We start from the raw sequence: 64,799 nt of genomic DNA, 5'->3' as shown, positions 1-64,799 counted from the left end.
GGACTCACACTCCACCCAGCTGCGTTCCTAGGCCTCTCCTGTGCCATCCACTCCATCTGAGCAGCCATGAGAAGAGGGAAGTATGGCATTAAACACACTGGCCCACACAGGGAATGCACACTCCACGGTGGCCACATGTGCAGCACTGTCACGTCACTTAAAGCTGTACCACCTCCAAACACTTGGAGATTCAGGTGGTCCAGTACAATAGGCAGGGTATAGTCCACTAGCAGTAATTTGCCATCCTAATGCTGATTCCTAACAGCATTCCTAATGAGTCTTAGAAACTTGACCGGTGAACCTGAACAACCCTTTAAAAGCATTTGTCTGGAGGCAGGTCGTACCAGTGGACTCTGCCAGGAGCAGTAATAGCAACAGGGATGATGCTGAGTACAGGATAAATGCAACTCACTCCCATGGGTTTTGCTGCAATACACATAATGTAAGATGACACATCGCATCTGCATCAACCTCTGTCCCCATTTTCCCCAGTACAAAGAGGATTTGTGCAACAACATCCCAGTTCAAGACATTGTTACTCAAAAGACTGTCATCTCTACCTTTACACCTTTGGGTTTTCCCATACTCCTGGCGTGGTGTTGTGTAGCCTGAGTTCATAAATCTTTGTTTCCCTCCTGATGGGGGCTAGGCACAACTACATACGTCCCACCAGCCAAATCCTACATTCTGGCAAGCCCCAAATGTCTTACTGCTGACTGAATTTGACATTTCCCATGAATAAGTGCCTACTGGCAGGACACTGGATCTGTTCTTCCAGCACACTCATACATTCAAGGAATTGGTGAATAATACCTGGATTTTGCCCCCAGTGCTGGGATACAGGAGTTAGAAACAGCGTCCTGGACCCATATTTGAAAACCGGCATTAGTGTCTGTGCAAGAGCGATTTCACACGCTACAAAAGGCTCCCTCCTTCAGTGCCTTGGTACCAAGGCCAATCCCGATAAAAATGCCAGCCCCCTCTTAGCAATAAGCCTGTTTGGGATTTTAACTTTACCACTGCTAGCTTGCTAATCACGTTAGCTCCTCACCCACTGGCAGAGCCAGCTGATGTGATTTTCAGGGAGACCCACAGAACACAGAGAAAATTCCTGTAAACCAAAAACCTCCGCTGCCAGCATGTTGTCAGGTCAACCTATCCATGAGATAGTGCTACCCTTTTCCAGCAGTATTGTTCTCCTGCCAGCTGTTTTCCATGGTCCATGCCATGGAAATGTTCAGTTCTTGTCTGCGCTGCCATTTGCATGGCTCAGCACATTCAGCCCGTTTGTATGGAACTCCCAGACATAGCCAGGCCCGTGACACTTCTGTATCAGAGATCCTCCAGCAAACGGCAATTTTTACTATTCTATCTTACAAAATATAGCAGAGGGATATGATAGCTTTTACCAACAAAGCAACCATCTGAGCAATTCATCTGGGAAGAATCACTATAGACTCTAGATACAGAAATAATATTTAGACAGTGAGTTTTGAGGAACCTTTTAAAGCAATTATCCCCAGGTTTTATAGAAGCATAAGCAACAATATCAAGTAACCAGCCCATTGCAGGCAACACCCTATCCTGCTGTTGCTCATCCTTAGTTTTATCTTTTTATTTTTCTGTAGCCAAGGGGCCTTAAGTTGAGGGTCTCTATTTTAGGACCATTTTACCTCTGTCTACTTTTTGAAAAATGTGGGAGTTTCAGCTCCTGTTTTATAAGGCCTTGTTGGTCATAGATAGCATATACTTATTTTATCGGTCCCTAACATTGTATTCTAACAGTGTAAGCACTTCCCGCCCCCTAGAAAATCTTCCTGTGTATACGTATTAAAACGATAAAAAAGGCAAATTTGCCTAATGATGATACCCATCACTGAAAAACAGTAACTTCATTTGGCATCGTTAAAGAACAAGTTCTGTTTTTCTGTCTTTTTCAGCACAGTCTGCTGAGGAATAAGATTGTCACAGGCAGCCTAGAACAGGTCCTTCAGTCACTGACTCATCACACTATTCTCCCCATATTTTTCACAGCTTGTATTTTCATTAAACTGGAGTGGGCTACTTGTGGCCTGCAAGCCTCCTGTACTTTCATCATAGCTGGATCTGGTCTATTTTCTTGTTACTTAACTCTTCAAAGTTCTTCTATTATTTTCCCCTCTGCATTTTTTTCCTGGGTGGAGCACAGCTGCTGCGTGACTGCTTTCGAGCTATTTGAATATAGCCAGAAAATCAGCACAGATGAAACTTTCAGTGCTAAAAGCTGCAGCATTTTGCAACCAAGACCTCGCAGTTGCAATGTTGCTGCAGGCTTCATAGGGCAGGTAGTCTGCCAGCCGAAATAGGAAAAGGTGTACCTGTACGACCTCAGCCTGACAGGGTGAGATCTCCCATCAGACGCTATGCTGTTACCGACTACCATTCATTCTCTTGGCTTTTATGGAAGGGCCTCTGTGGGCTGTTCCTCATGTTCACATGATCATAGCGAGGGCTGCTTCAACTCTCTTCCATAAGTGAGTGACTCTCCAACCAGAAGGACTGAAACTTCAGAGAGCTTCTCCTTCTCTTTTGGAAAAGTAAAAAATTTAAAAAAAAATAAATAAAAAAATTAATTATAAAAATTAAAAATTAAAAAAATAAAAAATAAAAAATTACACGGCAGTTTCTGCACGCTAGGACTCAGTACAGGCTCCTGAACTTTTTCTGGCACTATGAAAAATGTACACAAATAAAAATAACTTCACCTTTATAATTTAAAATACTCCTCTCAAAAACTCATCTGCTGTTAAGTGATAAGTAAGGCAGAGACACCACCTTATGAAGACATACCTATTAAAGATTTTCAAGTTACTAAGTAACACTTCATGGTGCCCTGCCACAGCTGGCAACACCACAGCTTTTTTACAGACCAGCCCAGACCTCTGAATGTTGTCTTTGGACCTTTGCCATTTGGGCCTTTCTTAACCTGCTGCCACCTCTCTCAGCTCCAGCTACCTCAGGGTCCAAGAGCTCTACAAACAGCATGGCTTCACCCACCAGCTAAGCCAGAGCCAGCCACTGCGGGCTCACCAGGTGCCGGGAGAGGGTGTCCACACCACCAGCTGCCTCTATGTTTTCTTTTATTCAATTCTAGTAAACTCCAGTTTTCATGCTTTGCCAACAGACATCACAGACACTGTTGTGAGTGCTCTGCACCACGTCCAGGGCCTGATTTGGCTCCAAGTATAGAGCTGCAGCTGCCTTTCTTGCCGATTTTGGCTGCTATGCCCCCAAATAGAGTGATGCAGAGAGTTCCTTCTGCACTTCTTTTCCTCCTACGCTTAGTGTGCCTAAAACACAGGCAATTACAACAAAGCAAATAAGGGCACAGGCATTGAAGCAAACTTTGTTTACTCCAAATATCAGGCAGCAAAATAAAACTGCAAGGTACTGTAAGAAGTCTCCCCCAGTAAGTCAACACATCTAAACTCAGATAATGCAGTAGGGGGTTTAAAATAATATTACATCAAAATTAATGAAATTGTAGCCCTGTTACCCCTCCCAAGACTTCTACTCAGACCCAGAAAAGATTATTTTTTGCCTCAAGATGCTCCTTTTTTATTTTTCTGCAGACACCAGAATTTGATCAGAGCATTAATCTTGGTGACAAGGTATTTCTACCAACTTCACAAGACATGGATCAGTCACATCACATCATCAGCGTAATGCTGCCCCAAAATAATAAGGGAGATGTGGCTGTTTGCTCCGCGTTCATTGATAAATAATAGATCCTTCTCCCCAGGTACTGGGCCCAGGTCTGGGTCAGCCCTTTGTACTCCGAGTCTACATTCCTCTCCCACATCTCCAGCAGCTTGCAAGTTATATACTTGCAAATATAACTTGTCATTACCAGAAACTGTAAGTGGGGGCTGTTACCTTCCCACCTTTAGAGAACTGGAACATGGGGCTGAAAGAATAATTCCTAAACAGCGAGAATGGAAGATACTGAATATTTCCAGGTGAGGAGAGCAAAACAGTTATTTCAGTTTTCTTGACAGTATTGGCTTCAGCCATAAACACACCTCATTATCTACCAAGGTTTGTGTAGCCGTTCTGTACAACTGAACAAGTTACACAGTCACATATTTGCTATTACATGCTATCACACGGATGTCTGAGATGTGCATTAAGCTGCACAAGGTGAGGTGATAACCCACCTCTTATTTCCAGGTTTTTGATGCATTTCCTGAAAAGCTGAAGGCTGGATGGAGATTTATAAAAACACACAGAACTATAATGGCTGACAAGACATTATAAATGTCTCAAGACATTTTGAATTGGAGAAAAAGAGAATATTCTCTCATATAAATTAAACATTAAAATGAACATTTCTCACTGAAAAACATTGCTATTTCTATGCAAGTCATTTTTTTCCCCACCAATAATCTCAAGGGACTAGACTTAGAACTGAAAGTAAAAAAAATAAAATATTCATTTTTAACAGACTAAGCATGCAAGAAAATGCTGTTGAAGACTTTTTTTATATAAGGTGCTTCTTGAAGAACTCTGGGATGGTGACATTTGAGAGATCACCGAAGAGCTGCTACCTGGTCTTGAAGGTAATTCATTGGGCCACATCTGGCTGTTTCCAAGTAACTTAATGACGGGAATTGGGATCGTAACCCACTAGCCTGAAACTAAAAATTCAAGCAGCAATTTATTACAGCTTGCAAAAAATAAACAAAGCTTTGGGAATCCTAACAACTTTTAAGCTTTCAGCCACGTACAGGATTGAAAAATGTGCTGTATGTGATAGACCGAGTATGCAGGGAACACATCATAATAAGGCATTCGCAATCCAAGGGAATTGTCCCACACCACGGTCTCCTTTGCCTGGCAATATCCCAAGCAGTCCATTTCCAGTGCCCGCTGGGCCCACAAAGCATCGATTGTTTGCTTGCTCCATTACATTTATTCCTAAGGCTAGCCTGGCACGGAGCTTCCAAATCACTGAGAGAATTGGCTCTACCAGTGATGAAGATCCAGCTTCTCCGCCAGTATCACCCCCGGTTATTCTTTTCCAGACTTCACTCCTCCCTTTCCTGCCCGCCGAGCACCTGACGGGGAGGCTCCAGGCAGCCCGGGCCTTGGCACCGCGCAGTGCGGCGGACAGGCGAAGCCGCGGCGGCCCGGTGAGGCGGCGTACACTGGGGCAGGGGGCTCTTAGCAGCCGAGCCGAGGCAGCCGGGCAGGCGGGAAGAAGACGAGCCGGCTGTCCCCCGGGCAGGGGGACCGGGCGGCTGAGGCAGACGCGGCCGCCGCCGGGGTAACGGCTGCGGGGTGGCCGCTAACGGCGGGCAACCGCCGCCTAACGCCAGGCACGCACCGCCCCCGCGAGCGGTTGGGGGGGGGCGGGGGGGAAAGGGGGCGTCTCCTCCCATCCCGCCCGGCGCCATTTTGGATGGTTTGCGTCGCTTCCGCTGCTGGGAAGTAAACAGAGAGGGAGGGAAGGAGGGAGGCAGCGTACGCGGGCGGGACGGGACGGGCAGCCGGGCGGAGGAGGCGGCGGCGGCGAAGAAGAAGTCACTGGGCTCGGCTTCGGTGGAGGGAGCCGATGTGGCCGGAGCGGAGGCGCCAGCACGGCCCGAGTCCCGGTTAATGCGAAGCGCAGCGGGGAGCCGCCAGGTGAAGGGACTGGAAGGGGGCGGGCGGCGGCCGCGGCGCAGCAGGGCTTTCGTCGGGTGTGCTGCCGATGGAGGGAGGAGAAGGGGGTCCGAGCAGTGGGGGCGGCAGGAGCTTGGGGCCCTGCACGGGAGCGGAGCCCAGTCCCGGCCGTCTGTAAGAGCCCCGCGGCGCTGGGCTGGGCCGGGCCGGAAGGAGCGGACCCTGAGGTGAAGCGTCTCCGGGAGCATCGGGGCTTAAAACCGACCCTCGGTGTTCACAGAGCATCGCTGCCTCCTCCTAATAACAGTCATAAATTGTCAGTCCCTCGTTTTTAGCGGAGCTGGTTTTCCGGGGTTAGGTTTGTGTGTGGGTCGCCCCCTGTTTCGGTTCGCCCTCTCCCCGTTAGAGCACGCACGCCTCTCTCTGTTCCTAGAACAGCCTTAACTTCAGGTGTGAAACAACACAGGGACCTCAGTTAGGCTTGTTCATGAGAAAGCGTTATCAGCAGGATGTAAACAGCCGTGCACAGTTTGGGTTTGTTTTGCTTGTTGTGTTTTTTTTTTTTTTTTTTAAACTGCCATTGTGTTGTCTGCACCTTACTCCCTTACTCAGCAGTAAAAACAATGTTAAGCATGTGCTTTGCTCCTCCTCTTACTTGGTGACTGAGCTATGTGATTATGGCTGAGCATGACTGTATCGCAAAGAAGATAGCGCGGGTTGCGCCCAGATGCGGAGTTCAGAACCAAGTTACTATAACAGGTTGAGAAATTTACTTGGAAAGTCTTCAGAGTCGGGCATCCTGATTTCACACATCTTTCTGTCCTGATAGAGTTCGGGTTACTTCTCGTTGTTTGTTTGTTCGGGTTTGCTTTGTTTTGTTTTTCTCCTTTCTGTCAAGATCTTAGATTTTTAAAGCAAAGTTGATTATAGCAGCAATGTGGAAAAACTGATCAGTGATAAGTGTGTCCTGATTATGCCAGAGACAGTTAAAAGCAAGATTGATGTGTTGTAAAAAGTGATAAGCAATCACTGTTTGTAAAATAGGTTGCACCTATACAGTAATATGCTAGCATGGAATTTTGCATCAGTGTCTTCCTCGCTGAAAAGTTATTTCTCTTGGCCTTGGATTTAAAATGGTTAGATCTTTAGACTGTCACAGATACACAAAGCAAAGTGAACTGCCTAATGGCATTTGCCTGTTCCTATATTAAGTTTGCAGAAAGGTTTACTCTCTCAAGTGGCCTCTTTTTTTTTTTTTTATAAATAATTTTTAGATTACTTCAAACTTCTGTAGGCAAATATGGATTCTTTTAAATTTTTTACTGTTTATTGTTAGGCACGTTAAGAGGTTGAAACCAGTTATATTTTTAAAAGCTATTTTGATACTTTATATTCTGAAACAAATGACAAAAATTAGACGAACAAATTAATTTTTCGTCATCTTTACATTACAACATTGTAATCTACATTACAACAAATGTAATCTTTCGTCACAAAGAAATTAGGTGACAAAACAGTCATATGATTCTTAAAATTCTATTTTTTGGTCTTGAGCTTAGATACTTTTTTCTCTTTTGAAAAAGTGCCACAAGGAAATCTTTTTGAAATCTTATGATTACTCTCTGTTTTCAATTACAGGAGCATCCAAGATGTTGGTAACAAAAAAGTTGTCTGGAAATGTCATTTACCATCCCCTACTATTCAAGCTATGGCACTTAGAACACGTAGCATTTTATTTTCTTGGAAGACTGTGACCTGAAATTCATCATCAGTATAGCTTTAGTGATGGCCGTATTGTCTCTTTTCTTCATTGTCTGTCTATAAAAACTTTGGATAGTACCCCACAATTTCAGGAGAGGGTTTTGGTCTGTAACCAGCATATATTAACTATTTAGAACTCATTGAAGTTAACTCAGAGGTGGAGCTTGTAAGTTGGCTGTTCGTGACCCAGTCCATTTCTGTCAGTCACGTCTCAGAGGTTATTTTTCCATCTGAAAAATTCATAGGGTTTTGTCAGTGGCAGTTCATTCCATTCCTGGTCTTTTATTTTCCTGAAGAAAAAAAAAAAAGTGCCAAGTCTAGTGCTTGTGTCTTTGAAAAGATCAGTTATAGTAAATGTGCTGTGTGTGTGAATCGACTCCACTGTACATGCACAATAGCCCCTATAATGTGATAAGGGAGAAAATGCACGACTTGACCCTCTAATGCTGTGATAAAAGTAGTCTACCTAACTAGAAAATTTATGCACCTATATTACCTTATTAGCAAAAGATGAGTCAGGATCTCTGTAACGGAAGACTTGGAGAGCCAAGTCTAACAGTTACCTTGTGTAGCTTTTTACAGATTAACAGGAGGTTGCTTTGGAAATACTTGAAGACATCAAACACGCTATCCCAAATTTGGCAAGTGTATGGTAATTGCTCGTTATAACCTAGTTGTTTGGAATATCTGTTTAGCCTAAAGTTTAAAGGAATATTGCATTTCAGACTAGTTTATTACAAATAATATTCTGGGACTATGCTTAGCAGTTAAACATAAACATGACAGGTTTACAGTGCATTTGCTAATCTAATTCTTGATTAGTTTTAACTATTCAGTTTTCACAGTTGCAAAATCCAGTTCCTTCATCTTTTTGTTAGTTGCAGTCAATTCTAAGTCACTATTCAGTTTTTTTCGCTTTTGTCCTGTACCGGTGAAGTTAGTGGCTCAGCAGCAGAACTCTCTCTGGGATGGAAAGCTTGTTCCAGCACTAGAGTCATGTTTTGCACACTTTCATAGTCATGAGCTGCGAATCACAGTAAATGGTTCTCAGGAAGCAAGTAGAGATTTTTCCCCAATAGTGTTTTCATCTTATGCTTGCCCTGAAGCGCTACTGGGATAAAAAATTAAGTTGAAAAAAATCAAGAGACAAATTCTGTTCATCAGTCTTTCGTGACAGTATGTTCTGGTTTGTTTACATCATTTTATGAATAGCTTTAGACGTTAAGTGATAGCTTGCTTTTGTGAGCAGGTATGTGAGTAGGTAGGATTAAAGTGTTTTGAAGATCGGTAAGGAGATGCTGGCTTTGAGAAAATAATTTATAATGCATTGGATAACAAACAGTATAATTTTTCAGTTGTAGGTCTAGTGTATTACACTTGGTTTTAAAAAAGACTTCTAAACTTTTACTTAGTTGCTGTACATAGCAGGGAAAGTTAATTGTCCGTGTCCCAAATGTACTGGGCATATGATAATTCATAAAAATAAATGTGTAATTGTAGTTGAGTGTTAAACCAGAATGATTTTGCTGTGTATGAAGTCCATGTTTATCTTATAGAAATCATGGGGGCTGGGGGGGGCTTATACAAGCCCATCCCAGCCCTGGATTCTCTTAGCTTTTTAGAGACTGGAGTTGAATGTATTGTAGTTCAGTGTGAGGTCTCGTTCCTAGTCCTTTAGGATATGATGTGCATTGCATCGAGGCTTTTAAAAAATAAATGATTGGATGCTAAGTTCAACTGTGAGCTGGCATGTACAAAAGAACACACTTTGATCAAAACCCAATGCTAGATTTACTTCAGATTTATATAGTGGTGGGTTTTATTTCCTCTTTAATAATGTAATATAAGGTAGAACTTCTGTAAGAGATCACTATGGAAGAAGTATATGCTACTGAGAATAACATTTTGCCTTAGACTTGCTAAACTTAATAGGATTTTGAAAAAAGTTTGCTGACTCTTCTGTGAACTTTTTTTTTGTGGGTTGAAACTTCCACACTATTACTGTAAATCTTTCATAATCCCTACTTACTAGTTAGTTGGAAAAATGAAAGCACGCCAATGTTCTTGATGAAATATGTTTTTTAAGGATACTGATTTTAAAAAGATGGGTATTGAAGTAACCATTGTTTAAAATAAAATAAATAAAGAAAAGGTTCTTTCTGTCTGGGAATAAAAATGAATAGGACAGATACAACATCTGCAAGATGCAATGCCTGCAAAGATCCATACACTCATTATTTACTTTCTTGCGTGACTTTTGCTAGGTAGATAGGACTGGGGCAGTAATATGAATGTCAGTGTTCACAAAATTGTTCAGAAGAATATCTTTTCATCAGTAGGAAAGTAGAGTGATAATCAAAGCAGTAAAACAAATCAGGTTCAAAGTATTCTCAAACACAAAAGTGAAACACTCAAAGGAGAGTGACTGTTAGAAATGGATTGTCACTGTTAATGATTAAGGAAGGAATATTAAAGATATGTGTTTAGATGGTAAAGTTATTTTTAGACTACCACTTCAAATTCATTGCTACTTGGTGGTTGGTTGTTTTGGTTTTTTTCCTTCATATAGGGGAGAAAAAAAACCCAATCTGCAAAAGTGTTGTTACAGAAAACGTACTTTTTCATCTCCACAGTTTTCTATTAATATTGTTCTTAGCTCTGTTACATTTATAAAATTTATGGATTTTTTTTTTTTGGCATTTTTATAGAATGAAACGAGGAAGGAAAACTGATGAGGCCAACAGCAGTTCATCTGAAGAGACAACTGAGAAAGAATCCAAGAGACACAAGGTTATAGACGAGAAAACCGTAGCTGTGCAGAGTCCTGACTGGGCAAACCTGCTTCAAGACATTATCCTGCAGGTGTTTCAGTACTTGCCCCTTCTGGACCGTGCTCACGCATCGCAGGTCTGCCGAAGCTGGAACCAAGTGTTTCATATGCCTGATCTCTGGAGGTGTTTTGAGTTTGAACTGAATCAACCAGCTACGTCTTACTTGAGGGCTACGCATCCTGAACTAATCAAGCAAATAATAAAGAGGCATTCCAATCACCTGCAGTATGTAAGCTTCAAGGTAGTGTATTTTTGAGGCTTTTTAAAAGTAATTTTGTAAAAATAAAAGCATCTGTTAAACCTACTTCTTTTTCATTCAGAATGTTTTAAGGAAATGTGTCTGATACCTTTGAGACAGTTTTGATGGTTCATCTATAAAAATGTCAAAGCATGGGAAGTATGATTTAATTAATGTTGGTAATTGAAATAGTGATGATAAGTGGTAAATGACAATTGCGATCAAAACATTTTAACGTGTTGAAAATTAAAGAACATCGATAAATGTTCGCAAAGGCTTATGATATATTTTTGTGATTAGGAATGTGAGTTATTTAAATAGAAATATGGAAGCTCTCAGCGTGGTAAGTCTTGTTTTCAGGCCTGGTATACTGAAGAACTGGGTTCTGTAAATGGGCATATAGACATAGAGGTTACCTCCGAATTCAGTTATTTATTTGGATATATTTTCTGGACAAAAACTTGGAATAACAGTTCTGAACATACCTTTTCATTGCCTTAATTCCTTTAGGTGGGCATTTTTATTTTTTTTCTTATAGCATCTTAGCTGCTTAGAATTCTGCATCAGCAAGTGGGCAGAAATACTTCAGTTTTTGATAATACTGTACGTGTGGGTACCTGCCTCAGAATTATCTGAGGATGCATAGATTGAGCATTTCCCCATTTCACATCCTGTAGGGAGCTGGATGTAATATTCATGTTAGAAAACATCTAATGCACAGAGAGTCACTTCAGTACTGCTAATACGCAACTAGCAGTTTTAGTACTAAACTGTATGGGATTGTCCACATATGGGATATCTCAGCACAGCTGACTTTCAGTTAACTGAAAAAGTACATGGGATTTGCACAGGATGATGTATCTACTGGTTGTGCTTGGCTGAGAAATACCATTTGGTGAGAACTGGCTTTGTTAACACCATGGAATTATTTTCGGCAGATGAAGACCTTTAACATTGGCCTACATATTGCTGTGTTTTGGAAGGGTGCTGTGAAACAGTCATGGCTGTGTATGCATCAGCTATGTGACAAATTTTGAAATGAAATGATCTTACAGCAAGGTGGACATACTAGTTGTTTGTTTCTGAGATCTGGCAGTTTTTGTATAGGAATCATCAGCATGTGGGTAGCTGGGGCGCCTCTGCCTGGTCATATGTATTGCCACTGCTTAATGCAGTGTCACATGTAAACTGATTATTACAAGGATTGCAGGGTTTTTATCAGTATCTGAATAAAGAAAATTTATAGCAGTATTGGAATCGCCTTCCTGTGTCTATCTCCAGTCTACGTTGCTTTGCACCAAATGTTTTTGAAGGATTTCAGATGCTTTTCATTGGTAGGGTGATACCCGTGTCATTTCTTGAACATGTCCCTTCACTTGTCCTTCAGGGTTGCAGAATGAACACTAATCGCAGGAAATATTAAGTAACAAGGATAATCACGAGGAATGGGATACATCAGTCAGAAGCACTGACTGCTTCTCTGTCAGGGCTGAAAACTTGGGAAACTTTTTTGTAGGCAAAGGAAGATCGCATTATTGAAAACTGAGGTTTTTCAGCTTGTGTTTGTGCAGAAAATGAACATTCATTGGACTTAGATCAGTTGCTGACAAGGTAGCATGGCTTATGGTAGACTTAGACTTGATTACAAGATCAATTATTTTACTGTTCTGTAGGTTTGCAAAACTGTCATGTCTGCTGTTGTAAGAGGCTATCGAGAAAGCATATCTGAGTGTTGGTGAAAATCCACTGGAGGTTTTTTCACACACTAAAGGGTTTATAGAATTACCGCATTTGGGTAAGGAAGAACGTAAAGAGGAAGTGGGGTAGACTCTGGACCCAAATGAACCTCCGCTTTCTTATTATTTGATGTGGATTGAATATCTTGGAGCAAACTGTTTAGCTGACCCCTCACCATGCTAAATTTTACCGAAGTGTTTAGGATAGTGGTAAATTTATAGCAAATTTTCTTGGATTTTTGGTATGTACTTTTGTGGGGGGAAAAAAGAATGATGATGTTGGATTCCTGATGAGGGGTTTTGTGGTTTTTGTTGACATCACATTTCAGAAGGTAAACTGAAAAAAAAACGTTCAAGTACATCTACTCTATTCTGCTTTTTTGTAAACTGTGTTTGATGCAGTGTTTTCTGAACAATAAGTCTTTGTGGTTTTTTTTAAGGTGGACAGTAGCAAGGAATCTGCAGAAGCTGCTTGTGATATTTTGTCACAGCTTGTGAATTGCTCACTGAAAACGCTTGGGCTAATTTCAACTGCCCGGCCAAGCTTCATGGATTTACCAAAGGTATTTTAAGATGTGTGCTTTTTTCTATAGCCAAGTATTGCAGCAGTTCATAGCAGTATTTCTATAACTTTACGTAAAGTTTTATTGTAAAAGTACAAATCTTTGGTAATCATTACTGGGCTCTATTAAAGGGAGGAACTAAGATGTCATACTAAGATGGATAACTGTTTCACTTATTCTCTGTATCACATGAGAACTTAGTCCTGACCTTGTTCTATTGACCTCGATGTAATAGTCAGCAATGTGTTGCAAATCAGGAGGCCAGACAATTCCTGTCTGTCTAATTGGACTCTGGGACTGTGGGGGATGTTTAGGAGACAACTGTAATTGACCGAGTGGCAGAGTTTTATCCATGTGGACTTGAGGGAGGGATTATGTTATCCTTGAGCTCACTTTAGAAGGCGATACGATCGTGATTTTCAGTACTTCATGTCATGCAGTCAAGCATCAGATTCTTAGGCAAAGTGCACTGTATTTCTGAAACTTCGTCAGATTTTCTTTTACCTTGCATGTTTACCAAAAGTTAGACTTTGTTAGAAGGTGTGAATTTTCTAAATTCTCTAACCAAGAATTCTTGCTAGTGAGGTAGAAATGTACTGTTGTTGAGGAGCGAGGGAGTGGTTGCGGTAGCCTGGGCAGCTTGTTCTATGGCAGGAACATCTTGGATGTCTCACAGCCTCAATTCTTGAATTCAGTCCGCATATAAGTGAAGGGCTGGATACAAGTAGACTATTAGCTGGATCTCAGTGACGTCATTGCTGATGATGGCAACAAGGACAAGGAAGAAGTAGGGACAGCCTCAGGAAAGGAAGTAGGCTATAGGGTTTAAGCAAGGTTAGCTACAGGAGGATTATCAATTATTATCCTTGACAGCCGCGTCATGTAATTCTCTTGAATATGTATTTTTAATCCTTAATTTTCAAAGAGGCTTTCCAGATCTTTAATTAGATTTTGTATGATTTTTTTTTTCCTTTTTCAGTGTGCCTATAAGAAAACCTGAATGCAGTGGAAAAAATCCACAGTGTCAGTGTGTTAGCAATACTTTGTTATTTCAGCTCTTGCATATTGTTTCGTTTCTTAATCTGAATCTTGTTTTAGCTCTCTTACTTAATTTTCACTGGAGGGATATGTTACAGTCCTATTCAGCTCGATGAATAACTATTTGTAGTCATTCATGCTATGGTATTACTCATCTTCAAGGCTTCTAAACTACAGGCTTCCTTTTTTTGTTCCTAATAAGATGTGGCCTTTAAAAATATATGTTCAGAAGGAACCAAAATCAACTCTAGGCATAATTTGCCTTTTGATGTTTACCACTCCAATAATATTGTCACTGACATATGGTACCAGCAATGACTTTTAAATTTTCTTAGACCACCAATGAAGCATAAGAATTTAATTGGACCATGAATGAGTTGTTGTGGGAAGCTGTTAGTAACAGGCCTGTTGGTTGACAAGCAGGAAAAGGTGAATGGATCTAAAAAATGGCTAACACTACACAATTGTCTCATTTTTTTATTTTTAATGGGACTGTATAGGAAGTCTGAACTACTTGCCATTATCTTCATCGGCACTTTTCTGATTTCAAGTAACATGACATCTGGCAAATATTTGTAAATCACATTTGGCATTGTGTTGCCTAGTCTTTTTGCTAAGCACATTCTACATGAATCTTTTAAAGAATCTTACTATAGGCTACAAATGCGGCAATATTGAAAAGACGTTAAATCACCAGCTTTTACATTTTGGGATATTATCTGTCTTCCATTAGCTCTTCAAACTACAGTTTCAAGTTACCTGCTTTTGTAAATGTGTTTAACTTTTTTACCTTTCTATTTAATAGCCTTCTTAGTGAAGGGAATTACATTCTAAATACAGAGAATTAAAACACAATCCTAACGCTTTAATAATATTTCCACTCTGTACTCTGAAAGGACCTTTTTCTCAGTACATAACGTATATAATCAGCATATTGTCAGGATAGTTGGGATTGGTCCCTAAAGCCAAAATGCCTAATGCTTCTGATTTTAACTTCCTGTTTCCATAGTACTGCTGCCAGGCCTTCTCTCATATAACTCTATTCAGGATTCTACATGTGCATGTGGCTGAGAGCAAAACAGTACTGAAATCAAAGTAGCAGGTCATTTTATGGGATACTTCATGTGGTGCATGGAGGAGGTGCTTTTTTTTTTTAAGGTCTTCAGTCAATTTTGTAAGAAATCATGAAGATAAGCTAATTATTCACTTCCTTCAAATCACCAATGATTTCTACAAGCACTGCTGCATCTGCTCTTTAGTCAGTGTTTTTCAAGTTAAGGTGTCTTTACTGGTAAGTTTTAGCGGTTACATAAAAACACTGAGGAGCAACCTTGAGCACTGCACCTATATTGTCTATACTGCTTAATTGGTAATTAATTGATCACCTGCTCCTTGGCTCTGCTTCTAGAAGATGCTTCTTTGGAGTGCAACTTGCAAATTATTCTCAAAATTAGAGCTTCTAGGCTTTCTCTTTGCTTGAGGTCTTTCTATAAATTTAAGTTTGTGCGGTGGATTGTCCTGAGTCATGTTCTTGGTTTATGTTTGTTAGACATTCTGATTTGCCAGATACATAGACTGATAGCAAAAAATTATTATACTTCCTCTACACAAAAAATTGTCAATTTTAGCATTAATTTTTAATTATGCAATATCAAAAGAATGCCTTCTCTCCAAATGCTGTCAGTGAGTAAAAGAAAACTAAGACTGCTGTGTACAGTGTGAAACTATTGAAACTTTTATTTTGGATACTACTGTTTCATTTAAACTTTTTTTTTCTTCCAGTCTCACTTTATTTCTGCACTGACAGTGGTGTTTGTAAACTCCAAATCCCTCTCTTCACTTAAGATTGATGATACACCAGTAGATGATCCATCTCTCAAAGTGCTAGTGGCTAACAACAGTGACACGCTCAAACTGTTGAAAATGAGCAGCTGTCCTCATGTTTCTCCAGCTGGTAAGCTACCATGTTTTCGTTTTTTAAAATGTGTGCGTTACATTCTGTCTGAAACCAGTAAACTCCTGAAACAACAGGGGTGGGGTGAGAGTGAGGATGAATGCGGTATCTACAGCAACTGTCACTGAATCAAATACTGATTCAACTGGTTGTCAATCCTTCCATCCCACCACTTGCAGAGTGAATACTGAGCTAATAATACAATAATGCACCTCTGCTCTGGACAAATGATTAAGCTCTAGTGGAACTTGTATGTATTGACTGGATAGCGTACTACGTCTGCAATGACTATTTAAGTATTCCAGTATAATTAAGCTTTTTTGGAATATGAGTTCTTTTTCCGCGGTTCATTATGTGTGAGTTTTGAGTGTTGCAATGTCAGGGATTATGAAGATGCTGGTTTAGTCATTCTGAAAGCGAGCAATTTAATCTTTTACTGGAGGATAAGTGCAGACAGCATCAACAAAGGGGAGATGCGACTGAGCAGTGCAGAACTTCTGCCATTACCAAATGTACTTCGTTAGCACTGTGAAGTGTGTTTGTAGCAAGAATGAAGCCAGCTCATATCAGAATGAAAGCACTGAGATTCTTGAAGTTCATAGAATTAACGTTTGTGGAATACTTACGCAATGCAGAGCAAGATTGTTAAGTTGATGGACTGTGCATCTGTTTTACACTGAGAAATGGAAGAGGAATTATAAATGAGATGCTGGCAACTTAGTTAAATTGCTGTTCTGAGGATAAGTAGAAACTACTGTAGTCACTGTAGCTTTCTTCATCCAAATATTTTCAATCTGTAAATATTAGGTATGTTATGTGTAAAATTCACCAGGGGGGAAAATGATACCATAGCAGAGAGCATGTTGCGGTAGTGATAACAAACTAAACACAAACTTAATACCTTTTGCAAATGTTAGCTGTCAGACAAAACCTTGTGTTTGGTTTTGTATAAAAAAAGTCCTGAAAATGCAGGTTTGTTTTGCAGCAGATTTTTCCAGCCAAGTCTTCACCAGCGTGTTAACTGGAATGTTATTTCCTTCAAAGCTTTGTAATAATAGATAGGGAGTTGTTTAAATTAGCTTGAGTGACTGGTTTTTTTCTGACTTAACATTTCATTTGAGAATCCTTGTGTGTGAGAAGTACAGGAGCCATAATGTGTCTCTCAGGAGGAAGAGGCTGCAGCAGTAATTTGTAGTTAGGCAAAGAGTAATTTCCTTGGACTTTGATCCAAGAGCAACCTGTCAGCTCCAGCAGACTCTGCTGGCTTGTGGCTAATCCTTGCTGGAAGGTTTTATGGAACATCACGCACTTGATAATTTGGGAGAGGACACAGGTTTACGAAGTTGTTTGGTGTATTTTGTTTGATGTATCTTGTACAATGCATTAGTGACAAAACCAGAGAATGCTAAGCAAACAGCAGGAGAGTTTGATTGCTTATTTTGAGTCTGGGTGTGCCTTGAGATGGAGAAAAAATAGAACATAAGAAAGGAGCTGGTATCGGGATAGTTGGCTTCAGAGCAGACAGGCTGCAAAAATTAGACCTTTAAGGAAAATGAGAAACTTGGAGCACCAAGACGTACCTGGATTCTTTTCCTATTGGGAATATTATAATTAGCAGGCCACTATAAATGTGGAAAAAACTTTAATTGAACCAAAAGAGCCATGAATTATGCAAAACTAGTTACTTACAGATGCGCTTAAAATTGTATAATATGCCTTCAAATTGCAGTTTGGGGGGTGGGCGTAATGTTCAGTACTAGATCAGTTCTTAAGGATTTTGTTAGTGAAGGACAGAGAATAATGCAAGTAGTGCAAGAGAGACTCCACTACTGCGGGGATAAAGGAAAAAGATTGATATAAGACTGAATTGATTCTAGAAGATGCTTTTGAATAATCCCTAAATTACTGTACAAAGACAGAGGAATGTTTGGGTTTGGGCTGGAGAAACTAAGGCAGTGGTGTGTTTCTAAACTTTGTGAACACCTCTCAAGCTTCTTCTGCTTGCTGTTTCCTCTCTGAACTTTAACTTGCATCAGAACTGCAGCAGTGCCTTGTAAAACAAAGTAACAGTTATTTTTAAATCCATATTGATGTGCTGTTGATTATTACCTGATATTACCTGAAATATTAGCTACTGGAACAGAGGGAACTGACAGCATTTCTGTAACGGCTGTGTTTCTGCGCTGCTTTGAGGATAGGTGGGTTGCTTCTCTTTGAATGGGGGACGGGGGGAAGAGCAAGGCGTAGGGTGTTTCTGCATCAGCAGTTTAGTAGAGCGGGGGGGTGGTGGGCGTTGATTCTGTGCTGTATGAATGCACCACTTGCAGCTTGGGCTCCAGGCAGGCTCTCCAGTAACCGTCTACACTGTATTCATTGTCAGTTCTATATGCAGGATATATCATTTCATTGCCTGTACGTGACAGGGATATGCAGTCCTAGACCCATAAAAGAACTGTGGCAAGTTGAACCTCAGTTCTTCCCTTTTTGCATTACACTAGTCAATAACGCGCCCTTACGATTAACAAAGATTATTGTTTGAAGGATGGCAGTTGGTTAACAAGCTGGTTTGGATGCTAAATTTGTAGCAAGTTGTTTTCTGAAACTGTGTAGTGGTGAAACGATGTATCTCTACGAAGCAGCATGCATGAGTCTCCTTAAATGGAGGGGCCATGGTAGCTGGTGTATTGCTGTAAGGGTAACTTTGTTATGACTTAAGGACAGGAAATGATATCTGGAATGTGTAGAAGGTATTTCTAAGGTTATTCTAATTTTCTACTCCAATTTAAAAAAAAAAAAATTCCTGGATTTTCACTTCATTTTTGATACCATACCCTCTCCCCTGAATGAAATAATGAATGTGCTTACATATATGCACTGTTTTTACAGGAAATAGTTGCAATAAGAGTTTGGTTAAAATTCTGCTTACCTAAATTCTGTGGTTTTTTATTCATTTAACAAACTTTCTCTATTCGAAAGGTCAGTATTTGATACAATTAGAAGAGCTTCTGATGCAGATCCTTAGGTGGAAAATACATACGCTTTTCCTATACATATTCATGCATTGCAATATTTTTTTGGTAACTTTTTTAAAGAAAGTATTTTTAAAGTCAGTACAGGCTTTTGAGTTTAATAACTGCATCTTAAAATAACCGCTGTTTTTCTGTACTTCTTCCCACTGCTTCAAAGCTATAGTCTATTGAGCTCAGGTTTTTCAGTGGCATATTAAATGCTGTGTTCTCATCTCCTCTATTAATGGAAAGACCATATCCTGAATTTCACACAGTTTTCTGGGTCACATGAAATGCAAAGGACTGTATGCTTTTTTTTTTTTTTAGTGGTTTTTTTTAGCACTGTTACCAGTGTGGTACCTTTCGCTTGTATCTGGAAATAGGATGAGTGGAAACTTTACAGACTGAACTGAATTCTTCTTGTTAATGGCTTTGTCTTCAGTGAGCAGCAGGTTATATTAATTCTTTAAAGGGAGAGTCTGAAAATCACTGTTCTAGGAATTACTGCTCCCATTTTTCAGTGTTTTCCTTCTCTTTTGCTGTTGCTTTTCCAAATGTAAGTATTTGCACTTTGCTAGAAAGAACAAATACTGACAGCAGCAAGTTCTGTATTGAATTAAAACCTAGCATTCATTTTACGCTTGCTTCCCTCAGGTGACAGATTTTATTCGTGGCTGCTTTGTCAGCCACAGAGAGGGACAGCAGTTCTTCCAGAGCAGGCTAGGGAAATACTTTTATTATGAGTAAGCCCCCTGTACAAAATTGAATTTGTGTATATGTGGCCTTACAGAAGGGCAGAACAGTCAAAAGTGTGTTTTTAATTTGTTTGTCACATGAGAATCAGCTCCCACAGGAAAGTATACAATGCAGTGTGTTAACTTCTTTGGTTCCCTAGCGAAACAGCAATGTAGTCGCATTACTGTATGTGTATCTTAATGTGTAGGTACAAAGAAGTCAAAAGACCACACTTATGTGAAAAAGATTCATGTTCTGGTTGTCCAGTACAGTTTTGTTGTGATGTTAGGTCTTGACTGCATGTTGAAATACCTGGTCTTTGTACTCTCTTGACATACATAAACAAAATCAGTTTTGTGCTTCTTGTTCAGTTATTTATCTGTGCAACCCCTTTCATAATGTTCTCTTTTCCCAGGTATCCTTTGCGTGGCTGACCAGTGTCATGGCTTACGGGAATTGGCGCTGAACTACCATCTGCTGAGTGATGAGCTTCTGCTTGCTTTGTCTTCTGAAAAACACGTCAGGTTAGAACACTTGCGCATTGATGTTGTCAGTGAAAATCCTGGACAGACTCAGTTCCACACGATTCAAAAGAGCAGCTGGGATGCTTTCATCAAGCATTCTCCTAAAGTAAATTTAGTCATGTACTTTTTCTTGTATGAAGAAGAGTTTGACCCATTCTTTCGTTACGAAATACCTGTCACTCACCTTTACTTTGGAAGATCAGTAAGCAAAGACGTACTTGGCCGCGTTGGGATGACATGTCCTCGGTTAGTTGAACTGGTGGTGTGCGCCAACGGATTGCGGCCGCTGGATGAGGAGCTGATCCGTATTGCGGAACGTTGCAAGTATCTGTCAGCCGTTGGCCTAGGAGAGTGTGAAGTCTCTTGCAGTGCCTTTGTCGAGTTTGTGAAGATGTGTGGTGGTCGTCTCTCTCAGCTTTCTATTATGGAGGAAGTTTTGATTCCTGATCAGAAATACAGTTTAGAGCAGATTCATTGGGAAGTTTCAAAGCATCTCGGTAGAGTCTGGTTCCCAGACATGATGCCCACGTGGTAAAGTCCTTAAAAGACTTCAGGGTGGGTGGAATAGCACCTTAAACCCAAGCTTACCATATTGTAATTTACTGTATAAGCTTACTTAATACTGTAGTTTTTACTATAAGTTACTCCACTGTTTGATTAGAAAATTAATTTTTCATTCAAGAGTGATTTATGAAATCCAGATTGAAAAATAGAAATCACGGATAGCTCCAAAACCCATTTTCCTCCAAACAAAAATCTGGTTTAGATTTGTTCTTTTTCATTGATGGTGACGTAAGACTTTGACGGAAATAAAAAACGTATTTAAAATATTGAAATGTACGTGCAAAATACCAGTTTTAATATGCTGCCCTTCTTTGACTTAGATACTAGTATTGGGCACGATCAGATTTGATTTTAAAAAACAAGCAAAACCCCACCAAAATTGCATGTTTCTGTTGCAGAATTACAGCATTTCTAAATTCAGTCACCTAGATGACAAGATTAAGATTATAAGGAGTATTTAGTAGGCTGTGAAATACACACGTTCTTTTATATAAACGTCGTAAAAGGCAAGAGCAATACACAGTAATATAGTTTAGACAATTAAAATACTAAGTTTGCTACCTTATTCAACAGATTATTAGATCCGTCTAAAATGTAGTTAAGAGAGCAAACAAATAGTAGTGCGAGCTACCAAAAGTGGTGTGGGTTCCCCCCCCATACATTTTAATGTAGTTTGCTTATGGGGGCTCAGATCTGTGTCTAAACCTGTTTTAAGGTATTTTACGTCTAGCTCAGGAAGCGAAAGCATTCTGGGGACAAATGTAGATACATTGTATTTAAAAACACATCGGAGTTAATGAGCTGTTCTTGCGCGTTAACTGGTTTTGCAGCATAGGTTTAGGTGGAATAATGTAGTGTTTAGTAAATGAACCCTGCAGTGTTAAATGGGATGACGTGGGCGTGAACGGTGTGAGACAAGAAAGTTAAAATTTGAATGGTGACCAAGAACCTTTTAACGAAATCTTAGACCTTTTGGCTGCTTTCAATTTGAGAGAAATGACATTGTAACAGTTGCTTAAGCTGTATAAACTAATTGTATACTGTAAATCTGTTTCAGAAATGTTTATGTATAAAGTGAATGTTTGATAGATGATCATTTTGTATACCTTTAATTCAGCTAGTTTGATCATTTCATAATATTTAAAAACCTAAAAGCAGTAAACTTGCGTGAAGTAGAGCAGTAGGCAAAAATCTGTTTTGAATACTTGGTTAAATCGATTTTTATTAAAGAAAGTTTTTAGTCTGTAATTGGTGTAGGCAACACATTGCCTGTGATCTGGATGTGGCTTGTGACTTCATTTCTTACCGCCAACAGTTACATTATTTTTCTCTTTTATATTATTGATTGATGACACTAAAGTATTCCTGCGACTGCTGAATGTGTCGGAAGGGGTGGTCAGCCACCAGCGGGGCAACACTGCTCCAGCTCTGGGCTGTATCCAGCTTAGCTGGTGGCTGCTTCTCATTGGAGCTGTTCAGCTAGTTCTGGTAATAAGTAGATTTTCTTCATTTCTGACTTCGGTAATGTTTATCCAAATGTATAGCTCAAGTGTAATACACTTATGAGCATATTTAAGTTCATAACTATATTTTGAGCAAACATTGCTCAGCGGACTCGACATCTTTATGGGGGAGTTGTATGTTTCGGTAGAGCTTTGATTTAAAAATCACGTTTTATGAAATACGCAGTTTTTGTATTAGAATTTGTTAAATTAATGTAATACTATAACTAGCTTTTATTTGTATAAAAGGTGTCAATATATTTAGTCCGTAAAAGTAAAAAAGCTCGGTGTTTTTTATATTCTGACTTTTGGAATTGCCTGTGTGATAAAGGCAGAGTAACACTACTAATCTGGGGAAGAGGACATGTTTTCACTAAAGTAATGTGTGAAGTAATCTCATTAACGCAGCTAAAACCTCTCTGGACCTTGACTGCTGCTGTCCTGATGCTGGCAAGGTGAGTAGATCTGTTGCTTACCGCTTCCGTAGCGGCAACAACTGAAAGGCAAGACACAGACTGAATTCACTGAGTTCCCTCACTTCTGGAGTTCACGTCTTTGAAGCCCAGCATCCTGCTTCCCACAGGGAGACCTCCAGCGGATCCTGAGGTGGGGAACATCTGAGCAGCTGAAGGCTTTATGTGTAGTTGTAGTGGAACTGCTTTCCCCAGCAAGGAAACTGGCTGGCCTCTTCTGAGAAGGTCTCTGTCTTGTTGCAGAGACTTCAAAAAGTCCTTCATGGATGTGATATTAGCATAGTGTCATAACAGTTATCAAAATGTTCAGGGATAAGAAAGCCACTTGAAAGCAGTTGTGCCTCTCCCAGCGAACGTCGTCAGTTTTTATACATCAAACCAACTACAGCATCCTGATCTCAAATAATACAGCTATAAAACAAACTTCCCAGGCAAGCCTACATTCTAAGTAGCTTCAGGAAAAGCTACAATCCTCCTTTTTAACAAATCTTGTACAATTCTTATTTTGCCTTGTACGCATGTAGGAAAAAATGAGTAATAATTAAAAAAAAAATATTAAAAAATCCATGACACGAGTAGTAACAAGCGTACCACTAGTTCACCAGAAACATGAACATGGTTGTCTTACAGCTGTATAAAATAACTTTCCCTGGATTCACCTTTATTTCTTGTTGTTTTCAGAAGACAATCCAGCGTTGGCTTGGTTGTCCAGTTTTGGGTCGGAGTTGTTAATGCATGCAGTGGCAAATCTTGCCTTGGAACACAAGTGCTGTATCACTTCGGGTTTTGGATATAAAATTACTCTTGAAAGCTGTTGATGCCAGACAGCTGGGGCAACCCTGGCCAGCCATGCTAGTTTACAGTGAGATCTTGTAACAAAAATGAAAAGGTGAGTGATTGAAGAGCAGCTGGTTACATTAATTCTGTAATTTCCAGTGATTTACCCAAAGCTACAAACCTGTGCATTTCAGTGGGTTTTTTTGGAGTGATTTCTAGTCAGAAACTTCCGTTAATACTATACAAACTCCTCTAACCACACAGGTATAAAAATTAGCTATATCTATTACAACTGTCGTTTGTGTGCCAAATTAATTTCCCATGAATTTAAAGCAGGGTTCGTCTGGGCCTCTATATTTGGAGTAGGCCTGACTAGAACCTAAACTTTGTTGCATTACTTCAGAGACATCTGTCTTGATCCTTGGCTGGCCTCGTCGGTTGCACATGGAATGGTAAAAGTAAATGCTGCTGCTGTACCTAAAACTGGAGCATTGATTTAATGAGGAAACTTGTGAAATCTTAAAGGGACTCAGAACTTCAGTGTCTGTAGTTCAGACTACAGAATAATTTTCCTAAAATACAGATGGTGTAGAAATAAACTCCTTGGAGATATGACTGAAGTATCAAAACTAGGACGGTGAAACCACAGTTAACCTTAGATGTTCTGTATGTTCATGAGCCGGACTAGGGAAGTGATCATCCCCCTGTACTCGGCACTGGTGAGGCCCCACCTCGAGTACTGCGTTCAGTTTTGGGCCCCTCGCTACAAGAGGGACATTGAGGTGTTGGAGGGTGTCCAGAGAAGGGCTACAAAGCTGGTGAGGGGTCTGGAGGACAAACCTTATGAAGAACGACTGAGGGAGCTGGGGTTGTTTAGCCTGGAGAAGAGGAGGCTGAGGGGAGACCTTATCACCCTCTACAACTACCTGAAAGGAGGTTGTAGAGAGATGGGGGCTGACCTCTTCTCCCTGGTGACAAGTGATAGGACGAGAGGAAACGGGTTCAAGTTACGTCAGGGAAGGTTTAGATTGGATATTAGGAAACATTTTTTCACTGAAAGGGTTATTAAACATTGGAATAGGCTGCCCAGGGAGGTGGTGGATTCACCATCCCTGGAGGTGTTTAAAAAAAGGGTAGATGGGGCACTTCGGGACATGGTTTAGAAGTGTCTTTTGTCAGGGTAGGTTAAAGGTTGGACTTGATGATCTTAAAGGTCCCTTCCAACCTCAGCGATTCTATGATTCATCCTTTTCATTAGGTTTCTCTTGTAGGATCACATCCACTGCTGGCTGTTGGAGTTCACGTGCTTTGAAACAGAGACCGTGGCGTGCTTTCTGCTCTGCTTTCCACCTCTGCTTTAAGGACGATGTGACACAGGAGATGATTCTTTTCATTTTAGCCATTTTTCCTAGACTGAAAATACAATGTATTTTCTGGATGGCTGGTAAGGTCTATTTTCACTACCTAATATTGCTAATTTGCAATCAGCAGCTGATGGTGGGGTTTTTTTTATGCTTTAGACTTACAATGGAGTCTAAATTGTAAGTGGAAGAGCAGAAGCCTGCTCCAGTCAAGTTACTCCCTAGTGGTGGCAGCTTCAAAACCAGAAGAACCTCAACATCACTGACACCATCTTCATTTATGATACTGAAGGCGGCAGCTCTCCTCATCCCGATCATCTGTGAGTGGGTTTGTGTGGGGGAAAGCAGAAAGCGTTTGTGCCAGCTGTTGTCATCGCATGGCCCTTCAGGGAGCAGGAGCCGCGCGCTTGATTTGACCCTGATGTATGACAAGCCTTGGTTGAGGACCCTCCTGGAGCAAAGTCTGGGTTCCAGCCCCGAGCAGCTCAGTGGTATGAAAATGAAGCAGTGTTGCACAAACCCACTGTGCAGACTTAAAAATTTTCATATTACAGAACAATCGTGTATTTTGACCCTTAACTGCAACACGCATAAAAGCAGGGAGCAGAACCAAGCACAGCCTAAAGTGACCGACAGCTCCTGTATTCGAAGCATGAGCAATGACTCAAGGACGCATTCCCTGGAGACAGGTAAAAGAAAGTAGGAGCTTATCCTTGCGCCCGGCAGTTAGGACAGCCCCTGGTTCATACCATCAGGCAAGTGCTATTACCAGCTGGTGGTGAGTGGGATGTGAGGTGTTACCCTTTTATTTCTGCTCCAGCTCAAATGTCTGAGCTAAATGGGTGGTTTTCAGGCACAAACAACAACAGATCATCAGGTGTACAGAAGCTGTTAGGTATCACAGACGTTTGCTTTTTAAGCGATGGAAGTATCATCCTTAGGGATCTATTTGGGGCTTGTCTAAACTTCACAGGAGTAGCCTACTCGTCGCTTCATTGTTATTTTGGATCTAACTCTATAGGCCTAACTCAAGGCTTCTGGATTCTGCCTACAAGAGAGCACTGCACTTGCCAACTCCAGTCTAAATGCTAGTGAAACTATTCTCGGTGCAATAATTAGACAACTTCAACAACTGCACCTCTTCCAGAATTGCAGTTTGTGCTGGTGGAGCTCATTTCCACCTGGCTGGCTGTGCATTCCCTCTGAACAGTTGGCTTTTTGGTCAGAACCTTAGAACTCCCAAACAGAGAGCAGCAAAGAAAGCGAGGAGTCCTCTCCTCTCCAAATATTGTGCCTATGGAAGTAATAAACGCGGGCCTCAGAAGGAGCTCGTGTATGCTAAAAGAAGGACAACTACTATATTGATAATTAGTACCTTAAAGCCTGAGGATAGAGTTCCTCTTCCTTCCAAAGTGAGACACAAACTTGTATATGCGCATGGCTGCATAGAGGAATCGTCAAATGGCCATCAGTATGACCTACTACAGAAAATATTCGGAGATTTTTGTCTCAAATAGTTGCTTCTTCCTGCTTCTGACTGGAAGGGATGCAGTGTCCTTGACAAATAATTGTTCAGTTGTCTTCATCTTACTTTTCTTTTTTTTGTTGCCTGAAATTTACTGTCCTCTAATTTTTGACTAATATGTGATAGGAAGGAACTCTTTTTTTCTTTAAGCGACTTCCTGTACTATCCAGAGTATTAGGGTTAGAGTAAAACATGCTAAATTAAGCAGATTGTACAGATTAAATTGGAGAAGGGAGAAAGGGCTGTTATTTAGTTACAAGGAGCCCAGGATATTATAAACTTGTACTGACAGAACCATGAAGTTACATTTTCCCACAGCCATGAAAAGTGGTTACTACTTGCCTATAGGCATCCATTGCTTCTGATTCAGGTTCTTTAATAATAATGAAGGTTTTACCTCTGTAATCAGTCAGCTATGTCAAGTTGTTGTATAATCTAGAGTTATTACCAGTCCACAAACACCTATCTTCTCATTAGGAGCTGTGCAAGGCAGCTTTGATACGTGGGATTCAGCTACTGTTACTTGTGTATTGGAGGATTTGGTGTTTCCAGTTCTGTGGGGCTCTTTTACATCCCCCAGCTGTAAAGGGAAAAGAATGACTTTGGTGTCTAGGCTCCCTGGGTCCGGTATGAAGATGATGTGGTACTGTACAGTGAAGGAACAGCACGGTCAGGCTGAGCAGAGAACCTCTTTTACCAACTAGGGGAGAGCATGACCCATCCCACCATGGCATCTGCTTCAGGCTCTGAAAAGTCCCTCTAGCTGCATCACTGATACAAGCTTTGTAGCAAATGCTAGAGAAGAAGCTTTGGGGGCTTCTATTGGCTTGGTTCCATGATCCTGTTTTCCCCTGCGGAGCTTGGGACACTGGTTTTGAGGTTGAGGCTTTTTCCTGAGGGGATAAATGCAGATTTGGGGTTCAAAGTTACAAAAACACATCTCAACAAGAACACACCTTCTCTAGAGAGGCTTGTTCCTCCCTTTTATCTCCCCTAGTGCCTCCTGGATTACCTTCTTGGTGGGTAACCTAAAGAATATGAAACTGCTGGTTAAAGCACAGGCTTCTGACTTTGGCTGCTGAGAGTCTTTCAAGCTGAGGTAGAAGATGAAGTTTCATGTAACATTGGAACTAATTAGCACCTTTCCCCTGCAGAACAGAGGTGCTCTCATCATCTCATTCCCATTACACAATAACACAATTCAACTAATTAATTTTAGTGACTTTTGTAACACAAGGTCAATTTTTCTGCCATTCTTATGATTTGAATCAAATCACTGTGTACTTGCACCGTGTACTCCCCTCTCTGGCTGGAGCAGGCTATTAATTCAGCTCAAGCCAACTGAAACGGCAGAGTTGGGTGCCCCTGTTTGTAACTACTGAGCCATGAAGCAGTAATAACCTCTGCAGGAACGCCACTCGTTCTGCAACTGGTTTAAAACCCAAATTGAGCAGTGTACACTTGGAGATGATTATGCTGCTGCAGAGATTTTTTTTTATTTTTTTTTTGTGTATAGGCACCTCACTGCTCTCCAGAAAGCCAGCGTTCCTTTGGCATTGGTCAGTTGGGTTTAAAGGGAACCAGTTGCCAGGTTGCTCTGGTCCTGTTTGTGGCTATGCTTAAAGGACACTACAGCTGACACGGCACCATGGCTGCAATCACTTTTTACAGGCAAGTCTGTGACAAGCACTGAATCTTAACTCTGACACCCTACAAACTGTCACTGCTTCTTTCATATTAAGGATTCCATGCTTGTTAAAGAAATGTAAAATGAATTTAAACATGACTTCCATGAAACTGACCTTGAAGCCTCGAGTAGACTTTTAGACAGGAGACTGCTAGAACACTGCAGTTATGCATCAAAGTTGACGTGAAAAACAGGCTGTTTATCTTGTATCTGTGCTAGAAAACTCACGCACAAATCTTAGGAAGAGCCATCTGTATTGTGAAGGAAGCAAAGTGGTGACAAAATACCACCCATGCCATCTTCTAATAGATACACAGCCCCCTTTCCACCCTGCTGCGCACTAACTTCGTTAACCAGAGAAGAGTTCATAGGTCCCAGTTGTACAAACCAAAGAAATACAGAAACAGTGATCTAAGGCACACGTTGGAAGAATTAGGCACATCTAGGCGCTCAGGTTTGTTAGCTCCAACACATGGATAGCCAAGTTGGTCAGGACAGAAGGTTCTTGTAATGCTTATGTCCCATCTCTGTTGGTGGCCAGGTGCTATCTGTCACCACATGGCCATATATGTGGAGAGGGCCCAAGACCGGAGTAGGCAGGCTGCTTCCCATTCACCCTCTGGCACTACAGAGTTTAGCCAAGAGGGGCCACATCAGCCTACCTTCAGGCAGCAGGTGTCCATGGTTACACAGAAGGTGACCAAGTCAGAGATGCTGAAGCGTTCATGAATGTATCGTGCAGGTAATAACAAAAAAAGGCATAGTCTTTCATGTGGTGTAGCAAAGCCTTCCCAACACAATTTTTACAGTTAGCAATGAAACATACAACACTTTAATGCCATCACGGTAGCGCTCCAAAATCCTTAAGGATGTTCTGGCATAAGGGCAAGTTTGAGTCTTCAGTAAGCCATTACACACCAAAGGATGCTTTGCTTCCAATAGGTAAAGGGACCTCTTCATAAATTATTTTGAGATAAGGGTACTTCATAGGCAAAAACCAGTATTCCAAGTTGTAGAAGAGGTAAAACTGACCATTCAAGATGACACGATCAATTATTTTTAAAAGATCCAGGAAAAACTCTCCAACTGTCCGATGAGGTTTGAAGGGATAGTAGAAGTCTCTTATAGCTGCTGACAATGTCTTGTTTCCTAGTGGTCCAAAAATAGATGTTTCATTTCCCAAATAAATTGGTTCTCCACTGAATAAAATTATGCTCGTATAGTTTGTTTGTATCTTCTTAAATACAGCTCCTAAGTCAGCCAGCTTCTGGTACGTTCTCAGTATAAATTTAGAGCATTCGTAAGAGTCAAACCACACTATTGATTGTTTGTCGGGACTTGCTTGAACTGTCCAGGTCTCGTAGTAAATGCCAGTCTCATTGTCATATTTTACCCATTTTGCCATTTCATTAAACATAGTTCCTGTAAGAGATAAAAATAAGCATTACAGAGACAAGGTAACAAATGTATGACTCAAAATATTTTTCATCAATTTCAAGGTTTGCCTCCCTTCCCTGCAAAAGTTTACCTGCAACATTACCTAGCCCTACAAAGACATAATGCTTAAGTTAGAGGGAAAAGTGATACCCCACTAAATAAACTATATTTACATGTAAGTTATTTAAACTGTAATTCCTTCTTCTGCCCCATTTCCTGCTACTATGCCAGAAGATCCAAAAGTCAGGGAACCATGACGCTTCTCATTTTGTTTTATCCATGTAGGCAAACAGGGCAGATGATAGTACAACCTACGAGAGATGCTGACAAAGTGCTCACCAGCACAGCAGGCGTTTCTGCACTTCCTCAAGTTTTAACTCAATTCATCAATTCAGGGCAGAAGTTTTCATATCTCCCCCATAAGAAACCTTAGACTGAGACACCCTGCTGTTCTAGCAGCTCCTCAGCCAGCAAAGTTGAACTAAGCCAAATGATATGAGCAGGATGTGAAGACCAGTAAACTTAAAGACCTTGTGGACTATTTTTTTTATTTAGAATACGTGCTTGGAAGTGTTTTGGTGATTTCACAGCTGGAATGAGGAAGACATCTCTAACACAGCTCATCCCTCCAGCAGCTCCATCCTTGTGATTCAACTGCCTCCCCAAAATAAGAGCTGAAAGACAGGACTTATCTTCCTTTTGTTTTTCCCGTAGTCCTAGCCTAGCCCTTCCCGCTCTCTCTTTCCACAGGGCACAGGGTACAACCATCTAAGACTCAAACCCGTCTACCACCTCGCATTCATAGCATGGCCAAATTTTGTGGATTCTTCTTGTACCATACATCAGAAGACGCAGTCAGATGACAGCTTGCAATCATGACAGCATTCCAAGCCATGACCTCTCTTTAGCTGCAAGCGTCACTGCTGTGGGTACAGTAACTGGGCTTGGTAGCTGCTGAAAAATAGGCGCGACTGTTGCAAGCAGTTACCTCGCAGTTCAGGGGTGGCAGACACCAGACAGACCTGTGTCACTAACACTGCCCTGCACACAACAGCCAGCCTCTCACATTAAGTCTGAATTCACTGCAATGTTGCATTCGTCAAGACCAACGAAGAGCACTGCGTGCCACACATCTCCCTCCAAAACAAGCCGCAAAGGTCAGATTGCTGGGTCTACCCTTCATCAGAGAGTAAATACATCTCGCGCTTACCCTACGGTAAGGCATGTGTGCAAGCTACTACCTCAGAGTAACTAAAGCTCTGCACATTCACCCCCTTATAACCATTCTTCGTTCCACACTTAAGGGCTTTTGGGCTTCACAGTAAACATTAACAATCATTCTGTTCAGTGAAAGTGTCGGATACGTTCTTTTTTAATTGCCCATGACTTGGTTTAATAAAACAGCAAATCATTTTAAATCTGTATCAAGAACTGTACTTGCTATACACTGTAGATGGGCTTGAAGCTCCCCTTTATTTTCTCAAATTCCTACCAGATTAGCTTCCTAGTGTATTCTGCAAGGCATGTTATTGAAAAGGATTTGTCTCTCCTAACAAGACCGAGATGGACCTAATCTGAAGTTCTGGCCTTAACATCTTAAATTAAACCACAATATTACAGGTTAATGCATGGCTCTATGATAATTTGTTGGAAGATGCCTACACAGTCAAAAATCAGACTCTGGATATTCCTGCCCTATTGCCACAAAAGAAACACACTGCTAAGTAACATTAACCCGGACGATGGGCTTTAGAAGAAAATGAAAATGGTTCAGTGTTGCCTCTGACACGGCTGACAAACAGCTCTGTAGGATCTCGCAAGGGCAAAGAGGATCCAGCTGTGTCATGCATTAAAGCCCTCTCCCACAAAATGGGATGCCTTTTGCCTGCTCTCTGAAAGAATTCAGCTCATGATGCTGTTCATCTGTGCTTGCATCCGTTCACCCTCTTCCACAGTAACTTTCAGATTCCTAGTGAAATTCAGACAATTCAAAACTCCCAGAGATACCAGCTTCCTAAAAGGTTCCCTGGAAACAGGAAGCGAGAGAGACACAAAGAACCATAACAATGCCTCCACATCCATCCAGTGTAACCTCACCCTTAGGCATCAAATAATCCACACGGGCAGGAAGCATTACAAGTTCCACAACTGTATGAAAATATTTAACTCGGTATTCATACAGAAGAATACAACCATATCAGGCATCAAAGACTTCAGTCACGAGCTACAAACTCACAGGAAAGCAGCCCCACTCGCTTCATTGCTTGAAGAACAGCCTAGAATTTCTTAGCAGCACTGAACAGATTATCTAGAGACTGAGTCCAGCAAAGCTGCTAAAGGTGAAAGCGGGCAAACGTAAAGCACCACATCACACTGGCTGTAACTGACTCTGCACTGTGCCGTGTACGCTATGCTAACTTGGGAAAGAAAGTAGATTTGGTCACACAAAATGCAACTCTCCAAGTCCTCAAAGGACTCTGTTTGTAAGTCATTCGCTGTATTACTACAGCAATCAATCAACCAGATTTATTTAAATGACCTTTTTATTTTAGAATTTCAGTGTTCAGTATATACCAGGAAGCTATTCCGGTGATCATCCACATATTTAGAAGTGCAAATCCTGGTTTTGTTCTATGACATAGGACAGAAACCTATTACTGGGGACATTTGCACAGTTTTTATGACACATAATGGGGGAGATGGAAATAGAGATTAATATTTTTTTATATTTTTGAGACTATTTCTAAATATACCTTATTTGTTTGCTCAGTAACGTACACATATTCACCAGTTTTTCTATCTCAGCAGTCATCTGCCACTTCACAATAGAAGGCTTTTCTTTGGTGAAGCCATGTGAAAATAGTTCATAATGGTTCTGTATAAGCTGTTTTTCTATTTTTACACTCAAGAGACTCAAGTGTTTTTGCGCAGCAACACCAAATGACTCTCCTTTAACAGCTCTTCAGTGTGCATTGTTCAAAAGGCAGCAGCCTCATACCACTTTCTGGATTAAAGAAAGTGCAGAGATAGTATTTCGTTTTTAGATTAGCATCAGTGACTAACATTGCAAATAACCTACAAAACATAAATTAAAAGATACTGCTTTACCAAGAAGACAAGGCTGACTCTGTATTTTATGATATTAGCACCATCCAAAGCATCTGAAATCTACCTGATATCGTGGTCACAAGAACTAAAGTTCCATTTTCCTTCCAGTGTGCATCATCTATTCCTTCATAAAAGCAGGCAGCTCCCTGGTTACACCAGAATGGCGCTTCCATGCCAGGCCGGAGATGTGGAAATGTGCAGTTCCCAAGCTGGAAGAGCTCATACCACTCCATTGTGTAGTTTTTGCCTGAGAGAGAGCTCTTGAAACCCACAGCATCATGCATAATTTTCTGGAAAAGAAAAAAAAAAAAGCCCCAAAAGCCAAAATTTTAACATAAAACTGACTTCAGCTTGACCTGTATGTAAGATAAGATGCTTCGGAGCTGTTGTGTAACTGGGTGAGAAGAGGGGAAGCGGTTCCTATAACATCTTGGGTTCAGTAGCACTGATGTATAACATACTAGATGGTACCACACATGTACTTTTATCACAGAGTCACACTGTCTCAGCTCTTGTCCACTGTCAATCCATCCATTGTAAATTCTGTTATTTGGAGGCAGAGAGTCAGTGGGAGCTCATCATCAAAACTCAAGCTTACTGTTGAATCCTTAGCCTCGCAGGGTTATTGAAGAAATAAAGAGCAGAAATGAGTTACCAAAACCAGGTCTTAGTTATGAAAGCCACAAAAGGAATAAGATAAATATTTATTTTAAAAGCTGTAAATACACAAATTGGACCTTCATTTAACAACTGAGACAGATAACAATATTTGAAGCTATTTCCATTTTTGACACTGTGTGCTTGGTTTTGATGTTGCTATTTCACGTTCACTAGTATTTCTTTATTCATTAGGGATCGTGCTTTGAAGCTTAATTACATATAGCTACAAATATTACTAAAGTTGAGATTCTTTCATATTTGCATGACTCCATGAATGGAGACTTTAGCTCAATACTGATGATAACATTCAAGGAAGATCCTTAAAAGCAGCCAGCTCCCCATCATCCACCGTTCTGACCAGCTAGCTGTCCACTCCTGACAGATATCCATGTTCATGCAAATATTTAAGTTTTTAACAACATAAAAGTTAATACACTAAGTGACTGTTTCATCTGACTTATGGGGACAAATAAAGGTATTTTCTTGATGCAATGCTAGCGCAGAAAAAAAGACACCCAAAACATAATGACGTGTGTATATAAAACACTCCCAATATGTAGCTCCAGGGGGAATACATTCAAACACACTGACAGGACTGGTCATGCTCTTTTCCTTAGCTGAGCTAAATTCTGTAACTTCTGTTTGAAACATACTGGTCTTTGGATATCTTTCCTATGGATAGCCTAGCTTGTGCGTTCCAATACTCTTCCATACAAGCATATCCCAGCCTTACAGCTCCCATTCTTGACACCTGGTGTTGAATTGAGCAGAATTTGCCACTATAACTTTGTTAAACAAAAACACCACCTTACCAAATGTCCTAGTAGGTCCCCGTACTTGAATTCCCATACTGGAGCCTGTAGTCGATACACTTCAATTACATCCTCTTCTTTCATAACTGGGATGGCAGAGCCAGTGGGACAGAAGGTGTAGCGAGCTTGGCAGTAAGGATCAGTTTTTGGACGGTAATCAAAGCGCCTGCGTTGAGAAAGAGAAGCACAAAGAATGATAAGCACAGCTTCATGGCTGCAGTAACTGTCTCATGGCTTCCTAAGGGGCTGAGTGGGAAACCTCAAGTGTGCAGCCACCCCCAGAGACAGATTCTTTGATCCAGATCCTGCAATACGTGGAGTGCACAAGTTCATAAGGCCATGGAGGTGCACATCGGCAGAAACAGGACTTAACTTAGATAAAGAGGCCTAAGAACCTACAATCACTGTCTCCATTCATCATTCCTATTAAATCTCAAAAACTGAAGACCAAGTCTGCTTACATATCGCCCTATATACAAACAGCAAAAAACCTTTCAGACAAGTCTTTCTTTCCCACTTTCTTTCAAATTCACTCACTGCATTTCACCTAAAACAAGGTTCCTATATTCCTGTTACCAAAACAGACTGGCATACACAGCTTGCCCAGAGCACAGCCTGGGAGTCTAACACACTCAGGGCTACTGAATGGGACAAATACCACAGCCGTGAGACGACTCTGGGGACACAGAACTTCCTACGCCATAGTAAGGCCGTACACTGCTGAGACACCATCGTTTTTTTCCCTGTAGACTACTTCTCCAAGCTTGTTGCGTACTTCACCATGTCTGCTTTTATTTTGTTTGGTTCAGGAGAGGAGAAAGGAAAAAAAAAAAAGAGGAGTATGACTGGAAAAAGAACATACAGCAAACACTTATGCCAGCCACACACTTAAGATCTGTTTCTAAATTGCACATCTTCAATTTTTAATTTCCCCTCCCACTGTGCACTGCAAGAAGGTAACAGGCATGTTAAAAAACATCAAAATACATTTCTGAGTGTCTCACACTGACAGGCTTTTCTTCCTGATTTTGACTACCCTGAGACCCACCCTTGCAACTACTGAACTTGCTGGAAAACCCCATGGACGACTCGTGACTGCAAGATCGGCTCCTTCAGGCATCACCTGATAGAAATTGAACGGCTAGGAATTACACAAGGGGCTTTCAAAACTTCAGGCACGCATTAGACAGAGAGCAGTTAAACTATAACACCTCCCTTTACAAACAGCAAGCCCACACAAAATACACACGCCAGCACCGCCGTTCGCCTGAAGAGGCTCATTTCTCTCCTGAAGAGGCTCGTTTCCTCAACATAACCAAAGCTACTTGCTTCAGCAGAATGCGGTAACAGGCGCCCCTCTGCCTTCCCCAAACAGCACCGGGCCTCCTTCTGCAGCTAAGGCAGCAAACGGAATTTTATGCCCTTTCAACGAAAAGTCTGAAGTAAACTTCAATCTAAAAAATAAGGTAAGTTGTAACCTGACTTCCTCATCGCAATTTTTTTTTTTTTTTTTTTTTTGCTAGAACAGGAATTAAAAGGAACATCTTCAGAGCAAGGGCGGTTATTCCCAGAGGCAGCAATCCCACTGCTGACAGAGAGAGCGCAGCTCTAGGCCAGGGACGGCGCACTCGTTCCCTTGTGGGCTTAAATACACCGAATACAGCATAAATGTCAAATAACTCCCTTGATTAAAAAGAGGAAGCCATTCATGACCTTTTTAGTCTAAAAAAAATGACACAAACATACAAAACAAACAGAGAGCTGACGAACCCTGAAGGAGGAGGAGGAGGAGGAGGAGGAGGCGGTGGAGGTCTCTCAGGCGCAGGCCGCCGAAGCCAAGCAGCCCCGAGGACGCTCCTCTCCCCCGGCTCCGTCCCGCCGGGACCCCCCCCCACTCCCGCCTCACTCACCTGTAAGGCACCGGCCACCGCCGCTGCGGCGAACGGAGCCCCCCGGAGAAACGTGGCCCCCAAACCACCGCCGCCGCCAGCAGCAGGAGCAGCCCGTAGTGGCGGGCGGCACCCATGGCGACGGGGCTGCGAGCCGGGCCTGGGTGCTGCGGGCGGGCGGGCGGGCGGGGAAAGTGGCGGGGCTGAGGGAGGCCGGGCCGAAAGGAGGCCGCGCCCGCCCGCAGGGCACGGGGCGGCCGGCGGAGGGCCCCGGCCGGCCGGAGAGGGGTGAGGCGGGGAGGGCGGCACCGTGCCACAGGCAGGGGCCTGGCCAAAGCCAGGCTTGTTTTCCTAAGGAAAACCGGCCGTGTGTGGACTCATCCCTTAAAAACATCACCGGACTGAACCATCATTTCAGTTTTCTGGAGACCCAGACACAACCGTGTGCTCCTGTAATTCAGCTGAATTTTAACGGCCTGGTGTGTCGGTTTTTTTGAGTGTTGCTTTGGACCCAATTTAAAACAAGACATCAAATGTCCATCCTTACGACCAGAACCCACCGAGAGGGGTGGCCTCTGTCTGGGTCCGGACCCGGCAGGATGAGGTGAGGCCTCGCCAAATGGCTGAAAGGCTTTTGCTGTGATAAACGGCGTAAGCCCTGAGCCTCTTCTGGTTGCCCACAAGTCTTGTCTGAAGCCTTCCAGGGCTTCAAGCTAAGCTCGTATACCCGTCACCCATTTCAGAATGCTCATTCAGGTCGTAACAACTTACATCATAGGGATTATACAGCAATTTATTCTCTCATTTTTTACAATAGTGAGAACTGGTTTTAAGGTGAGCTCTGGCTAAGACAAACGGCAAGAACAGGTTTGCCAGCAGCATCCCTGCGATAAACGCAGCTTTTTCCAGCTCTGCAGAGTTCAAAACCATCTACGCTGGCATCAGAGTTCGGATTAACTTTGGTAGTTGGCATCCGCAGGGGGCAGCGCTGGTGTGTGCTGCTCACTGGGTAAATAATAACTCTGCTGGGGACTTCTGACGGTCAGGGGCCAGAGAAACATGCCTGCTCACCGCATATAAGCCCCTGAAGAACAATCAGTTCTCCAGTCAGCACTCTGCTAAGCTATATCCAAAGAAAATGGGAGGTGGAAATCCCTGCATCCTGCACAAAAATGCAGGATAAGCTGCTGAATATCGGTTTCAGTAATGCTGGGACCACTAAACATGTTCAGAAAACCGTAAAATGGCACAGCTAATAAAATCTTTTAATTTCAGCTACGTTTCTGTATCTCAGAACTTCATTGCTGCCTGATTCTATACGGCTGTTCAGCATTATACATTACTTTCATGCATGTATACATAACCTATACATACCCATATTTTCATATTTCATTTTAATCTTATGCATGTTATTTGTGTCTGCTTTAAAGTAAAGCTTTGCTTTTGTTCTTTATAAAATAAAGTGTGCTATTTACTCATATGCATTTCCTAGCTTGAGCGTAGTCCAAGATGCCAGCTCTTTCATCTGTTCAAAAAGTTATGTGTTTGTGTGGAATAGAACCATAATTCCTAGTTTTAGAGATTTAGAAATAAGGGAAGCATAATTTATCCCTTCTATGAAACCGGGATGTAGGGAAGTGAAATGACATAATGAAGTTGCCGTGACTGCTCGTTAGCCAAACTAGAAATACAGTATGAACTGGGTCTTAGTCCTGGCTCAGCATATGTCTGCGGTTTGGACTATTAAGTCTCCATTCAGGCACTGCTGTGGTTGCTGAAGCTGTTGTGTCAAATGACTAAGACGGCAAAGCTATTCTTTTTTTTTTTTCCACTTTAGTAGCATTTTTATATCTCGCTTCATTGCATCCCATAGGAAACTTTTGTAGCACAGTACTGTTTTTTCTTCTCGTAAGACCTAAGTCATGTCATGAACCATATTTTAGCATAGAAAATAAATGACTAATAAATTTATGAATAAATATATTTGAGCTAAAAAGCTCACGTCAGCAATTTCTGAGTCAGCAGTTGTCTTGTTTATTGTCCAGAAACATGTCAATGTGCCATTTATAAACCCACAGAGCTGATCTGCATCTTTGTCCACTAGCCGGCTTAGAGGAAAGACAGACTGGCTACAAAGATCAGCTTCTGGAGGTGACAGGATTCCTAAATTTTTCTCATTTCCCGGATAATTTTCTTTTGATTAGTGAAAACTGAACATTTTCCTGAAATGATGAAGACGACTCAGTGAGTTCCCATTATAAAACAGTACCTTCTCTGTCTCTGCCCTTGAGAGCCACAGGATGGAAAGAACAGAGAGAAAAGGGAAAACAAAACCTGCTGCTGCAGCCAAAAGTTGTGGTTTTGAACAGCTGGCGTAGTTTTGAAGATCCACACGAGTCACCACACTGTAATAGTCAGAGCAAAGAGGCTGGGGAACCTGAAGTAACAGCTACTGTCTCAGGAAAATGGGCTTCTCTGGATGGTGCCTACACCCTCAGCTGCACATCTGCCAGCCTTTATATTGGGAATATGCCCATCAGTAAGAAAGTTACAATTACATATATACAGATCATAGTACACAAAACTACACAGCTGGCAGTTTTACTGCTCACAGTTGGGGTTTTTTTATACTCACACTGGCATGTGTTAGCTATTGAGTCAGCCGGATGCACTCTTGAGAAATACAAGCATTACCTGAAGTCATACTGAAGCCAGCCTGAAAGATAGGAGCTCATCAGTCTGAGGTCCACCCTCCCCGCCGTTGAGGGGTGTGAAAGACATCTTGAGAAAAGGAGCCAGATACAGGACTCCTCTGCACCTCTACTCTGCTACGAAGCCCGAGATGCAAACTGAACTGTGCGCTGGGGTGGGAGAAAGCCACATCTTTTTCTACAGGAAAGGAGAAGGGCTGGTCTTTGTGACTGCGTAAGGTAGGGCTAAGGGTCTCCCCCAAGGCCCTCCTCAACCCTGACAGCTAGGATGAGGGTACTGTGCTCAGGACAGACACGCAGTTCAGTGAGCATCTGGGACTGCAGGGAAGCCCCTACTTTGTCTACTATTTTAGGGAAATGATTTCTTTCCAAGCTGAAATTCCAGAGGGGCTTTGCTGAAGCTTGAGAGATAGGATGAGGGCTGGGATAAGGATGCAGATGGTGAACTGATGAGTCAACTGGATAGAGTCTGTGAAATGCAAAGAGCTATCCAAGTCAAATTTAAGCTAATCTGAGAATCTGTTGTTAGGCAACTAAGGCCCTTCAGAGCAGGATTTCCTCTAGAGAAAACATCTTTCTCAAATCCCGAGCAGTAGGGAAAGGGTTGAAGTCCAGGACAGAGCTGTAATCCAACGAGTTAAAGTCAGAAGGCCACAGTACATCAAGGCCTAGGACACACTCTCCCCTTCAGGTTGCGTAGCTGGTTGTTCAAGGTCTGAATCGAACCGCTGTGAAGAAAGCCAGAAACTCCTCTCCCAAACAGCTCTGCTGAGACACCTCGTCGGGGCTTCCCTGCTCCTTCCCTGGGGAGCTGCTTTTAAGCTGAGGCTCTTGCCTCTCACCTGAGCTACACAGTGGCAGCCATGCCTGGGTCCAAGCCCTGTACCCCACTGATGCAGACCCCGGCCCAATCATCAGTCTCCCGAGCTTGACCTTGGATCTGCCTCATCACCGTGGACTTTGCCTAGTGATCGGACTCTTGGTGGAATCTCACCGCTGTCACCAGAGCTGCCCTGCTCACCTTGCTTGGGCAGGTGGGACTGGGCCAGGCTGGTGAGGCGCCTGCTTCCACTCACCCTGTTATCCTGCTTGGCTCCCTGCTCCTTGGGGAGCAGCCAGCCCTCACTGCGCCCTGGCACCCTAACTCCACACAGCAGAGCAGTGAGTCCTCTTCCCCACTTCAAACGCATGTTTATCTAAAGTCAGACAACAACTTTGGTCATTTATGCTAGGCTCTAGGGTTGTCAGGGAGCAGCAGGAGTAAGGCTGCTTTGCATGGGAGGATGAGCCAGGAGCAGAGGTGACCATGGCGCAGGCAAGGCCAGTGACCTCAATGACCACGGTGCAGTCCTGAAGTTTCTGAATGGAACAGGTATGTAGTAGTGGCCGGATTCACCAACAGTCCCAGACACAGCAAGGTAAGAGTCAAGCCCAGGACAACCTATAATATGTGTCCAAGGTCCATCCAGGAGGCAGGATTGAAGATGAGGCTACCTGCAGTATAGGTTCACAATCTGTGAAGGAAGACCAGACCATATGTCAGGACAGCAGGAGACAGGACTGGACATGCACACCTACAGCGTAGCTCAGGAGATGTCTGGATGTGCAGGCCTAAGTTTACGTGGAGCCCATGGGTCAGTGGCCAGAGGGTGGGTGGAGGCCACAGCTGGGGCTGGCCAATGTAATTAAGGCCTATTAAGGCACTCAGGGTGCTAGTAGCAGTTTCTGCTTCCATCAAGGTGAGTCCTCACACCTTACAAAGGTCTGGCTTCAGAGGTGTACTGCTTGTGAAATGCTTTTGTTTTTATTTGCTGTTGTGGGCTCAGGACAGAGGAGAGTCACCAATTGCTGTTTCAGAGTGATGCAGAGCCAGGGCAGCGACATGTCATGAGCTGGGATGAAAACATGGACCTAAGACAGACACAGAGGGCCATGACAAGGTCACAGAGCCAGGGCAGGGACATTGCATGAGCAAGGTGGAGCTAGACCACAGCACAGAGCCAGGGCAGTTACAGTTATGGAGCTGGCACAGGGACAGGACACAAGGGACCTGAATGGGATGGGAACATCACAACCCAATCAAGTCCAAGATCCATCCAGGAAAAAGGGCTACCTATAATGCAGGAATCATAGAATCACAGGGTTGGAAGGGACCTCTGGAGATCATCTGGTCCAACCCCACTGCCAGAGCAGGGCAACCTAGAGCAGGCTGCACAGGAACGCGTCCAGGCGGGTTTTGAATGTTTCCAGAGTTGGAGACTCCACCACCTCTCTGGGCAGCCTGTTCCAGTGCTCTGCCACCCTCAAAGGAAAGAAGTTCCTCCTCATATTTAGGTGGAACTTCCTATGCTCGAGTCCAAGGTCCGCTCAAGAGACAGGGCCAGAAACAAGACTGGAGATGAGGCTACTGACAATTCAGGTCCGGAGTCCATCCAGAAAGACTAGTCAGTAAGTCAGGACAGAAAGGAGCAGGGAATTCCAGCTCTGAAGGCACTCAGTTCCCTAGTTCTAATGTTAACCCTGGCCCTAACACACAAGAGATTTCTGGAAATCCGCTCGTATCTCCAAACATGCATTGAACTTAAACTCCATCCAGACAGCAGCCTATTCCTAGCTCTCAGGCATGAGTAGGGCTCCAGGAGGATTCCAGCTCTGGAGACTCTCAGTTCCCCTATCCCCAAACCTAACCAACCTTTCTGCTCTCCTGCAGCTGAGCTCAGGGAGTCCCATGCCAGTAAGCATGCTGAGCTGCCACTCCACTCTTACCAAACGTGTTTTGTATGTCTCTGAATTGACATGGCTCCACTGGAATTTCCCTGTAGGGAATTCCAGTAGGACTCCCTGGAGTCCTACTCAGCCTGGAGAGTAAGGTGAGGGTTTGCTGCTAAACAGAGCTCTAACTCCACAATTGTTTTGAGCTGAGAGGGATCTCCCAATGTACGGTTGTGGATTTGGCGGTCAGGTAATCAAGGCCTTTCTGAGCTGGAACTGCACTGCAGTCCTGCTCAATCCTGAGAGGTAGCGTATGGGCTATGGTGGAGGTAGAGCTGTTTGGGAGACACTCCCATTTTCCTACAAGATCCATCCTTTCATCCCTCTGTTCCAGTAAAAGAGTAGATTTTCATTATTAAGCCCAAGTTTCTTGTAAGAGAAGCAGCTGATGAAAAATGGAGGACTAAAGAGCTAAGAGACCTTGCTAAAATGAAGTACATCTGGCCTCCAGTGTGGCATTTGTATACTCAGTTTTAAGGAGGAGACTAGGGATGAACTTCTGCTTTGGCTCAAGGAAGACCTTTCGTTCCCTAGGGCAATGCCTTAATGACTAAGCTGGGAGTAAGTACAAGAAGGTCGGTTTGGTTTTCCAAATAAACTCTTTGGGTTTCCTGGTAAAATGGAGCCACCCTCTAGAGCACAATACAAGGTCAAGGGAACCAACAGGGGCACATGGGTCTGATGAGTAAAAGCACTACTGAAACAAAGAGCATTGGGACCCAGCAGTATTGCTGGTCTCTACCCAAATTCCACTTTTTTTGGCTTTCAAAGCACTATCACTGAATCACAGAATGGTAGGGGTTGAAAGGGACCTTTGGAGATCATCTTGTCCAACCCCCTGCGAAAGCAGCGTCACCTAGAGCAGGCTGGACAGGAAGGCATCCAGGCAAGTTTTGAGTACCCCCAGGGAAGGAGACTCCACAGCCTCCCTGGGCAGCCTGTTCCAGTGCTCTGGCACCCTCAAAGTAAAGAAGTTCTTCCTCACATTTAGATGGAATTTCCTGTGTTTCAGTTTGTGCCCGTTGTCCCTTGTCCTGTCGCTGGGCACCACTGGAAAGACTATGGCCCCATCCTCAACACCTGCCCTTTCGCTACTGGTAAGCGCCAATGAAATCCCCTCTCAGTCTTCTCTTCTCCGGGCTAGAGAGCCGGTCTCTCAGCCTTTCCTCATAAGAGAGGTGCTCCAGTCCCTTGTAGCCCTCTGATGGACTCTCTCCACCAGTTCCTTGTCTTCTTGAACTGGGGGGCCCAGAACTGGACACAGTACTCCAGATACGGCCTCACCAGGACAGAGCAGAAGGGGAGGATGACCTCCCTCAACCTGCTGGCCACAATCTCTATAATGCATGCCAGGAGACCATTGGCCTTCTTGGCCACAAGGGCACATTGCTGCCTCATGGTCAACTTGCCTACCAAGACTCCCAGGTCCCTCTCTGCAGAGCTGCTCACCAATAGGTCAGCCCCTAACCTGTACCGGTGCAGTACAGTCATTACCCTGTTATAGTCCTACGTGTAAAACAAAAAAACCCAATCATCTCACACACACACCACTGAGCCTTTGCAAGGTTGTACTGGAAGCAGAGCAACCCTCAAGCAAGCGACAGGCAGGCAGATGTCTAACACCACCACTGCAATGGTCATCGAGCAGCACCGTCTCTGTTACTGCTCTGCTGTGGTAAGCGGGCTGGAACAGGAATGAGACCTAAAATACAGCTGAGCCCGTTTAGCTTAAAGCTAAAGGAGCACCTAATTCCCCTCCCCCCCCCCCGACTTCCCCCCCTACATTTTGTAGGCAGGAGGGAGAGCACCTGCTGATAAAACTGCCTGCCGTCCAGGTACAGCCCGAGCCCCCGGGCTGCTGGCTGGGAGGAGGGAGCGGGACCCCGGGCCGTACGCCCCACCGACCCCTACGATGCTGCAAGATGGAGGCCGAGGCGGAGCGCGGCGGCGCAGGCGCAGCAGGAGGAGGAGGGGGGGGTGCTGTGAGGCCCGGTTTCGCGCCTGTTTGAGCAGCCTCTGCGCGGGGCCTGAGGGGCGGCGGCCATGGGCAAGCGGGTGGCCCTGGTTCTCGCTGGCTGCGGCGTCTTCGATGGCAGCGAGATTCACGAGGCCTCGGCGGCGCTGGTGCACCTCAGCCGCGGCGGCGCGGAGGTAGGGGAGCGGGCGGGCGGGCGGCGGGGCCCCGCTCCCCGGCACCCCCGCGGGGCCTGTGTGGAGCCGGGCGCGGGGGGAGGTATGTGTCCCCCGTCTCTTTGCGCCCCTCAGCAGCCGAGGGATCCCTGCCCAAAGCCAGTCCAGCCATAAGCCGTCTCTATCTTATCCCTCTCTTTCTGTTTTCGCCACCCTCCCCAAAGAGGTGAACGTTCCTCCTGACAGGAGCAGCAGTCGCTCGCAGACGGCTGAACCCGGCAGCGAGGGGTGGCGGGAGGCCTTGCCCCCTTCCTCTGTCACAGAATGACAGAATGGCAGGGGTTGGAAGGGACCTCTGGAGATTATCTAGTCCAACCCCCCTGCCAGAGCAGGGTCACCTAGAGCAGGTTGCACAGGAACGTGTCCAGGTGGGGTTTGAATGTCTCCAGAGAAGGAGACTCCACCACCTCCCTGGGCAGCCTGTTCCAGTGCTCTGTCACCCTCGAAGGAAAGAAGTTTTTCCTCACGTTTAGGTGGAATTATCTGTGTTTCAGTTTGCGCCCGTTGCCCCTTGTTCTGTTGCTGGGCACCACTGAAAAGAGTCAGGCCCCATCCTTGACATCTGCCCTTTCAATATTGATGAGATCCCCTCTCAGTCTTCTCCAGGCTGAACAGAGCCACGTCTCAGCCTTTCCTCATAAGAGAGGTGCTCCAGTCCCTTGATCATCTTCATCCCCGCAGCCTGCTGGAGGCCCGGTTACAATTCTTGATCCGCTTTCCTATCGCTTTTGCAGAAGTCGGGCGCTCGCCCTCGCTGAGGTTCTCCTGCTTGTTTTCTGCTAGCTGTTTCTGGGCTTTTTCAGTAAGTGAGGTTTCTCGGAGAAGCCTGGACCAGGATGTGGTGGTGTGCTTTGGTCCCCGTCTGTGGCTTCAGATGGTGGAAGAGGGTGACCTTCTGCTTGGTGTAGCCGCACTCAGGTGTCTGATGGTAACAATGACACCCCCATATTTAGCACAAAGTTGTCCTCTCCAAAATTAAGAGAAGTGGCAAGCATTGAGAAGTCTGTAAAGCAAGCATCAAAACAGATGTGTGAAAACAGCCCCTGCAGTACGCCTTTCACAGAACTTCGTATTTTCGATGCAGCTTTCCCCTTTTGTGCCTAACCAAAATAGGTTCTTGGATGTTCTGGTTTTGCTTCCTGCTACCAGTCTTTTAGGAAAGCGAGTAACGCTAATGTCTGCACAGAAAGTGCTTGTAAAGTTTGCGTCTTTATCTTTTAAACTTTTTTGTAAAACTTTTAGCACTCTGATCCCATAACAGTTAAGAGCAGCCTTTCTGCAGACTCAGATGTGTGTCCAGTCGAGCCACTGGTATAAATTGTGGTGCTCTGTTTGTCCTGGAGGTTATCTGCAGAGGGAAGGCAGGCCCTGGCAAAACCAGTGAGCTTGGTGTAAGAATGCATTCCTGTCAGAAAGCTGCAGGAATAGGATGGGGAGGATGGCTGGGTTTACTCATCCTAATATGTCACTTGTCACTTTAGATATTTAATACAATAGATCCATCCTGTGGAATCCACTTCCCTTGGATAAGAGACTTCAGGAACAAAAACTGTTTTGATTAAATTATCTTTATTGTGACCACTATGTGTGAGTTCTGTTTACATTCACAAAATTGCTTCGTCTCTATATTCTAGGTGAAGATATTTGCCCCCAATATTGAGCAAAGGGATGTAGTCAATCACCTAAAAGGAAGTCCATCAGAAGAGAAGAGAAATGTGTTAGTTGAAAGTGCCAGATTGGCAAGAGGAAACATTCAGGATTTGACCGAACTGAAAGCTGATGAATTTGATGCGGTCATTTTCCCTGGTAAGTGCTTTTAAAAGAAAAACTGTGGTTTTTTTTCAATTGCAAATAACTGCTTTGCCTCCGCTACTTTATTTTTAAATCTGTTCAGAGAATACATTATATTCTTGAATTTGAGAGGTGTGTGGGTTTTTTCCTTTTTTTACTTGTTTTCTTTTGAGGATGAGAAAATGCTTTAGCAAGCTCTCACGGGCTGACAAGTCATCTCGGTTTATTTATTAATTTATAGTTCATTAATTTTCAATATCAGAGTGTTCTTTTGGTGTTAGGTCGTACGTCGTGCCGTTCCTTCATTCTAAAGATTGTGAAAATTTTAATACCTACTTGCGGACAAGAACACTGACCAGAGTAGAAAAGTAAGGCAAGAACTTGACATTACATGGCAATGCCTTATTTTTAGGGCCTCTGAAATTGTTGGCAGAATAGTAGGTTTCCAAGTAGATTATATTCCCTGTCAGATGTGAGTACATTTTGTTTTAATTGTGTATCTAGTCTGCTGCTGATTAAATTACACTAAATATGTTTACGGATAATTTTTTATTTATAGACCACAAAATTGCCTTTCAGACGGAGGTAATTGTAATCACTGTAGAAATGAAGAAACCAAAGCCTCATGAGGAAATTATGACTTGCTGAAGATCCCTTTCCAGAATATTCATAGCACTGTTAAATACTGCCTTCACGATTTTGCTTAAGCATTGATTTTGAAGTTGTTACACTGTGTTCTGTTGTAAGGCCAGCAGAGGGAGCGTATGTAACGCAGAGAAACTTATTTTCAGCGCTAAAGTTAGTGGGTGACATCAGGACTGATCACGGAGTGGAGGCTAGCAAATATTTTCCACTTTAATTTCATGCCATTATAACCCAGGCTCAGGGGGGTTGCTGTAATAACTATTAGAGGGAAATAAACCTTATTAAGTTTGAAAATTAAAATCTTACCTCAGAGATTCCAGATAACACTCGAAGTGAGCAAAGAGTGGAAGGAAAAATATTAAAAATGATCAAAGCATCTTGATGTTGTCCCTTGAAATACTTGTGGAAATTGTTGTTTGTTTGTTGCAGAAAAGTTGATGTTCTGCACATTCCATAAGGAATCAAATATAATGGATGGTTACACTTACTAATAACCTTCTTACTTTGATCATTCTGATGGTTATAAATCCATCAAATGAAGATGCTGTAAAACATAATCTGCATGTGCAATTAAATGAAGATTAAGTGCAAGTAAAAGATTGTTGTAACTAATTTCTAGAACTCAAATTTGGCATTATTTTTAATAGGAAATTATTTTATCACTGGTGGGTTATCATTGGTATGTCTCAGTATCATGTTATCATTGCCTTTTTACGTAATATCCATTTTGGTTTTATTGTGTTACCCTTCTCTTCTTTTTTAAGTTGAAAATAATTCCGGGGGGAAAAAAGCTCTCCTGTAATTGCTTAAGTTTTGAAGTAAAACTTGAGAGTGAATTACTGTAGAGGGTCAATTCACTGTTTGCATTACTCTCGTGAATTACACTTTTCTACTTTTAACTATCATTGGTCTTTCTTCTCATCCCTCTCTTGCTTATGGAGGGGTGCATATCAGATGGTGCAGCTTTTCTGGTGACTGGCAAATGAATGTGAGGTTTCCTATTTGTCGGTTTGTTGCTCACTGAAGCTTTCTGGCCTATGTAACATGCGTGCTATAAAAAATGTGCAATTAAACTTTTAACAGTGTAAACCCATCATGTTTCATGTTCTGGAGGCTTTCAGTATACTAACTTAACAGTCCTACATATGCCATGATTATGTTGTAAACAAAGGACAACTTTCTGGTATTGAATTTAATGGCTTTTAGCAGTGTCTTACATTTGAGCTTTTTGGTTTGGTTTTTTTCTTTAGGTGGTTTTGGTGTAGCAAAGAACCTGTGTTCCTGGGCTGTAGATGGCAAGAACTGTACTGTCAATGAGCATGTGAACTCCACACTCCAAGCTTTCCACAGTGCTAAAAAGCCCATCGGTTTGTGCTGTATATCGCCAGTCCTGGCCGCTAAAGTGTTTCCTGGTTGTGAGGTCACGGTCGGCCAAGATAAAAACGTAGATGGAAGGTAAGAAGGAAACGGGTGAAGGTAATTTACACGGGAATTAGGATTAGGAAATGGCCAGTCTTCTGTGAAAAAGTCTGAGGTCTCTGGTGCCAGTAAACCTTGGGTAACTTATTAGTGACGTTTTTCACGTATTTCAAATTTTTACTTGCATAATAATAGTAGGAGCAGAACTCTCAGGGCAGGTGGACTGACAGTGTGAGATGAGGTGACTTGTTGCACACTACAACATTGGAACCATTTGTCCCTAAATTCAGAAATACTTTGGTCTGTGATATGTTCTATGATGTCAATGTCCACAGATGCATTATGATTAATAGCCTGAAAATTCTAGGTAGCCTTATCTCTTGCCTAAGCCGTCAGTGTGAGCCACTGAAGGTAACATAGGCTCCTGCAGTGGCTTTACTGTGCTTTGTGGATGCTATTGAGTCACTGGATGTAACATCTGTCAGTCCTAGAAAGTGACAGAACAAAGAGACTTTTACAGAATCTGACCTCTGCAAACACGCACAATATTTTTTTTCACATTACATTCATGGTAATTGAGTGATAGACTTTAGCTCACTTAATAAGTGGGAGACAGAACTTGCTTACCCAATGCGTTTGAAGGCCGTGATTCATGTTGCAAATGTACAAATGAAGAACAGGCATCTGCCTAGCTGGTGTTCAAAAAATTTGGTACCCTGTGGTAATTTGAGTGGCTGTTTAAATTGCATCTGTGGGGTTTTGTCTGTTCAGAGATTTTGTTTTTTTTTAATAAAGTTTTTGTGGCAGTAGTGGTTTGGGGCCAGTTTAGGGGAGGTAGGTGAGAACAGGGCCTGGCAGAAGTCAGTGCTGCTTCAAGGACTGTCAGCTCCCGATAAAACTTCTGAATGGAATTTCGTATCAGCAGCAGTAGCAAGGGATTGCCTCCACTCCCCTCTTCCTGCCTTATCCTCAGGAAAAAAAAAAATAATCTCTGCAGAATGCCAGTGGAAAACGTTATATGGAGGTGTTAGGAAAGGTCTAATGTGACCGCAAATTCAGTTGGCATCTCCAACACTCTTAAAGATCAGTTATGGTTGCACTTGGTATCATCTTGTGTACGTGTTGAAAGGTTGTTAAAAAGAGAATTGTATCTTCTGCTGTATTGTGGCTCTGCATTTCAGGTGGTGTTTTCAAAGAAATTGGATCATTTCTTGTGTCCATAGGGGATGGCAGAACCACAGGGGCAGTCTGTTTAACTCCCTTGTCATCATCTGCGAAAGAGTCACTTAAATATTATTGCAGTTCCCTCACTCAAGTTATGTTGGCAGGACTTTATGACTGTATCATCTCTTTATGTTAATTACAGTCTCTTTATTTACAGATTTCCTGATGCTGAAACAGCATCTGCTATAGCAGAGCTTGGATGTAAGCACATTTGCAAGAATGTAAATGAATCCCACGTGGATAAAGCCAATAAAATAGTTACTACCTGTGCTTTCATGTGCAAGGCTCCTCTGCATGAGATTTTTGATGGAATTGGAACAATGGTACAGGAAGTCCTCAAACTTGCCTGACTGGAAGCGTACAGACTTCTGCAAGGAAATCAAATTAGCTAAACATAAGCATTTAGCTTCGATTGTATTAATAAAATAATGCAACTATTAAACTTCACAGTTCTTGGTTTGGTTGTTTGGGTTTTCTTAAAAATCTGTAATCCATCAAATGGTTATTGCTAAGTTTATCCTATTTATTTCTCTTTAAAAATAGAAAGCATGTGTTGAAGGTTGTGGTGGTGGTTTTCCTCATTTTTTTTTCTCATTAATCTGAATATATTCAGTCTTGATAAGATAATGTAGGAACCCTCCTTGTCCAGTGGGATTTTATCACATCACTAGTGATTATCAGTAATTCACATTTGGTGTTATCCAGCTATAATTACAGATGAAATAGCTGTAAATGAGTCTGTAGACCTTCAGTACAGGTGAGTAATTCAATTCCACTTTCTAATCAGAAGGGAAAAAGAAAAGAATGTGGTTATTTGGGTTTGTTTTTTTTTTTTCTTCCCTTGCAAGTCTTTAAGCGAGTATAACTAATGGACTTCTGAAATTTTTGCAGAGCCCCCTGATAAACTGACTTTATAAACCAAGAGGCAGAGGCTTAAGTACAAATGAATACGTTGTGTGTGGAAAACATGCGAGTTTTGCTCTAATAAATGAAATAATTTGAGGTTTAGTTAGTAAAATGAATTAACTTTATTTTGTGATTTTTTTTTTTATACATATTTTAGTGCTCTCAGGAAGGTACATTTTACATATGTTAGAATATGTGCTTTAATCTTACAAACATGAGCAAAGGTCATCAGCCTCTGTTAGAAGCACAATCTGTCGAGGCTTTGTACTCCTGAAGGAACTAAAAATTCCCAGAATTCATTATCAAGGCAAGTTGATTGTCACTGTGGACACTTAATTGTCTTGGTGTAAGAAGTGGTCTGATGCTCGCAGGTCTCTCTCAGTCATGAGTGTACCATAGCCCATGCTTTGCAGTGCCTGAAATAATCTAAACGTGTCATCGCTAATTAGTGCTAATCGTGCCTTGTGGAGCAAGTGCTTTGTTACTGGAGTGGGAATACAGGAACAAACCCGTACCACCGGGCAGCCAAAAGATGGAAGTGGGAAATAGCACTTCTAGGAGGAGGAGTGTCGAGTTGTCCCTCTTGCTTTGCAGCTGGCATCATCGGGAAGGTCACCAACGTTTACCTTGTCAATGCAAGACCAGTCGTTACAGCGAAGCCGGACGCGTTGCAGACGATACCCAGTGCTACTACTCTGTATGTACGCTGCGTTTATTTTAGCACCAACGTCAAAGCTCTGACGTAGCAGGTGGCTTCTCCAAGGAGGCTTTAGAGCTAAATCTACTGAAATAAATATATAAAGGCTGCTATCCTCTGTCCTTCTCGCAGTGATGTTTCTCACGGTGACTGCGTTTCCACACTCCTCCAGAACTTGGATTCCCTTTATGGAGTTATTTAAGAGAAGCAGAACAGACCTTTTTTTTGGCAGAAGAGCAGGGAAATGTTTGTGTGGTGCGCAAGCAGTGCTCTGCCTCTAGAGGTATAAAGATAATTGAAGTCGACTGTGCCAGCAGAGGATCTTCCGTTCAGCCTGACTGAGCTGCCCACGTAATTGCTAAATTATTTACTTAGGCAAAAACCACAGTATTGGACTGAGCATGGCTCTTGTGTTACAGGAGTCCAATTTAAAAGTCCTTGAGTCACTAAATGGGAGCTTGTCCTAAATTTTGTGCTTGCTTTGTGAACAGTGTCTAGCTGTCGGTTGGAACAGTCAAAGGAAGTGCAGCTTCTCCGAAAGCGCTCTCACTGACTGTCCTGATAAAAACTTAGTTAATACAGAACAGTCCTCCACTTTTTCCAGATTGTACACAGTCTCTATAATGCCTTCTGCAGCTTCTGCGGGCAGGACGCCGGAGGCGTTGGATTGAAACTTTTTCTCCAAGTCCTCCTTTTTCAGAGGTTTCCTCCAGTGTCCGTAGAATGTGTCGCAGCGGTCGCTGACCATGTTGCCATCCTGAAGCGTGACGCTCACTTCGCAGTAAAGGCTCTCAAAGCTGGGCGTGTTGTCAGGAGGGTGCTCCAGCTGCGTTTTGCAGAGGAGCTCCCGTAAGGCTGGCCGGTGAACGTTCTCGCTGGTGAAGGACTGGACCGACATGCTGCCATCCAGCAAAGCAGAGCACGCAACAAACTGGAAGGAGTGTCGAGCTTCGTGCTCTGAGGCAGGGCTGGGTCTGTTCACGTATTTGACCTCTGGGACTTTGAGAATGACTTTCTCAATTTTATCAAGGGGGAGCAAGTTGCCACTGTTCTCCACAAGCTTCCTCCTAACAGAAGATGCTGCATCGGCCACCCAGTGCGTTCCAAGATGGGCAGGAAAGCGTTTGATGGCCACATCTTGCTGGTCCAACAGCCAGGGGTAGGACTGCAAGGTTGGCAGAGTCTGTGGGTTGTAATCTGTATAAAAGGCACCTATCCCTGACTCCATGTCCAAGATCTGTTTGTTTCCTTGAAGGCCCTGGGATGCTAAGCACGCTGCTTCCAGTCCATGCTTGGCAGCGTTGCCAACATGGAGGGGCTTCGTTTGGGTTGCCGCGTTAGCCAGTGGGGCACCGGCATAGGAGGCAGCAATAGCCAAGGCGTTTTTACATTTTGGCTGGTCAAGAGCTAAGAGTTTAGCACAAGCTGCTGCACTCCCCATTGTACCAACCACAGTCGGGGGGTGAAACCTGAGAAAACAAAATCTCGTCATTACTATATTTCAAAAAGTCACCTGAATATATGCTATATACACAAGCGCCAATTTCCTCTCACTGCTGCAGAAGACGGATTGTACCATAAAGAAACACACATTGAGAGTTCGTGGGAGGTCCTAATGGAAAAAGTTGTTGCTTTTCCCTAGGAACAAGTTAAGCTGGAACAGTACCACTATAATAGGTCTTATATATAGATCTTCCCCAGAAAGAAACTGAAACATTAGAACCACTCATAGTTCAAGCCATTCTGAACAGGATAATGGCAAAAGCGTTACAGTTTATAGTCATCTATAAATTTACTGTAAATAATTTATAGCCGTCTATAAATTATACATATTGGGGGAGGCAAGTTTTGTTATTATGCACCAGTTTAGCAAAACAGGTGGAAGGGAGGCACAGAAAAGAGCAAGAAGACATCTAGTCCATCCCACGCTTCAAGGCTTCCCCCTAAGCACACCTCGTCTTCCTGGGCTCCGCTCTGAGCCCAGCCCCGGAGGCTCCGTTCTGCTGAGAGCAAGCCACTGTTTAAAATGATCGTACGTACTCACGAGAGCCTCAGACCTGTGCCACAAAATGTTGCCCTTTTGCTGCTGTTTTTAATTAATAGGGAGAGCATCATGTCCTTTCTGTAACCTGATCAATGCTCTCAAAAATAAATCTGTTAGCTAAACTGTAAGGAATCACATAAGCGTATTTATGTTTAAGGTGAACCTTTCCTAAATTTCCAGACAAACAACACAGAATATATGATTAACTGTGCCATTTGTATTTAATTAAGTATATTAACACTGAGAGAAAACGCCTTCCACTCAACTTTCTACCTGAAGCATTTCTATGTACCTTTTGGGAATATTCCTGGCTTCGCTGGAGAAGCGCAGCAGCCGGCCTTGCACTTCGATTCCCACATTGAAAGCTAAGAGCAGATCGAGACCCGAGATTTTTTTCTCCTGAGGAAAGGCCTCCGCGAGTGCAATCACGGCGGGGAGCACGGCCCCGGATGGGTGCGTGGCTGGATGCCACGTGTCGTCAAAATCCATCGAGTGCACCTAATGGAAAGAGAAGTCTAGTCATCAGAAATAAACTCTGACTTGGCAAGACTGGCTCAGTCAAATTAAACTACTATAACTGGTATAAAACAGGCCTGAAGAACTAGATTTTTCCTTAGAAGGCAAAACTTCAAAAGCCTTTCTTTTAAACCTCTTTACTCCCAACATGGCTCCGTGAGAAGTGGCAATGCAATACAAATCTTGCCTCCAAAGAAGTATAAGTCTAATTCAAGTTGCACCAGTCTAAAACCGGTATAACGATGATTCTTCTTTCCTACAATAGGCTTTTGTTGCTTTAGTTAGACTGGTGTAATTAAAGCAGCAGCTCTAGGTCCACCATGTGAATGGTGTATTTTCACTTACCCCAAAACAGTACATAAACACAGTGAAATTACTTCTCCAGTGCTGCAACTGATGCTGCCATTGGGGCTCGCACCATTAAAGCCGTAGCAGTTGAATCCATGCCGCTAATTCAAAGTTCTATCAGAAAAACTTCTCTGGTGCAACCATCCACAAGGCAACAGGCACGAGCCTCTAAATGCAGATCAGATTTTAGCCTGAATTTCCAGCACGTCGAAACCAGACTTGTCTACGCAAGGAACCAGACTCCCTAGGGTTGCTGTAGTAGAAAGCTACAGTCTTAAAATTGGGCTATGCTGCTTAGCCCTGGAGAGGATCCAGAGAGGTGCCTCCTCTTTACCATGCCCAGACCCCTGACTGCTTGTCAGAACCTCTCCCCCCACCAAGTTTTGAGAACCCCCAATGACTTGAAAGCATCAGGGACAGCATTTTTAATAACATAATAATGCCTCAAAAGTTCAACTTCTGTGCCTAGTCGCCCATGTCTTACTTCAGAGCAAACTGGGAAGGTGCTCAGGTTTCCCGGCACTCAGGTCTTGCCCTGTGATACTAGGAATATGCGCTTCTGAGGATTGCGTTTCTGAACAGACACAAGAAAACCCAGTCCCTGCCTTGAAAAACTGTGACACCAGCTGGGAAGATGCCCTGCAGTGCCGTTTAAGGACAGTTACGCCCAATACCCGGTAAGCTGCGTTCCTGCCATCTTCAATGAGCGCTTAGAATTGACCTGTGACTGAGATGTAAACTGGAATGATCGCCTTCATGCTAACAGCCAGATTTGAATGTCACGCCGGCTGCTGGGAGCTGAGAGGTACCAGATCTCATTTCCAAGGTAATTTTCTCTACATTGGAAATGAGGTGTCAAATTGGACCTCTGATCTTGTTGTCACTCTAATTTAGATAGGCTTAATATTACCATTTCCTTGGTTGGTCACCTCCTCTAGTTTTGCATAATTGCCAAATTTGTCTACCCCACCTCCTGTGCATCTTTCGATTTCAAATGGTTTCCGCCTCAATCTGAATTTAGACATATGTCTGGGGAGTCAGTTATTGCTTTAATGATGAAGTATGTGTCCAAAATATATAATGGGCTTTTGCAAACTGCATAACTGAAGCTTGAATTGCCTTGTGATATTGTATCATAGGATCATAGAATGGTTAGAGTTGGAAAGGACCTTAAAGATCACCTACTCCCAACCCCTCTGCCACGGCCATGGACACTTTCCACTAGACCAGGTGCTGTGTACGTATATGTGTGTCTGTCTGTATTTGTGTTTTTCTGTAACTATACTTTTCCAGTTGGCATGAAATTTGGATCCCGGTGAAATCAGTGAGAGCTAGAGTACTCAGTAGAGAGCTCTTTGTAATGCGGCTGTACCAAGGTTGTAACAAGCTGTAGAGTTCTGGCTTTTGAAAACAGCCCCAAATCCTACGTTAAAGGTAAGGGATGCTGTTGAGTTGGACCAGATATTTTTTACACCTTGAGCTTGGTCTCACTGGAAGGACATTGAAGCACATTAGGAGAACAGTCTAGGAAAGTTTTGTAGCAGGCTTCAAGCAGAAGAACAAAGTAAACTGAGATTTTAGGAGCATTCTGTTCTCTGTAGAGTAAGAATGGCATCAATTAGTGTGATTTAAGAGCAAATAAAAGAGCATCCCTTACAGCCACTCCGTTCACAAAAGCTGCATACAGAGGAGGCAGTCGGAAATCCAAGTGGCCCCAGATGGTACTGGATATATCCGAGCTGTAGATCTGAAACAAATTGACATCAATTAATTTGAAGTCCTGAACCCAAGGATAAATGTGTGCCATCTTTCTGATCTAACGGAGATCAGATCATACCCTCTCGGGACCCAACTGTTCCTTTTCATGAGAAAAATATTGTTCTATCAGAAAGTATGAAAACAAACCTGGTTTCCTGCTGGCTTATGTCAAGGGCCCTTTCCCCCAGACAGACCTCAGGGGTCAGACCAACACCATCCAGCTGGCCATTCAGTACATTCACACAGCCTCTGGCCACTGACGTCCCTTCTCACCACCCGTCGGCAGTTCCCTCAGGACTGTCATCATCTTGTTGGGGAACATCTTCAGTTAAAAGTTCTGGTTTTCTATGTTTTTGTAGGCCCTGGGTATATGATAAATGGCCTCCTGATGCTGGTATCCCCATGCTGTAAAGGGCTCTGCTCTTTTCCTTTTGCTGTTCAGATCTTTTAGACAACTAAGAGATCTTTATGGAATTAAATAAAAGGGCATAAACTACCAGGGTTTGGGAAGGGGGATCTCTGTGTGAAGACACTTATTGGCACACAGAGCTCTGGAGCCTGAGTCCCACCAGCCAGGTCTGACTGACAAAACAGTGGGCTAAACCCTCCTCACGGATGTGCTCCTGTGGTGGGGAGGCTTCTCCTCGGGGTCAAGTGCTCCTCTAGTTTAAGGACAGCAAGACCGAAGAAGAAACACGACTAATGTAACTCAGGCAAGAACTACGTTTTATAGAATGGAAATAACCCACTACTAATTCTCCATCCATTTAACAGTCCCTTATGTTTTGAAAGTCTGGTGGTAAGTGGTGTTTGTTTGTTTGTTGATGTTTTAAGTAAAAATCTCATAGGTGAAAGAAAGGAAAGGATTCTTAATTAACTGTGTTTGCAGAGGGGGATCTTAGCATACCGTCTGTTACGCAGACTTTAGCCCATCCAGAGTTAAAAGTAAATGGAGCGGTGAAGTTTCCCTGTATCCAGTGGGAAGAACCCTTTCTCTCTCTTTCCACCCCCAAAAAGAGTTTCACCATGACAAGGTTTCCCCTTATAAACCAAATTTGCCCTTGCTTTTCGTAAAGCTGAACCGTAGGGTATGCTATGAATGCCTTGCACAGCCTACCTTGCTGTACTGTGTCACTTTGTGGCAGACCTCGGTGCTGGTACCCAGCAGCCCCACTCCAAGTGTATCCAGAATCATTCGCTTGCTTCTCTGAATGACTTGGTCGGTCAAGTGGTTTGCATTCAAACCGTGAATCATGTTGGCAAAATTTCCTGTAATTGTCTGAGAAGAAGAAATAAAAAAAAAAGAAGTAGATATTTCTCTTCGTTTAAATAAAACACTTTTTTTTTCCTTTCTTCCTTTTTTTTTTTTCCGCTTTCAGTTTTGGGTTACCGCTTAGCATGCTGGCCATTTCTGTTGCCCTGCCCCTGCCCTTACATGAATTGCATCAGCAAAACTTCCTCTTTTTATTCCCAGAAACGCCACAGTGTTATTTATATTTTATTTATACACTCATCAGTGTGTTTGTCTGTTCTGTATTTCTGGTGCTTTCTCCCTGACTTGAGTCCTTGGGGGTAAGCGCTGCAGATGATGTAACTTTGCAAGATATCTCTATGTCTATGTCTGTACACACACACACACACATATATATATATATATAAAAATAGAAGCAAAACCCATCTGGCTTTCCATAGCACCTTCTTATTGCTATTGAAATCAGTGGGAAAGCGGCATTTCAATCCAGTGCAGTCACTACGACACCAGGAAGCAAGATTTAATCTCCCTGAGTAGCAGAATTACTATCCCAAGTCTTGTTGAGCCTGGAGCTCAGTGAGAGGTGGGACTCGCCAACCCTACCCTGCACCCGCCGCCGCTGGCTCCCAGCTCCCATCGAATTCAGGCTCAGCTGGAGTCCCAGCTTTTTTCTCCAAGACATGATCTCACCTCTTTGAAAAGCAGTGGCTCTGTGTTCCTGGCTCCTGCTGATCTGGAAATTATATTTCTAATTATTTTTTTTTTTTCCTTTTCCTATTGACCATCGACCTATTATGCAAACTCAGACTGCTTCTTGGCTGGAGCAGTTAGCTGCTGTTAATATCTCTATCAGAAACTAATCTAGAACTTCCTTTCTCTGACCATTAGAAACTTCCTCCTGGAGAGGTACGTATTATTTACAACCAATCTATACACATGCTTGCTGGTTTTTTATACTGGCATTACTGAATATCGCTCTTCTCTCCCTTTGGAAATTGTCTTCTTTCATTTGCCCTCGTCCTTCCCATTCTGCTACTCCCCTGCACATATCCACACAGAGTGATGGTATTTCCTCTTGGCCTTCATTTTGCTAAAAGTTAAACAAACCAAATTGTGCTGCTCTCCCTTTTATAATACAGACTCACCCCTACTACGCTAGCAGCTTTTCATTGTGTTGTTCACATCGGATTTCCCTTTTCTGGCAACGGAGACCAAAATTGTACCCAATATTTCAGACAAGTTCTCACTCAGCTTTGAACTAAAGCGTTAGGACTATCTTGAGGAGCACAAGTCATTTAAAGCCAGTGAACCACATATCCCATGGTGTGATGTACACCTACTGAAACGTACAGAGTGAGGATACAAAAGCTTAAACAGAAAAGTGCATCTTACGGCGGAAAGCAACAAGACAATACCTTTGCCCACATCTTGGAGGGATGGTGCGTGGTCCCAGAGAGATGCAGCAAAGGAGTGGCAGCCAGCGATACGGGGAAATCACTCTCTCACTATTTATGTGTGTATGTCTGGGGCGGGGGAAGAAATATTAGGCCTTTTTTCTTGCTCATCTTGTCCTGCCCATTTCCTCCTCTGCTTGGAAATGTTCCTTTTTCTTCTCTTTCAACTTTCCTCTGACTAACTGTACTATAAATTGCTGGGACACGTGCGATTGGACTGCCAGTCACGTCCACATGTCATGTAAATTGACGTACGTGATATTTTATTACTAGTTAGAAGCCAATATATTAATTTGAGTGTCTTACGTTTGGTAGCATGGAGAGAAGAGGTCATCAGGTGCATCAGGCTGACCTTGGAGAACCACAGTAGACCATAGAGAACTCTACTGGTTGGAAGAGCAATCAGCCCAATAGTAGACTACAGGATGGCAAAGGCTGTTTTAACCTGGTTTTGGTTTGTTTTGGTTTTTTCTCCTTTCACTATATGTCTCCTCTATAATACATACAATTCATACATGGGTAGTGTGTGCCATAAGAATTTCAGACCATAAATTGGATTAAGGTAGCTCTTGTCATTTAATAGTATTTTAACAGCATGAATCGTTACGTGAGGCCATCATTTCTACTAGAACATCTGCATCTCAGGCAAAGATGTCTTCTCTGAGGAAGGAGGCACTTCTCCCACCACTGGTTTAGGGATTTCGCTTCTGTGGGAATCCCAGACAGCGAGTGAGAAATCTCTGCCCATCCCATCAGGAAGGGAGCAGACCCCAGAGAAGCATAAGTAGAGGCCACTGAATAATTCTGAAGTGAAGAAGTAACGTGTGTCTGAAGTATGGGAATCTCCTCAATTAGGGAACAAAGTATCAAGTCTTCTCAGAATTGTAGCCTTGCACTGCCCTGCTTAAGAGCTGCCTAAAACTTTAGGAACCTCAGCCCTTTACTCAGCCTAGCCTCAAATAATTTTGTGAAGCCCTATCTAACTCCTGAGTGCTTCCGGGTAGAGCCCAGCATGGGTTTATAGGTGAAGTGAAACATTGATTTGAGTGGCTCTACTACTGAAAGGTCCTGTTTCAGGCTACATCCTCTCACTGCTCCTGTCCCCTGGACACATAGTCCTCCTCCTCCTCACGCCAGCAATGATGCTGAGCAGACCCCTTTCTGAGCTGGTCCAGCCTGCCTCCAGAGCCAGCTCAGGGATTCTTAGCAGTCAGGCGAAACTGAGTTTCATTGCCTCAGAAATGCAAAATTAAATCTAGCAGCACAAGCAGAGGGAGAGAGAAGTAGTGCTAGCAGTGTTCTGCGAAATTTTGGGAGGACACAGGCAGGTAGAAAGAGATGGGAGGGGATCAGCTGCTCCCCAGTAAGCTCTAACCCAGGCATTTGGCTATTTTGCCTGTGCCTTGAGCCACCTCTGTGTGGACATCATCTTCAGGTGCCTAACCTGATGCTGAAAATTGCACTGGGTAACAGATAGAAGCAGTGGTGTGTCTGTTCACGGATGTAGCCAAAGAGGCCGAGGCCCAGGACTTCTAAAACCCAGCCCTACAAACACATACATACTTTTTTATGGGATAACCTGCATTATGCGCAGGCTCATTTTAAAACCTTGTCCTGTCTTTCTCTTAAATACGAGCAGCTGTTCAGCATGCCTACTAAACCTCTTCCCACACGCATTTCTCTATGAGTGTATCACAGCTTCCTCGCTCAGGCATGCATAACCTCTACCTACATTAAACATCCCAGCAGCATTTCCTAGCTCCTGGGTGAGGTGTGGCGCCTTGGCCAAATCCTGATCCCGTGGGGAGACAGAACCGGAATGTCCACCAGTGCTGCTTCTTTGCCCCCTCATTTCCACACTAAGGAAACCTCAGAGGTAGCCTGGATGTGCTGAAGAACTACCTTTGGTGCTGATAAAATCCAGCCCAGCAAATGGGATTGCTCACGTTGACGAGGCTGGCAATGGTTAGAAAGGTTAATAGAAATTAATGCTCTTAGACTGAAAAAGGGAAAGACTTCGTTAACTTTCACTTGTGTTCTTTTAGCTCATTCTTCCCTCCAGAAAAATGGAAGGAAATATCTACATCACAGAACCACAGAATCACGGAGCAGCTGAGGTTGGAAGGGACCTCCAGAGATCGTTTGGTCCAACCGCCTGATCAAGCAGGGACACTGAACAAGGTTTCCCAGGAGTGTGTGCAGTTGGGTTTTGAATATCTCCAAGGATGGAAACTCCACAGCCTCTCTGGGCAATCTGTGACAGCGTTCTACCAACACAAAATTACATACTAAATAAAAGATATTCAAACCCTGAAGTCACTTCCCTTTCAGTCCTCTTTTTTCCTTTACCTTTGGGATATCATTTGTAATCCCAGTCTATTTCTCATTTTCCTCCCTCCTCCGGTGAGACTGAAATGAAATTTGCTCCTGGGTGGCACAAAGGAGACACAACAGTCAGTTAAGGGGAATTTTCCTAACATAAGAAGCAATGTGGAACCCTTTTCATTTTCCCTCACAACTCCAATGGATGGAACAGTGAAAACAGCTGAAAAGTATGAGCAAACTATGCAGTAATGCAGCTCCTGATTAATCTAATTTATTGCTCTAATGACTGCTGTAATACAGGTGGCATTATACTGGAAAGCCCACGATCAGAATGGGGAAAAAATGGCCCATAAGCCTTTTTATCTCTAGAAGTTATGAGGTAGCGTCAGCCGGTAGGAGTGCATCCTCAGCCTGCATCGTGCCTCAAAACAAGGCCTATACAACAGCTGACAGCACACAATGTCTTATTTTCCCCCCAAACACTTCGAAACACCTGCTACAGGAAAGAAGTGCAGAGGTCCCGCTGCCTTTACTCCCCTGTCGAGACCCCAAAGTGAACTGGAGCCAGAACTTGTGATGTTCCTCGCAACGTGATGTGCGGTCACATGCTGCTAGCTGATCTCAGATGCGCGGTCACTTCCTTCTGTAACCTCGCTGGCAGGATGGATCGTCCCATGCATTGCAATAGCAGCGTCAGTACTATTTAAGGACTGAACTGAGGTATTATAAGAAAGTGACTTTTTTTTTTTGTTAAAAAAAAAAAAGAATGAAGTGAAACTGTAAGTGTTCAAATTGTTTGGGAGACGAATTTCCAAAATGTGGTCTGCAGACTTCAGAGTCAGGTGTACGCTGTGAGGGAAAAGAAAGCAATATGATTATCACTGCAGGGGGAAGAGGCATCTACACAGGAGAATTCGTAGGGGTCTAAACAGAAGAACATTGAAAATCAGTGACTGAGAGTTTGGCACAAACTGTCCACCCTGACAAAGGGAATATGCTGCTTTCCTCTTCTTTGACACAATACGCATGGCTCAGCAATTTGGGCAGACAATTTGCTAACTAGTGAGCGCGATGGAGAGACAAAATGTGTTCATCCAAATGCCATTTGCAACATCGTGCACAGCTCCAGTAATGAGCTGTGTTGATTAAAGAACAGGGCTTTAGAAAACCAGTGCCCCACAGAGTCTATTTTCTCCTGCTGACATCACATTTTTAAGCTGCCTTTTTTCTTTCTTTTGCCTCCAATTATTTTAGGCTAAACTCTGCCCACACCTGCAAGCTGTATGTTTGCCACTGAAAGCAGTTTTGCCCTTGGCATTATGCTCTTTTTGTTCTAAAGAAATGTAAAAAAAAATAAAATATGACAAACTACGGAGGCCAGGCTCCCTCTTCTCTAAGCCAGTTTTTAAGATGTAACTTTGTGCCTGGGCTGCGCTAAAATGAGAAAATGAAAACGGGAGGCAGGTGCCAATTCTCTCTGTTTATAGAGCCTCTGCTATCGCTGGGGGTCCAGAACCATCTTAGAAGTGCAGGACCTGCTCCTTTTCCCTCTACTGGGATATTTTAAGTACAAAAAAGAGGTGAGAATCTTAGCGAATGGTCTGGAATAGGTGGCTTGATCTAAATCCTCTTAACAGCCCGACAGCCGTAAATCCTGGGATCCTGTAATTCTGCACCACTACCATTATAGTCCCCTGTGCCTCTTTTTCCCCAAGCCTACCTTCCCCTGTTCATTCCAACGGCAGTTACTGAGCCAGCCACCAATAATACACAGCAAAAGCAACTGCATCGTGAAACGTATAATTCTGGAAATTTCTAGCCTGTAGTAGTTCTCTTACTCACTGACTTGCACAACTAGCGACAATGGCAGTGCAATCTCTGAGAAGTTACACCACCCTTGTTTCCTTTTCTCAAAGTCCTCACCGCATATCTTGGAAGTGCCAGGCCATATTCTGGTAAAGGTTGCTACAAGTCAATGCTCCATGTCTACATTACGCTGTCCTTCTTGCCTTCATAAATTAGCCATGCTATTCCTAAAGGCAAGTCCTCGCAGTCGATTTTAAACTTGTAACGTAGATGCTGGTTTGCTTACGCGAGCTGTAAGATAGAGGTACCAGACATAACTGGGACAGTCGTGTTCAAGATAGTCAAGTGTTCAAGGCCAGGCTGGATGAGGCTTTGAGCAGCCTGGTCTAGTGGGAGGTGTCCCTGCCCATGGCAGTGGGGGTGGAACTAGGGGATCTTTAAGGTCCCTTCCAACCCAAACCATTCTATGATTCTATGATAATCGTGTAGGTTCTTGTTCAAGACAGATTGATCATTTCAGTATAGACATATTGTGAACAGGGCTCAAGATGCTCCACTAGCAGTAAAAACATGTTTGAAGCCAGAGAATGTGTCGCTGAATGATCAGGTAAACCCCTTCGACATTGTTTATGGAGTAGCACGAAGGGGCCTGAACTATAACAACGTGAGAAGACACCACAGTTCCATGAAATTCCTGTTCACCCAGTGTAAATTTTAGGTGCCACCCAAACTATAGCCTTTACCTGTAATAGAAGTGCCAGCATTCAGATGCTGACAGCGCGAGGGGCTACACCATACTCAGCTGCCTTGGATTCACAGCTCAGAAGGAGGAGGCGTAGGAGAAGGTGACACAGCCAGCTCCAGACCCCTGTGAACCACACTTCTATACCCTGGGGTACCACCGCGTCTCCCTGGGATGCCTCACAGCCACGTTCCCAAAGCTTTTCTTCATCCCTCTGTAGCTTCCCACCCTATTTTCTAAAGAAATAAGGTTACCTGGACTAGTAGCAGGTGGCTGTAGGGTTTCTATATGGCATGACCTCCAGTACGCAGGTGTAAGAGATCACGTAGGTTTTCTGTGCCTGCATAGACTTTGCCGTAACTTCTCCTTGTTGATGGTTTCAGCAGCCTGTAGCACACACCGCTTTTCTAATCAGAGGGCAGTCTTGATGCCTATATTAAGCAGTCAAAATGCAGCCAGATGTCATTACAGGACTTTTGCCGTTTGGGGAGATGCTGGAACTCGACTAGCATAAATTCAGGGTTTGATTAGCAGAAACCAAATTAGCGTGAGCGCATGTGAGGGATGTGGCAATTTTAATTAAATTACCAGCAGAACTCTGGTGGTGCAAAGGAGGCGTTAGTTGCTGTGCTGGGCTCCTGCATCATATGCGGAAAGGTACCCAGCAAAGAGACTCTCTTTATCGTTTCAGAGCGAGCCCAGATGTCAGGCTGCCACACGTCCCAGCCAGCCTGCAGTGGCGGTGCAGTAGGGAGATGCAGACATCAACATCTAGTATACGAGAAGCTTCACTGTTAATTAAGTGGTAAAAGAGCCTCTCTGCATCTAAGCTATTACTCGGGGATTTTGAGCCCCTAGGAAGTTATCCCAGGCAGCATTACAAACTTTTGTCTGCACTGGAAGGGCTAAAATAACACCTAAAGCATATGCAGCAAAACCGGAATGAATAATAAAACATTCTCCTTCAAACAGAAACAGGCTTTGGGTGAAAAATTCATCTAATTTTGTAGGAGTCAATCATTTACCTGTCAGCAGAAGCACTTGAGTGAGACAGGTACTGGGAGACGCTGCATGAGTTGGCAGAGTTGTTCCTCCAGCTTTCACTGCAGATGCTCTCTCTCGTCCTCTCAGCTTGGTCCCTCCCAAACATAAAGCCCCCCGGAAAGATTTAAACAACAAAACCATGTTGCGAAAGCCACAGGGTACGTGTTGCTAATGGGTTGCTCATTCTGCAAGGTTGTGACATGGGCTGATTTTTCCCCTTCTTAATTGCTGGGCTGCAACATCTGCTCAGACAACATGCTCTCATTGAGGTGCCCGAGGCAGCTTGGGTATCCCATGAGCTACATGTGTGTCGCTGCCCTTTAGCATCTCTTTTGGGGCACTCCAGTAACTGGAAACAAGACTCTTTTTCCTCATCTGTGGTTGTATGTAGCTAGATCGCTCATTTTCCACCCCTATATATTTCAAAAGTGCCAAGAAATACCGCAAAACAGCCTAAAATTACACTTTAAATGCGGCGGTCTCTGATTTATGGTGCAATTATAAAACATGCCACGGTAGTTATTAGTCATGAGATTGAGTATTACATGTTTCAGACTGTAAAACATACTGGGCAATTTCTAGCTGTGATTGTATATTCACTTCTAAAGAGAAAATGGGCGTAATTACACCAACATTGATAAAAGGGAGAAATAATGGCAAAAATGGAAGAAAGGTTAAATGTGAAGACAAGAGCTGTGAATACATAAAACACTTATATTATTACACTTTTCTAATTGAACATTTAAGCAGAAGCTAATGATTTGATTTAAATTGGTCCTTTTTTACATAAGTAGCATTTGAAGAATTTTGGTTTTTAGAATTTATAATGACGCTATTTTTTCCCTCACATTACTCATCTTCAGCACAGTAGATTAAGAGAGATGCAGGAAGCATTAAAAATCAAGGAAAATAACTACTTTCACAAAATGAGAGGAACGATTTTGTAACCTTTGATGATCTGTGTTGACTTGTCAGCGTCAACAGAGTTTAAAACTATTGACATAAAAACGGTACCTACTGTCAGATGTAGTGGACAGTATTTTCTTTACCTTTTTCCCGTCACACAATGGTTGAAGGTGTCCCTCCTTACGTGGCTTTGGATGTTGCAGGAGCAATAGTTAGCTGTAAGGAGAAGAGTATGTTGTTTGAGATATGGCGTTTTCTATTAAAAAATATAAACCACCAACTCCCAGCTTGTCCTATGGACTTTGGTAATTGTTCTGCATGGCACAATGCCAGCACTTTGGCCATCACTGCTGTGTGCTTTTGTGTCCCTCTGCAGCTTCTGCTGCCAAAGGAAGGGATCCCACAGCTTCCTGCTGTCTGGCC

General features: G+C 43.1%; 4 protein-coding genes across 6 annotated transcripts; 2 read left to right on the top strand and 2 right to left on the bottom strand.

Moving 5' to 3' along the window:
* The first annotated feature begins 5,477 nt into the window (after positions 1-5,477).
* FBXL3 (F-box and leucine rich repeat protein 3) lies at positions 5,478-21,870 on the top strand. The gene is made up of 5 exons (XM_063335860.1): positions 5,478-5,664; positions 10,113-10,476; positions 12,650-12,772; positions 15,593-15,764; positions 19,923-21,870. Exons 2-5 carry the CDS (start codon positions 10,114-10,116, stop codon positions 20,564-20,566), a joined length of 1,302 nt encoding a protein of 433 aa, XP_063191930.1. The 5' UTR covers positions 5,478-5,664; position 10,113; the 3' UTR covers positions 20,567-21,870.
* A 6,285-nt stretch (positions 21,871-28,155) lies between these two features.
* On the bottom strand, positions 28,156-36,072 carry CLN5 (CLN5 intracellular trafficking protein). Its single transcript, XM_063335870.1, has 4 exons — positions 35,848-36,072; positions 33,938-34,103; positions 32,530-32,755; positions 28,156-29,342 (listed from the first exon to the last, which is right to left on the bottom strand). Exons 1-4 carry the CDS (start codon positions 35,961-35,963, stop codon positions 28,831-28,833), a joined length of 1,020 nt encoding a protein of 339 aa, XP_063191940.1. The 5' UTR covers positions 35,964-36,072; the 3' UTR covers positions 28,156-28,830.
* Positions 36,073-43,261: 7,189 nt separating this feature from the next.
* LOC134516047 (glutamine amidotransferase-like class 1 domain-containing protein 3, mitochondrial) lies at positions 43,262-49,025 on the top strand. The gene is made up of 4 exons (XM_063335883.1): positions 43,262-43,460; positions 45,134-45,305; positions 47,186-47,390; positions 48,736-49,025. Exons 1-4 carry the CDS (start codon positions 43,353-43,355, stop codon positions 48,926-48,928), a joined length of 678 nt encoding a protein of 225 aa, XP_063191953.1. The 5' UTR covers positions 43,262-43,352; the 3' UTR covers positions 48,929-49,025.
* Positions 49,026-49,135: 110 nt separating this feature from the next.
* On the bottom strand, positions 49,136-62,847 carry ACOD1 (aconitate decarboxylase 1). 3 transcript variants are annotated; one of them, XM_063335839.1, is made up of 5 exons: positions 62,681-62,847; positions 55,965-56,126; positions 54,747-54,836; positions 52,518-52,723; positions 49,136-51,650 (listed from the first exon to the last, which is right to left on the bottom strand). In XM_063335839.1, exons 2-5 carry the CDS (start codon positions 56,100-56,102, stop codon positions 50,696-50,698), a joined length of 1,389 nt encoding a protein of 462 aa, XP_063191909.1. In that variant the 5' UTR covers positions 56,103-56,126; positions 62,681-62,847; the 3' UTR covers positions 49,136-50,695. The 3 variants fall into 3 exon arrangements, with proteins under 3 accessions (XP_063191909.1, XP_063191899.1, XP_063191919.1); XM_063335829.1 differs by lacking the exon at positions 62,681-62,847 and adding an exon at positions 57,515-57,938; XM_063335849.1 differs by lacking the exon at positions 62,681-62,847 and having other exon boundaries at positions 54,747-55,209; positions 55,965-56,028.
* Between the last annotated feature and the right edge of the window lie 1,952 nt (positions 62,848-64,799).

This window comes from Chroicocephalus ridibundus, chromosome 1, assembly GCF_963924245.1.
Source record: "Chroicocephalus ridibundus chromosome 1, bChrRid1.1, whole genome shotgun sequence".
Classification (NCBI taxonomy): domain Eukaryota; kingdom Metazoa; phylum Chordata; class Aves; order Charadriiformes; family Laridae; genus Chroicocephalus; species Chroicocephalus ridibundus.
The sequence above is the reverse complement of the archived record's forward strand: the minus strand, read 5'-3'. Positions and strand labels throughout refer to the sequence as shown.

What these genes read in the sequence shown, in the direction of transcription:
- ACOD1 (XM_063335829.1), bottom strand. An exon ending in CTTTTGTGAACGGAGTGGCT is followed by an intron (nt 52,724 to 54,746) that starts GTAAGGGATGCT and finishes TCTTTCCATTAG; the next exon opens with GTGCACTCGATGGATTTTGA. An exon ending in GCCAGGAATATTCCCAAAAG is followed by an intron (nt 51,651 to 52,517) that starts GTACATAGAAAT and finishes TTGTTTTCTCAG; the next exon opens with GTTTCACCCCCCGACTGTGG.
- CLN5 (XM_063335870.1), bottom strand. Translation starts at nt 35,963, where the DNA reads ATGGGTGCCGCCCGCCACTACGGGCTGCTCCTGCTGCTGGCGGCGGCG. An exon ending in CGGTGGCCGGTGCCTTACAG is followed by an intron (nt 34,104 to 35,847) that starts GTGAGTGAGGCG and finishes TTCTCAACGCAG; the next exon opens with GCGCTTTGATTACCGTCCAA. An exon ending in GGGACCTACTAGGACATTTG is followed by an intron (nt 32,756 to 33,937) that starts GTAAGGTGGTGT and finishes TTTCTTTTCCAG; the next exon opens with AAAATTATGCATGATGCTGT.
- LOC134516047 (XM_063335883.1), top strand. Translation starts at nt 43,353, where the DNA reads ATGGGCAAGCGGGTGGCCCTGGTTCTCGCTGGCTGCGGCGTCTTCGAT. An exon ending in TCAGCCGCGGCGGCGCGGAG is followed by an intron (nt 43,461 to 45,133) that starts GTAGGGGAGCGG and finishes TCTATATTCTAG; the next exon opens with GTGAAGATATTTGCCCCCAA. An exon ending in TGATGCGGTCATTTTCCCTG is followed by an intron (nt 45,306 to 47,185) that starts GTAAGTGCTTTT and finishes TTTTTTCTTTAG; the next exon opens with GTGGTTTTGGTGTAGCAAAG.
- FBXL3 (XM_063335860.1), top strand. Translation starts at nt 10,114, where the DNA reads ATGAAACGAGGAAGGAAAACTGATGAGGCCAACAGCAGTTCATCTGAA. An exon ending in TGCAGTATGTAAGCTTCAAG is followed by an intron (nt 10,477 to 12,649) that starts GTAGTGTATTTT and finishes GTTTTTTTTAAG; the next exon opens with GTGGACAGTAGCAAGGAATC. An exon ending in GCTTCATGGATTTACCAAAG is followed by an intron (nt 12,773 to 15,592) that starts GTATTTTAAGAT and finishes TTTTTCTTCCAG; the next exon opens with TCTCACTTTATTTCTGCACT.